Source organism: Oncorhynchus mykiss, chromosome 26, assembly GCF_057628025.1.
Source record: "Oncorhynchus mykiss isolate SJ-2025 chromosome 26, ASM5762802v1, whole genome shotgun sequence".
NCBI lineage: Eukaryota > Metazoa > Chordata > Actinopteri > Salmoniformes > Salmonidae > Oncorhynchus > Oncorhynchus mykiss.
The window spans coordinates 22,893,790-22,964,291 of NC_143047.1; the positions used below are offsets into that span (position 1 = coordinate 22,893,790).

Below are 70,502 nucleotides of genomic sequence, written 5' to 3' on the forward strand. Positions count from 1 at the left end.
TCAGAATTAGTTGGGCAACATAAGTCATTAAGATGTCATATTACAGGCTGCTATCCACCATCGATCACCACATTATTTTGGAGAGATTGGAAACACAAATTGGTCTACACGGACAAGTTCTGGCCTGGTTTATCTGTCGGAAAGATATCAGTTTGTCTCTGTGAATGGTTTGTCCTCTGACAAATCAACTGTAAATGTCGGTGTTCCTCAAGGTTCCGTTTTAGGACCACTATTGTTTTCACTGTATATTTTACCTCTTGGGGATGTCATTCAAAAACATAATGTTAACTTTCACTGCTATGCGGATGACAAACAGCTGTACATTTCAATGAAACATGGTGAAGCCCCAAAATTGCCCTCGCTAGAAGCATGTGTTTCAGACATAAGGAAGTGGATGGCTGCAAACTTTCTACTTTTAAACTCGGACAAAACAGAGATGCTTGTTCTAGGTCCCAAGAAACAAAGAGATCTTCTGTTGAATCTCGGTCTCAACTTTAAGTCTTTACTGAAGACTCATCTCTTCTGTGGGTCATGTGATTGAGTGTAGTCTGGCCCAGGAGTGTGAAGATGAACGGAAAGGCTCTGGAGCAACGACCCGCCCTTGCTGTCTCTGCCTGGCCGGTTCCCCTATTTCCACTGGGATTCTCTGCCTCTAACCCTATTACAGGGGCTGAGTCACTGGCTTAATAGGGCTCTTTCATACCGTCCCTAGGAGGGGTGCGTCACTTGAGTGGGTTGAGTCACTGATGTGATCTTCCTGTCTGGGTTGGCGCCCCCCCCCCCCCCCCTGGGATGTGCTGTGGCGGAGATCTTTGTGGGCTATACTCGGCCTTGTCTCAGGATGGTAAGTTGCTGGTTGAAGATATCCCTCTAGTGGTGTAGGGGCTGTGCTTTGGCAAAGTGGGTGGGGTTATATCCTTCCTGTTTGGCCCTGTCCGAGGGTGTCATCGGATGGGGCCACAGTGTCTCCTGACCCCTTCTGTCTCAGCCTCCAGTATTTATGCTGCAGTAGTTTATGTGTCGAGGGGCTAGGGTCAGTTTGTTATATCTGGAGTACTTCTCCTGTCCTATCCGGTGTCCTGTGTGAATTGAAGTATGCTCTCTCTAATTCTCTCTTTCTCTCTTTCTTTCTCTCTCTCGGAGGACCTGAGCCCCAGGACCATGACTCCTTGCTGTCCCCAGTCCACCTGGCCATGCTGCTGCTCCAGTTTCAACTGTTCTGCCTGTGATTATTATTGTTTGACCATGCTGGTCATTTATGAACATTTGAACATCTTGGCCATGTTCTGTTATAATCTCCACCCGGCACAGCCAGAAGAGGACTGGCCACCCCACATAGCCTGGCTCCTCTCTAAGTTTCTTCCTAGATTTTGGCCTTTCTAGGGAGTTTTTCCTAGCCACTGTGCTTCTACACCTGCATTGCTTGCTGTTTGGGGTTTTGGGCTGGGTTTCTGTACAGCACTTTGAGATATCAGCTGATGTACGAAGGGCTATAGAAATACATTTGATCTGATATCTGCATAATATTCTTATGGGATATACATTTTATTAGAATGTATTTCTAATAGACTCTAGTGTTGGCAGTTGCATTTCTTCCCTCAGCTGGGGCTCAGTCACTTGCGACCCAGAGAGGGGAGAGGTCAGACTTGTCTTTCACATATCCCTGGTGCTATGCAGAATATCAGAAAGGGAAGAGGACAGGATGGAACATTGTCTTCATATGTGAATGTATCTGTTAAACCATGTGAAGGGATGGCGTGATTAAGGGGGAACAAATTACTTGTCGGTGCGCAAGTCACTCCCCTCAGTGAGTTTGTCCAGGAGAGGGGTCAAGAGAGGATTTACTTGAGATGGGTGTATCTAGAGTTGACAATTGAGTTATGCCATTGGATGAGGTAATGGCTCTGTGCTATGAAGTACCAGGAACGAGATTAGAACCTCGTCTTAGGGACCAAACTGAACGATAATTTATAGCGAATGCTATCTGGCTATGGGATACTCCTCTCTCTCTCTCAAGTAAAAGTCTTTCTTTGTGAACTGTTTGTAAGATCTGTGGTTCGTCATGTAATTTGAGAGGGGTGTATCTTGGCTATAAAAGATCTTTGTACTTTTCTGTAGTCACTTTCAATGGTTCATTAGAGATAGCGCATCATTGAAGGTCAAATGCTATTGCAAAGCTTATTATTATTAAAAATGTTGTTTAAGCATAAATCTGACTGGTATGTGAAGTTTGTAACTATCCTCATTTGGTAAAGCAGAAATAAGCCACCACGCTACTAATATATCCTAGTTGAATATATCCATACCTGGTTCTGGCAGGCTGTGAAGACATCACTGTTAATGATGCTGCACTGTTTCTGGGCCCAAGACGCTCTGTACGGGTTGGAGGCACATGGGTGCACTACAGCGGTTACGCTTGGACAGCTTGATGAAACTTTCCAGCTGTTTCCAAATTCCACCGGATCAACAACAGTCGCTTGGGCTCTAGTGGTGAAGTCATTGTTTGCGTTGCCGTCATAGTTTCCACACAGACCGCACACCAGCCCCTGAAGAAAATAGATCATGAATTAAAATGACTGATTTGGCAGGGTTCTACAAAAGTATTGGTAATATCAGTTTTGACTGAATATTTATTAGAGTATCTTAATGTACCTGGTATTGTGGGCTAAGCTTGATAAAGAGACTGGTCTTCTTGTCCCACATGAGGATTAGACCACTTTTGACTTCAATGACCAGATAATTCCCCAGAAGGCTGATCTGTTTAGGAAACTGCTCTTCTGGAGTACTCCTGACAACTTGAGCGTTCCCATCTGCCAGTATGAGCTCACTGGTCTGAAGAAGAGAAATATGTTTTCGTACATAACTTGGTCTGAAATCGGATCTCAACCTGATGTTTGGTTGATGATTTGTTAATTGTTCTTTACACGAGGGATGGAATGTACAGTATTGTGTGAAGTCAAGTTGCTCATTACCCCCAGGAAGAGCTTGATGGTCTTGGAGCAGGTGGTGCCTTTAGTTCCACAAGGAACGTTCTCAGTGAGGACTCTGAAGCTGCCACTGCCATTAGTATTGCCACAGTAGTCCTGTGAGAATGAAACATATTATTAATATGGTTCAAATTCACACTTTTCAATGCTGGTACAATTCTACCAAATAAAGAGACACAAACCTGAATGAGAGTGTATTCACAGTTTCCATTAAAGTTGAACCTTTTCTCATCAAAAGTGATATAGTGACCCTCTCCATAGATTGCACAAACTCCATCACAGAGATGTGTGGTACACTGCCATTGTCTGTCCTTGCAAGTACTGTGAACAACACACACATAATGTCAGGTTTTTCATTATTTGTAAGTCTGTGTTCTTTATGTTTTCTCCCCCATGAGATGTAAGACACAAAACAGGCATACCATGTATTGCAGTCAACCTTAAGGGTCTCTCCAGCTTGGTAAGTAGCTCCATTGTGAGCACAAGGACAAAGTTCCTCCTTGATGCAGTCTCCGTTTCTATCAGACACCAGTCCGTTGGGGCACATACAACCTGATGTGCACTCTGTGCTAATCTAAAGGGATTTAACAAAAAAAAAGTACATAAATAAGTCATGGCAAATGAAAGAGATTTTGTGCGCGCGGGGGGGGGGGGGGGGGTCTATTTGACATCATTTCGATTTTCCAGGGTTTTTGTTCATTCAACACGAATCTGTATAATAATGACAGTATGTGACAATCCCATTTAGAGTGAATGAGAGACTCACACAGGTCATGTCCAGAGTTTTGCAGCTCTTTTGACACTCTGAACCTGACGCTCCTGGAGGTACAGTTGAGCAGTTGAAGAAAACCATTGGCAGTGTGCATACTGGGGATATATGAGAATACAAGTTTAAAAAACGATTTTCAATTCTCAAACAAGAAGAATATAATTGTCATATATCCAGAAATATCCACATTCATCATAATTAATCACATTGTCATAAATGAATTACTTAAATTATCTTGGTTCATTTCATATGTACCTGTTTTGTGAAGGATGCATGTAAATGGTTACATAATACCGAGCCATATATTTTATAAATTGCTACTACATTGGAAGCAAAGAACATAAAACTTACTAAATAATGTTGCTCCCCCAGTGCAACTCAGTGTCCCTTGTCTGCAAGTGCTGTTAAATAGTTACAGTATTAATAGTTATAGTTAGATAATCAAATTAACAGCAAATAGTATTATGACATAATTGAATTCACAGCTTTGAATATATCCATCAAGTTTCATTAGTACTTGTATTTATTTTGGTCTCCTAGCTTTATACGTATGAGGGAGGTGCTTACCAGGTGGCACCGTCTCTGCTGATAGTCTCTCCTGCAGGGACCACCGAGCCCTTGTCATAGCAGGGACAGTTGGTGGGGGCAACACACTGGCCAGCCTCGTCCATGTAGGTGCCCTCTGCACAGCCACATCCGTCCACTGGAACAAACTCCACCTGGCAAGATTGGTCTGTCATGCTCAGGGAGCGGCAGGTGCGTCCACAGCTGGTCATGTTGTAGGTATAAACTGTTTGACTGGGGCAAGTGGCAAATTTATCTGAGAAAAGTCATTCGATATGATTAGTATTAGCAAGACCATTTTTGTTTTCCTTATATCTTTGTATTTGTGCAGTTATTTCCTCAGGTTATTTGTATTTAGTAACTCAATCCTACAGTTGTTGTTTCAGTAAATCATTCTGTTCTAATCAATTTGCAGCACTCATTAAAATGACGCATTGTCTACTCACTGCAGATAGTGTCTCTCCAGCCAGTGAGCTGGATACCCTCGGCAGCACAAGCGTGGACATAAGAGGAGACGGCAGCACACATGCAGTCCTCACTCTTCTCACAGTTACAGCTGTCATACATGCAATTCTGTTGGAGAAAAAGGAGTCAAAGTGTTTCAGGACTAAAACCTCATCACATAAGAGTTTAATGGTTTTACTTTGTGATTGTATCCTTCTTAACTAACTTACGGTTTTGTAGGTGTCAGGTCTTATTTCAGAATGGCAAGGCGAGAACACTCCTTTAGGATCTGATAACATGGAACACCAGTGCTGGGCATATTTCTCTGTGAAAAAGACAGTCATAATTTCAACATACGCATATACTATCTCATATAAATTTGTTATAATCATTCAACAAGTGATTAATCTGTAGGCTTAATAAATATGTACCATTTTCAATGCTCAAACTGCAGGGGTTTTCAAAGCTAGTCTTGACATCAGGGCAGCTAGACATGGTCTTCCATGTGTTGGCAAAAGCTACAGCTGTGCCCTCCACCAATCCACTGATGACTCTGAAATCATCTGCCTGAACATTATTGTAGTTTCCGCAAAGGCCTGTGGAAAAATAATTGAAGCCGTATGATGTATTAGATTTTTATGAATAGAGATACTGAAGAAAAAGCTATGAAACTGATGGATGAATCTGAAGCATACCACAGGTTGTTCCTTTGTAGGATGAGATGGCAGTTATGTAGATCTGCATAACTGGTGAAAGCTGGATCTGAAGTTGAACTCCAAGAGTTGTCTGGATAACAATGAAGAATGAGGAGGGCTTGAAGACGGTCACTTCAGCTGCAATACATGAAATAAATAGAGGGAAACCATCAATGCTTCATCTAGTGAATATAATTGATATGGTTTTTATACACTGATCCACACTACAGATTAATTTGGATTATCTCACCTGTATAGAGTGGGAGCTGAGAAAGAATCTGATTTACAAAAACACTTCCACATGACTGGACTCGGATCACCTGTGAATTAGAGAAGATAATATATTTTATTCAATTCTCATTTGTTTCCATACATAGGCACTTTATAAGATTGCAAACAGCACAGCAATATTTGCCTAATCAGGGCAATTTTAAAGAAGGTTATTGTGTGTTTAGTCAAAAAGGTTGACTAAAAACGGTTTTGCTTTGGAATGAGATGACAGGTCATTGTGTTATTTGCTCTGAAACATATTTGGAGAGTTGCCTTACAGTGGATCTGCTGGAGAGGGCAAGGGTAACAGCCCTCATACATGTCTCAGTGTCAGTCAACCCACACTTCACAATGTCTCCCAGCACGGTGAATTCAGTTCCATTGCATTGCTGAAAGAAATCAAGCATGAGTTTGAAGGCAGAAATATGTAACGATAGTGACTCGTTTGAACCCATTTCTACATAAACATATGGCTTTTCACCTTAGTTTGCACTGAAAACTTATCAAGAGTTTCTTCTTGCTTCTATTGCTTTGCTATGCTGCACCACATGCACTGACCTTGGTCAGAATGTAAGAGCAGTCCCCATGGAAGGTGTAGGCTTTCCCATCATAGGTGTTGATGTGGGATCCTCCCTCCACAGAGCAGGTCCCAGGACAGTCCTTGTCTGTGCAGGCCCACTGACCACCAGCACAGGTGCTAAAGGGAACATTTATACATGTATACTCATCTCACAACTGCATTCATACAGTATTTTAGAAATATTTACGTGGATATAGTTTTGATAATCACACTGTAGAGTTTGGCATGATTCATGAAAATGAGGCATGGGATATGTGATGTTTAAATCAGATAATGTATGTGGCCTACCATTCTTTACAGTTGCTGGTGTAAGATTCTCCAGATTTGTATACTTGTCTATTGTGGACACAAAGGCATTCTCTCACTGGAATACAGCCACTGTTGTTGACGTCATCAAAAACAGTACCTTTTTGGTGAGAGATCAGGCAGAATTCAGTAGATTTAAGTTATTCTAATGTGTTCTTTACACAGAGAACTTCATTGACTCCAGGAAGTAACTGAGAGAAACATCAAATATTTATTTATATCATTATCAAAGACTTTGCACACATTGACATAAAAGGCAGAATTGGTAAAAGTGTGGTGTTTTCATGATGTGCTTAAGGTTAACTTGTACAACAGAGTTTAACCTATGTGGTACCTAGAGGACAGAAGCAGCCGCCTGTACAGTGGTCTTCACACAACTGGCTGGCCTCTGGGTTGGAGCAGGTGTCAACACAGGGGCTTCCACACTCCTGGTACTCCATGTTGTCGGGGCATGTCTTATCTGAGAAAATAAACATTGTGATTAACAATTTGCTTAAAATAGATTGTGAACATGATCATTAAGTGTTTGGTGGCCATGTTGAATAGTATCTGCATGCTTACAGCAGAACTGTTCAGTCCTCCATTGCTGGGGCTTCCCCCCTGCATGAACACACTGACGGGAGTACTCTGAGATAGTGTTGCACAGGCAGAAGGAGTTGATGCTGTTATCACAGTGGCACAGGTCAGCCAGGCAGGTCTCGACAAAGGCGTCCTTGTCCAAATAATTAGTGCAGCTACTGAAAGCTGCACTGGAGAACAGCTGCTGACAAAATTCCTACAAATAGAGACAAACCATAACAGGTTCCCATATAGAAAACATTTGATGGATCATATGGAATAATTGCCATTTCTAACTTCTATTAATATTGTTTTTGTATTCTTCTTCTGTGGTTTGAATTGTAATACCTCATCTCCACAACTCTCCTCAGAAGTTAGTGTAGGCTCCTCACAGACTTCCAGAGGACCATCCATTTTCCAGAGGTTTCCATAGTCAGAGCTAGAGAGTTTCCCACCTGCATCAACACAAACATTGACAATTAGCTTTTCCACTAATACATTTACATTTCAATAGTTTTGGTAGTTTCAGAAATTATTTTACCATTGATGATGAATTCGTTGTATGTTTGGACTTCATTAAAGTCACCACAGAGTCCGCAGGTCTGGTTTCTGTACTTATCGTTCATTTCAATCTGTAGAATGACCAGACACAATGTGTTTACTCAACAAAATCTCATCCTCTTCAGCACTATTCACATGTTCAGTCTTGGCTATCCTCCACGTTACCAAACTTTATTTTGATTAGTCTTTGTATTAGGGAGTGACATAAAATCTCATTCAAATGTACAAATATTTGCAAACACTTCATCAAATAAACATTGGAGTATGAGCCTCTGTGTGTATAGGGTGTACATCTTCACAGATCCTTTCAATGTTAACATTTTAGTAGGGGAGTAGACAGTGGTTCAACCAACATGAGACAAAGTGCAGCCAAAAATAGGTGTCTTTCACTCACAATCAACTGCTGATCATTGCCAAATGGCAAAGATGCTATGCTTTTAATCTAACGACAAATTTAACGTGGTTAACTAATCAACCATTGAAGATTAGAAAATTATAAAAGCAGGTATTTTACCATTAGGGAGTCATCCTTGTTCCAGACGGCAACCAGCCCCAGTTTGGCTATGACCTTCACATTGGATGTAGTCTTCATGATGCTGACTCCAGACAAGCTGACCGGCAGGGTCACCCTTCAGGAGGAAGAAGATAGTTAAAGGTCATCCTATACATTATGATTATAATTTTTATTAAACTCCAGAATGTAGCACACAAAATCCTCAAGAGAGGTGCTTGTAGAATGGCGTATAAGTCAAATGACAGGGAGACTCACGTCTGCCCATTGACCACAACAACACCCTTGGATAGCTCCACCACTACACCATCCAGCTTCATGGTGATCTTGCTAATGGTGGGCTGGTTGTCCACCACCTGCCGCCTCATCTGGATGTTGAAAGCCTCATAGCTGCTCTTACACAGTGAGGTCACAACATGGTTGCAGGTAGAGGGGAGCTGGAAAAAGTACCCGTCGAAGGTCTTGAAGTGATAGTTACCCCATGTGCTGCAGACCTGGTCATTGTGTGAGACATTCACTCCTGAGGGACAAGGAATACATATGTCAGTTCTATCTTAGCGTATTGATGGATACCCAGTCATTTATTTGGTGTGCATTCTGTCAGTTATTTACCTGAAAGTGTGGGTATAGTCGTGATCATAGTCGGGATGATTGTTACACTTGTGGTGGGGCTCACTGAAATAAAAGCAATTCATGAGTATTTTACAATATTATATGTACATTACGGATGGAAATCAATCATTGCAGATATAGATTGTTGCACTGCGCTTTTGGAAGTGTATTTGATTTACACAGCAGTATGTCCAGACCAAGGAGCATTTGAAGCATGATGTGACCCATTCAATATTTACAGCGAACCTAAGGCTCAATTCAAACCGTATTGCCAAAGTTCAGCGCTATCATGCAATTTAATTTTAAAGGGACTGTTCTTGCGTTCGCAGAGTTTGTGTTCATGGTAAACGGTGCATACATATTTACATATTTAGGCATCAAATTTTTCCTGTCAGTACTATTTGAATAATATCAGACATACTTACCACAACTATTATTTTAACGATATGCATACGTTTTTGACTGTATTCTGTTCTTGTTTTTGTTCCCAATCTAAATTTGGTTTGAAAAGTATTAACTCGCTCCCAGTGTGGGGAGTGCTTTATGTATTTATAACACTATAAACTATGCTACAACCACTCATGATAACAATCACTAATGATAATGATACAAAGTTACAGATTTTTCACCACAAATGTGTAACATTTTCAAATTTAGAAGGAAACAATCTCATAAACAAATGTGTATAAGGAACAGAAATAGGATGAATAATGTAATCATATGATCGTAGTAAATGTGCTTGCTGCCCTAAAGCAGAAAACAGGAGAACCGTTATTACTGATTGCGTAACAACTGCTACTGTGTGCCTACTGTCGAATTCTTCAAAATGCTTTTTGTAATACATTTAATCAATGTTCTGTGTGTTAGTACATTTATGAGTAGCTAATACATTTTCTTTTTTTACATAATGAGATTTTACGCAAAATATATATGTTATCAAATCTGAAAGTGACTTGTGGTTACAGCTTTTAAAACCTATCGACCTGCTGAGTGTCAATCATCATAATCATTTGGTATTGTCCTGAATAATTACTATTTGTAATTAACAATTAGTTTGATTTATGAAATAATATGTAGATTTTACAGATTTGTCAGACTTTAAAAATGTAGAATAATTGTATTATAATTATAATCAGAACAGTTTCTGATATAGGCAAATGAATGAATATTCTACCAACCTGTTTGTGTTGATCTGATCAGTAGTACCAGGCATATCAGCCTCCATATCGGTTTATCCTTGGTTGTCCCCATGGTGATCCTGTGGGTAGTGAAAAGGTCCTGCACAGGTGATATGAGAGAGGTGCTTAGGATGGATCTGGTCTTTATAACCACCTGTATTTGAGGAGGGACCTTAAAGGTTAAAACAAAGGTGGGGCCAAAGGTTAAACATGACTCAATGATGACTTTAAGACTTCAATGTTCTGTCTTATGAGGTTTTTAAGTACATTAACAGTGCGTTAAGCATGAGCATTTACATACAGATTTAGCTGTTCATTAAGTATTCTATTATTGGGATTATAAACTCAGGTGGTTCATAATGTCCTTTATTATAGACCTATCTATACATCTATATTGCACAAGATAAGTTACTTAATAGTCTTACAGTGAGGGGAAAAAGTGTTTGATCCCCTGCTGATTTTGTATGTTTGCCCACAGACAAAGAAATGATCAGTCTATAATTTTAATGGTAGGTTTATTTGAACAGTGAGAGACAGAATAACAACAACAAAATCCAGAAAAACGCATGTCAAAAATGTTATAAATTGATTTGCATTTTAATGAGGGAAATAAGTATTTGATCCGTCTCAATCAGAAAGATTTCTGGCTTCCAGGTGTCTTTTATACAGGTAACGAGCTGAGATTAGGAGCACACTCTTAAAGGGAGTGCTACTAATCTCAGTTTGTTACCTGTATAAAAGACACCTGTCCACAGAAGCAATCAATCAATCAGATTCCAAACTCTCCACCATGGCCAAGACCAAAGAGCTCTCCAAGGATGTCAGGGACAAGATTGTAGACGCGCACATGGTTGGAATGGGCTACAAGACCATCTCCAAGCAGCTTGGTGAGAAGGTGACAACAGTTGGTGCGATTATTCGCAAATTGAGGCTACATGCAAGATCTCACCTCGTGGAGTTGCAATGATCATGAGAACGGTGAGGAATCAGCCCAGAACTACACGGGAGGATCTTGTCAATGATCTCAAGGCAGCTAGGACCGTAGTCACCAAGAAAACAATTGGTAACACACTACACCGTGAAGGACTGAAATCCTGCAACTCCCGCAAGGTCCACCTTCTCAAGAAAGCACATATACATGCCCGTCTGAAGTTTGCCAATGAACATCTGAATGATTCAGAGGACAACTGGGTGAAAGTGTTGTGGTCAGATGAGACCAAAATGGAGCTCTTTGGCATCAACTCAACTCGCCGTGTTTGGAGGAGGTGGAATGCTGCCCATGACCCCAAGAACACCATCCCCACCGTCAAACATGAAGGTGGAAACATTATGCTTTGGGGGTGTTTTTCTGCTTAGGGGACAGGACAACTTCACTGCATCAAAAGGACGATGGATAGGGCCAGGGTACAGGGTACCGTCAAATCTTGGGTGAGAACCTCCTTCCCTCAGCCAGGGCATTGAAAATTGGTTGTGGATTGCTATTCCAGCATGACAATGACCCAAAACACACGGTCAAGGCAACAAAGGAGTGGCTCAAGAAGAATCACATTAACTAAGGTCCTGGAGTGGCCTAACCAGTCTCCAGACCTTAATCTCATAGAAAATATGTGGAGGGAGCTGAAGGTTCGAGTTGCCAACCTTAATGACTTGGAGAAGATCTGCAAAAGGGAGTGAGACAAAATCTCTCCTGAGATGTGTGCAAACCTGGTGGCCAACTACAAGAAACGTCTGACCTCTGTGATTGCCAACAAGGGTTTTGACACCAAGTACTAAGTCATGTTTAGCAGAGGGGTCAAATACTTATTTCCCTAATTAAAATACAAATCAATTTATACAATTTTTTTATTTTTTTTTGTTTTTATTCTGTCTCTCACTGTTCAAATAAACCTACCATTAAAATTATAGACTGATAATTTCTTTGTCAGTGGGCAAATGTACAAAATCAGCAAGGGATCAAATACTTTTTTCCCTCACTGTATGTGATTTCCTTTTTTACAAGGAGAGGTGCCTTACTTCTTTCATTCAATATCTATTTATTTCAGGCATCATCTCCACTCCAGTGGTTTGAGCTTTTGGTATTTGGTATTGTATTAGGATCCCCATTATTCCGCAAGGAGCAGATACTCCTCCTGGTGTCCACAACACAATACATGTTTTTTTCTTTATGTAATATTTATTTTAATGTATAATTACAGATATATTCATAATAAATAAGTAGTGAGGTTTGATCGAACAAAATGGTGTATCTCCACAGCCATCGTAAAGTCAGCCAATGTATAACAGATTAATAATACATTCATCCACTCTATTGGCTCAGTAGCTTGAGCACACATTGTCCAAATGCAAACATTTGTCTCTCTGCTGTTGCTCGAAGGAGCCATCAGGCTAATTGTATTCATTGTTAGTATTCATAGGCTAGTGTGACTCACCAAGCTGATCCAGGAACTGCATCCTGATAAAAAATAATAAAAAACATAATTGAAAATAATTTTACATTTGTTTTAACACACTAATGTGCAATTTTGCACAACTATTGTAAGTATTATTTCACAACTATTATAACGTTAATCACTTCAGCTTTCTCATATGGCCACTAAGTCTATCAACAGTATCAACCTATTATTTTTGGGGTGTTTTTATTTTTTTATGTTTCATAGCATACAGTGGGGCAAAAAAGTATTTAGTCAGCCACCAATTGTGCAAGTTCTCCCACTTAAAAAGATGAGAGGCCTGTAATTTTCATCATAGGTACACTTCAACTATGACAGACAAAATTAGAAAAAAAAATGCAGAAAATCACATTGTAGCATTTTTAATGAATTTATTTGCAAATTATGGTGGAAAATAAGTATTTGGTCAATCAATCAATCAAATTTATTTTATATAGCCCTTCGTACATCAGCTGATATCTCAAAGTGCTGTACAGAAACCCAGCCTAAAACCCCAAACAGCAAGCAATGCAGGTGAAGAAGCACGGTGGCTAGGAAAAACTCCCTAGAAAGGCCAAAACATAGGAAGAAACCTAGAGAGGAACCAGGCTATGTGGGGTGGCCAGTCCTCTTCTGGCTGTGCCGGGTGGAGATTATAACAAAACATGGTCAAGATGTTCAAATGTTCATAAATGACCAGCATGGTCGAATAATAATAAGGCAGAATAGTTGAAACTGGAGCAGCAGCACAGTCAGGTGGACTGGGGACAGCAAGGAGTCATCATGTCAGGTATTCCTGGGGCATGGTCCTAGGGCTCAGGTCCTCCGAGAGAGAGAAAGAAAGAGAGAATTAGAGAGAGCATATGTGGGATGGCCAGTCCTCTTCTGGCTGTGCCGGGTGGAGATTATAACAGAACATGGCCAAGATGTTCAAATGTTCATAAATGATCAGCATGGTCGAATAATAATAAGGCAGAACAGTTGAAACTGGAGCAGCAGCACAGCCAGGTGGACTGGGGACAGCAAGGAGTCATCATGTCAGGTAGTCCTGGGGCATGGTCCTAGGGCTCAGGTCCTCCGAGAGAGAGAAAGAGAGAAGGAGAGAATTAGAGAACGCACACTTAGATTCACACAGGACACCGAATAGGACAGGAGAAGTACTCCAGATATAACAAACTGACCCTAGCCCCCCGACACATAAACTACTGCAGCATAAATACTGGAGGCTGAGACAGGATAACAAAAGTCAATAACAAAAGTTTATCTCAATACTTTGTTATATACCCTTTGTTGGCAATGACAGAGGTCAAACATTTTCTGTAAGTCTTCACAAGGTTTTCACACACTGTTGCTGGTATTTTGGCCCATTCCTCCATGCAGATCTCCTATAGAGCAGGGATGTTTTGGGGCGGTTGCTGGGCAACACAGACTTTCAACTCCCTCAAAAGATTTACTATGGGGTTGAGATCTGGAGACTGGCTAGGCCACTCCAGGACCTTGAAATGCTTCTTACGAAGCCTCTCCTTCGTTGCCTGGGCGGTGTGTTTTGGATCAATGTCATGCTGAAAGACCCAGCCACGTTTCATCTTCAATGCCCTTGCTGATGGAAGGAGGTTTTCACTCAAAATCTCACGATATATGGCCCCATTCATTCTTTCCTTTACACGGATCAGTCGTTCTGGTCCCTTTGCAGAAAAACAGCCCCAAAGCATGATGTTTCCACCCCAACTCTGCATTCTTTGTCCTCCAAACACGACGAGTTGAGTTTTTACCAAAAAGTTATATTTTGGTTTCATCTGACCATATGACATTCTCCCAATCTTCTTCTGGATCATCCAAATGCTCTCTAGCAAACTTCAGACGGGTCTGGACGGGTACTGGCTTAAGAAGGGGGACACGTCTGGCACTGCAGGATTTGAGTCCCTGGGGGCGTAGTGTGTTACTGATGGTAGGCTTTGTTACTTTTGTCCCAGCTCTCTGCAGGTCATTCACTAGGTCCCCCCGTGTGGTTCTGGGATTTTTGCTCACCGTTCTTGTGATCATTTTGACCCCACGGGGTGAGATCTTGCATGGAGCCCCAGATCGAGGGAGATTATCAGTGGTCTTGTATGTCTTCCATTTCCTAATAATTGCTCCCACAGTTGATTTCTTCAAACCAAGCTGCTTACCTATTGCAGATTCAGTCTTCCCAGCCTGGTGCAGGTCTACAATTTTGTTTCTGGTGTCCTTTGACAGCTCTTTGGTCTTGGCCATAGTGGAGTTTGGAGTGTGACTGTTTGAGGTTGTGGACAGGTGTCTTTTATACTGATAACAAGTTCAAACAGTTGCCATTAATACAGGTAACGAGTGGAGGACAGAGGAGCCTCTTAAAGAAGAAGTTACAGGTCTGTGAGAGCCAGAAATCTTGCTTGTTTGTAGGTGACCAAATACTTATTTTCCACCATAATTTGCAAATAAATTCATTAAAAATCCTACAATGTGATTTTCTGGATTTTTTTTCTTCTCATTTTGTCTGTCATAGTTGAAGTGTACCTATGATGAAAATTACAGGCCTCTCTCATCTTTTTTAAGTGGGAGAACGTGCACAATTGGTGGCTGACTAAATACTTTTTTTGCGCCACTGTATCTATGTTTTCCAAATTCATGTTTGAAAATGTAACATATTTACTTTTTTGTCAAATGTTCCCTGTTCAATTGATGGTTGTCATTTTAAGGCTTATGGTTATTGTTAAGGTTAGACACACCTTCAAACCCTCACTTTAAGCATACACTTTAAAAACGGCAATATGTTACGTGTCTCAACATAAAAGGTGGCTTTTCTTTACGACATATAAAATATCACGCTAAACGACCAGAAAGTACACATTTGACTAAAAACCCATTAAACAAGTTTGCTATACCGGCATGCCTTTCTACATTTCATTTTACTTTGATAATAATTTATTTTACCACCGATGTACATGTAACTGCCAAAATAAAGAAATCACTTGAATAAATGAGGGGTGCAAATTGAAAGCAGGTGCTTCCACACAGATGTGGATCCTGAGTTAATTATGCAATTAACATTCCATCATGTTTAGATTGTGTGTATGGTCTGTGTGTGTGTGTTTCAGTCACCAGATCTCAACACAATTGAACACCTATGGGATATTCTGGAGCCTGAGACAGCGTTTTCCACCGTCATCAACAAAACCACAAATTATGGAATTTGTCATCCCTCCAATGGAGTACCACCAGACACTTGTATAATTTATGCTGAGGTGCATTGAAGCTTATATAGCGCCTCATGGTGGCCCAACGCCCTATTAAGACACTTTATGTTGGTGTTTCCTTCATTTTGGCAGTTCGGTCAAGCCAAATCCTGATTGGTTTTAGTGGTTTTCCTGCCATGAATGTAACACATTACATTAAATATTGTACCGTCAGGAGATCAACATTTGTTGAAAAATTGCCTTTTTTATTAAGTCAATCATCTAACTTTTTTTATCATCCATTGCTGACAGAGCCGACCAGAGCCGACCAGAGCCGACCAGGCTCTGTCAGCAATGGATGATAAAAAAAGAGCCGACAGAGCCGACCAGAGCCGATTATATCTGTATATGATCATGTCTACATTCATCTGCTAAAGGGAATAATCTGTTGAAGGTTTGTAGGTTAGTACTTTTTGTATCTGACCCATCTTTACATTGACAATGGAAAATTCATAGTGGTCAGTCTGGAATTCATACAGAGCTCAAACCTCACTACCGTACCTAGGGCACTCTTCCAAAATGCTTTTGACTGATTTATGACTGATAACTGGCCCAACCTTTAAATGGCTTTCACACTACCTAGGCTATGGCATATACCCTTGTGTCTACACCCCAGGTGTTTTTTTCCTAACAAAGCCTTCGCTGACTGAATAGCCTTCCCCACGCATCCCCACCTAGGTCTTGCCAGAGGCTGTGTGCGGCTCCACCTTACCCAAAGACTTCAACAATGTTTGATGATTTTAGCAGCTCCGGGTTGTGTATTTGGCTGCTCTATCGTCATAGCTACACTTGTTTTTTGTATAGAACCATTACTACACAAGCTCTGGGTAAATAGATTGAGGTCGAGAGTAAACTCAATTCAGCATACAGAAGTAATATCATACAGAGCAAGCTGATGAGCACTCTGAATAACTCAAACAAACTGTGATGATTTATGGGTGACAGCTTAATGTCAAGTGTAACTACAGGTTAGATTGAGGTAGGTTGAAAGAGGAACCTTTATGTAAAAGTAAGTGTAATATTAAAACATGTTGAATAGAGTGGGAGAAATGAATCATAATTAACTGTCCAGTGTGGAGCACACAATGTTGTTTAGCTTCTTAGGTGGGACTTTCAATGTTGATTCAGAGTCAATACAGTTGTTGATCTAATTACAATTTAAATGCATATCTAATCCACTGTGGCACTTCAAGGCATAATCTTCTAAATATCTGTAATGTCCTGTACATAGCAATTGGCACTACACTGACTTTGATTGAAATCGATTTTATGTTTGTCAAGTGCATGGACTGTGGTGGTCTATTGAAGGGCCCATTATTTCATTATCCATCATTCTGTTTCAGGTAAGGGTTTCAAGAAACTGTAGAGAGTATTTCTCATTTTAAAGAGCCATTGAAGCCTCAACTAACCAAAAGCTGTCAGCAAAATGTCCCTTTGGACACCAACACTTGTGCCAGTTGTAGACAAGTAACATGATCATGCTATAAAGCAGGCAGAGTGCTCTTTTCTGCAATATTAGTTTTGATTTGAATGAGTATATTGATCCACTTTTTGTGTGATTGTTGTGAGGCTACAACATCAGTAAGATAAGTCATCTGTAACAGAGGACTGGTTATAATAGCGAAAGAGTTTTATAATTCCCTCCAACTAAGGTGGGAACCTTCCCATTTCTGTTCACGCAGTTTGACAAACAATATCAAAATCATTTGAAAGAAATCATTTAAGCGCATAAAAAAACTGTGTTTGTTTTATATAATCACACATGCCACATACAGACCCCCCTCTGCCACCAGCTGTGCCCTGGACACCATATGTGAATTAATTGCCCCCCATTTATCTTCAGAGTTTGTACTGTTAGGTGACCTAAACTGGGATATGCTTAACACCCCGGCAGTCCTACAATCTAAGCTAGATGCCCTCAATCTCACACAAATTATCATGGAACGTACCAGGTATAACCTCAAACCCTCACAGTACACCTCTGCTGTCTTCAACCAGGATCTCAGCGATCACTGCCTCATTGCCTGCGTCCGTAATGGGTATGCGGTCAAACGACCACCCCTCATCACTGTCAAATGCTCCTTTAAACACTTCAGTGAGCAGGCCTTTCTAATCGACCTGGCCCGGATATCCTGGAAGGATATTGACCTCATGCCGTTATTCTTTAAAAGTGCCTTCCTCACCATCTTAAATAAGCATGCCCCATTCATTTTTTTTTAACCAGGAACAGATATAGCCCTTGGTTCACTCCAGACCTGACTGCCTTTGACCAGCACAAAAACATCCCGTGCATTAGCATCAAATAGCCCCCGCGATATGCAACTTTTCAGGGAAGTTAGGAACCAATATACACAGGCAGTTAGGAAAGCAAAGGCTACAATTTTCATCCAGAAATGTGCATCCTGTAGCACAAACTCCAAACAGTTCTGGGACACTGTAAAGTCCATGGAGAATAAGAGCACCTCCTCCCAGCTGCTCACTGCACTGAGGCTAGGAAACACTGTCACCACCAATAAATCTACGATAATTGAGAATTTCAATAAGCATTTTTCTACGGCTGGCCATGCTTTCCACCTGGCTACCCCTTCCCCGGCCAACAACTCTGCACCCCCCACAGCAACTTGCCCAAGCCTCCCCCACTTCTCCTTCACCCAAATCCAGATAGCTGATGTTCTGAAGAGCTGCAAAATCTGGACCCCTACAAATCAGCTAGGCTAGACAATCTGGACCCTCTCTTTCTAAAATTGTCTGCCTCAATTGTTGCAACCCCTATTACTAGCCTGTTCAACCTCTCTTTCGTATCGTCTGGGATCCCTAAAGATTGGCAAGCTGCCGCGGTCATCCCCCTCTTCAAAGAGGGAGACAATCTAGACCCAAACTGTTACAGACCTATATCTATCCTACCCTGCCTTTCTAAGCTTTCTTCGAAAGCCAAGTTAACAAACAGATCACCGACCATTTCGAATCCCACGTACCTTCTCCGCTATGCAATCTGGTTTCCGAGCTGATCATGAGTGCACCTCAGCTACGCTCAAGGTCCTAAATGATATCATAACTGCCATCGATAAAAGACAATACTTTGCAGCCGTATTTATTGACCTGGCTTTCTACTCTGTCAATCATCGCATTCTTATCGGCAAACTCAACAGCCTTGGTTTCTCAAATGACTGCCTCGTCTGGTTCACCAACTTCTTCTCAGATAGAGTTCAGTGTGTCAAATCGGAGGGCCTGTTGTCCGGACCTCTGGCAGGCACTATGGAGATAACACTGTGTTCAACTCTCGGGCCGACTCTTTTCTCTGTATACATCAATGATGTCGCTCTTGTTGCTGATGATTCTCTTCTCCACCTCTACGCAGACGACACCATTCTGTATACTTCTGGCCCTTCTTTGGACACTGTGTTGACAAACCTAAAAAAAAAGCTAAAATGCCATTCACCACCCCTTTCGTGGCCTCCAACTGCTCTTAAATGCAAGCAAAACTAAATTCATTATTTTCAACCAATCGCTGCCCGCACCTGCCTGCCCGTCTAGCATCACTACTCTGGACGGTTCTGACTTAGAATATGTGGACAATTACAAATACCTAGGTGTCTGGTTAGATTGTAAATTCTCCTTCCAGACTCACATTAAGCATCTCCAATCCTAAATTAAATCTGGAATCAGCTTCCTATTTCTCAACAAAGCATCCTTCACTCATGCTGCCAAACATAGCCTCGTAAAACTGACTATCCTACCGATCCTTGACTTCGGCGATGTCATTTACAAAATAGCCTCCAACACTCTACTCAGCAAATTGGATGCAGTCTATCACAGTGCCATCCGTTTTGTCACCAAAGCCCCATTTATTACCCACCACTGCGACCTGTATGCTCTCGTTGGCTGGCCCTCGCTTCAAATCCATCACCAAACCCACTGGCTCCAGGTCATCTATAAGTCTTTGCTAGGTAAAGCCTCGCCTTATCTCAGCTCACTAGTCACCATCGCAGCACCCACCCATAGCACCCTGTCCAGCAGGTATATTTCACTGGTCACCCCCAAAGCCAAATTCTCCTTTGGCCACCATTCCTTCCAATTCTCTACTGCCAATGACTGGAACGAACTGCAAAAATCACTGAAGATGGAGACTCATATCTTCTTCACTAACTTTAAGCATCAGTTGTCAGAGCAGCTTACAGATCATTGCACCTGTACATAGCCCATCTGTAAATAGCCCATCCAACTTCCTCATCCCCATATTGTTTTTTTTCCCCTTTTGCACCCCAGTATCTATACTTGCACATTCATCTACTGCACATCTAACACTTGTGGTTAATTGCTAAATTGTAATTATTTCGCCGCTATGGCCTATTTATTGCCTTAACTCCGTAATCTCACTTTATTTGCACACACTGTATATAGACTTTTCTATTGTGTTATTGACTGTACATTTATTTATTCCATGTGTAACTTTGTGTTGTTGTTTGTGTCGCACTGCTTTTCTTTTTCTTGGCCAGGTCACAGTTGTAAATGAGAACTACCTGGTTAAATAAAGGTGAAATATATAATATAATTTACATAATCACACATGCCCATGTATTTCACTTTGTTTTATATAATCACACATGCCCCATGTATTTCCATTTGTTTTATATAATCACACATGCCCCATGTATTTCCCTTTGTTTTATATAATCACACATGCCCCATGTATTTCCATTTGTTTTATATAATCACACATGCCCCATGTATTTCCATTTGTTTTATATAATCACACATGGCCCATGTATTTCCCTTTGCATTTTGTACATTTTGTACACCTGGTAGATTTCAAATGAAATGATCTGTTTTTTGTTTTCAGTGAAACCACAGGACAATTATTGCCCGGACAAAATAGTTTATATTTTGTATACTTTATTTAATATGATAGATGAGTTAGGACAAATATTTGATTACTTTATTTGTCCATCAAAGTGGAAAATGTGTCTTTAGTACTGTATAGGGAGGAGCACAGTGTCAGCCTCAGTGCTGCCCCTGGAGATATGTAGAGGTTAACTAAGTGTGTTGCTCAAGAACAACAGTAGGAAGTGGTGCCAGGGATCTGAAACCAGCAACCTTCTGATTACTGATCCGTTTCTCTAACCTAACACCATCTCAAATTGAAATAAGTGTTTGACACTTTGAATTGTGGCTGTTTATCTGGAAGAGGATAGGCCATTGTTGAACTGGGTGTCTGAAATCAAATATTTCTCAATAGAGTATCAAAAGGAATGAAAACAAGAACACGGTATATATGCACAGCCTATTGCCAACTTTATTTAATTGTTTTGAATGGCTAAAATAAAATAAAAATTGAATAAGAAGCTGAAATGATTTCTCCTACTTTTAGCAGATTACTTTGCAGGAACGTGTTGAACATAAATAGAAAACTAATCTAAGCAGTAAAGGGATGGTAGTGGAGAGTCATTCATCTTCTCCTGCGTCGTGACCTTGTGACCTGGGTTTCCTCCGGGGTCACGCACTCTGTCCTCTGGCAGCCACATTTATTGATGTGGATGTAGGAGTGGTTGAACTTTGAACCGTCTGGGCAGATCATCTCCACTTCCTTCTTGGTGGTGGATTCTTCCCGACAGCAGGTACAAGAGCGCTCCATCATGTTGGCCTCAAGAGAATACCTGAAAACAGAAAGGAGAGATGATGTCATTATGTGGAAGTAATGATTGTAGCAGTTGTAATTATATAACATTGGCTGCGTTTACACAGGCTACCTAATTCTGATATTTTGACCAATCAGATGAGCTCTTTTGCCAATAATTGGGAAAAATATCAGAATTGGGCTGCCTTGTAAACACAGCCATTGTAACATAACATATTACTGAAAATATAATTTGTAGTTTGCATTTAGACAGGCAGCCAAATTCTGTTTTATTGGGAGGAATAATGTGTTAGTGTTCCTGAAATATTTCAGGAATGATCAAAATACTCACATGGCGTAGGTGACACAGGATCCACTGCATGTTGTCACTTCCACCGTGTTTGCAGACTTGCAGCCATTGCTGTCCAGGTACACTTTGCTCTTTGTCACGTTGCATGGCTTAGTTATTGGAATACCTGCACACAAAAGTGACATTTTCAAATGAATTAACGTTAATCATCCTGAGGACCATGGCAATAGCTAAAACACTTTCCCCAATGCCTGATAAAGGGCAAGAATGATTTACAAATGTCTATCAAAAAGGATGGTGTTAAAAAGACACTCACAGCCATGGCAGCAACCATCTGGACCAATGACTTCAGTTCCCTTAAAAACAAGAAAATGGAAGAAAAAACAAGAACATTTTTAAGTCACTGACGTAGCATTTACCAAACTGTCTCCTCATATTTTTCAGTGCAGTGTTCTTGTATTGTTCACTTTAAGCAACAGGTGTCAATAACCTCACATAAATACACAGTAGGCATACTATATTAAGCAACAGGCCTTGGTCTGAGTGACTGGGCATGTTTAAACTTCATTTCACAAATATGATTTTGCACATTGTCCAGTTGTTTTTAAATGGGCCAGTTATCCGGACCCAGATAATTTGCCAGATGGTTATTGTAACTCACGGGTACGCAGTCTTCTGGGTGGAAGACAGGGCACACAGTCTTAGCCTCGATTGGGATGAGTTGGTCCTGAATCTTTACGCACTCATATTTGAGACACTTGTCTCCCGATGGTATCCAGATGGAACCAGGCTATAGAGGTGAGAATATGAAAGATATCAACAGGAGATTCTTCAAATGATATACGATATACTGTATCATTGCTAAGATAGTTATTTTGCATAAAACTGTATTGCTACAGTAAAATTACATGTTGATGTTTTTAAATAATCAAGTGAAATAGGACTGATATGTTTTACGAATTGTAAAAAAAAAAAATACAATTTGAGAATCTGTGAGAGATAAATAATGCGTCTTGATGCTATTTTACCTGAATAGTGTGTGTGGTGTTATCTGGCAGCATAACCACACAGCTTGTCTGTACACACTTCCCACAACACTGCCCAGGAACGGCTTGATGATCATAGCCCTGAAAGGAAGAAGACAGACCAGAGAGGAGAAAACCTTTATGATGTGCACATGATCTCTCTTATACCAATGTGTGATCCTTGTAACTCACTAGTAATTACACTTATCCAGTAGTAGTCCAATAGTGGACACAGAGGAATCAGTGTTATTATAATATTTTGACATGGATAAGAACTCACATTACACTAAGTATGTTGAATTACATAATGAGGCCAAAGGGTGTCGATGCGTCAATGGAGATCACTTACCTGCTGGCAGTGAGTGTCACATTCAGTAGGATGACACTCAATGATATGTAGATGGCTTTGGGCATCTACACTGTCACCACACACACAATTCTTACACTTGTCCTCAGGAACATTGGCACCAGGCTGGAATGAGAACATATAATATTTATATTGAAAGTCTATGAATTGAGACACTTTTTTTGTCCTATCTAATCTCATAAATGGATTGACCAAAAACATTGTTGGCACCCTGACAGAGGCCTCTAATTGCTTAAAGGAGGAATTTGCATAGTTTAACTTGTTTTTTAATTAATGTATGCAAGTAAAAATAACGTTGTACTCTTTAATTAAGTTGATAATTTAGAAGTGGTGGGACTGGCCAAAATGAAAATAGCATAGAATGCATTCTCACCTGATATTCAGTGTTGTTAAACACACAGACATCCTTTGGCACTGTGGGGCAAAGAACATGGATAATCATTCAATAATGCAACTAAGCCTGTTGGGATTTCTAGGATATGCACAAATACTGTACACGCACACTCAAACACATGCAGACGCAAACTCACCGCATTGATAAGTTAGGCAGCAGACTCCCATAGTTGCCTCTGTCTCGAATCCGACTGGGCAAGTTATCTTGGAAGTAGAGCATCGTGTGACATCACACTCTGTTTGGAAAGAAAAAACGATTGTTTTAAAAACTATGCGAATGGCCACAGTGGTTGGATTTTTTTTTTAACCAAAATGTTAAAAAGCCCACATATAAAGCACATTATCCAAACAAGTCACTCACCGCATTTGTCCTTTTGACAACAGTCAACGGTTTCTACGATCTTAACTTGGCCCTCCTGATCACAGGTGAGAGGAGGCTGATGTTGGCATGCCATAGGCTGGCACTGGATTTCCAGACTGTACGGGTCACACACACACTCCTGGCAGTTGCTCACCCAGGTCTCATTAGCCTGCAATGAGGAACAATTTAAGTACACTAAGGTTTGTATGGACACTACCAGTACAAAGTTCAATCATTCAGTGTGTGGAATTAGTAATCACTGAAGCGCTTTGAGGTTTTATGAAAGCACTATAGAATTGTAATACATTATTATTATTATTATAATTATTATTATTGCATACATTACTATACATGATTGCCAAAAGTGAAATACAAGCTACATGACCTTTTTTTTTCAATTTTCGTCTATATTACATACTCAAATCTAACTGCCTGTAGCTCAGTCACTGAAGCAAGGATATGCATATTCTTGGTACCATTTGAATGGAAACACTTTGAAGTTTGTGGACATTTTTGTCAAAAATGAAAAAGGCATGCTGTCGTACAAGGTTAGTAGCTACAGTTTACGACATATACATGGTTTCCGGATACTCCCGTTAAGCCCAGCTCATTGGATATCTAGCTAGCTTTGTTTGACCCCGATTGGTGCTTATTTGACAAAGATACAGTTGTTCAAGTGATGGCCGCCCGAGTCATCGGCGTGCCATGAAGGCGTCGCTCTCTGACCAAATATGGTGTTCTATAGGATATACTACACCCCTAATGATATAGTAAAGTCTTGTTACCTTCTAGGATCTCTGAGGAATACATACAAACGTGATTTGACTCATTGAAACAACATTTAAGGTGAGATTCCTTTCTTTGCAAATTGAACGAGTGGAAATATAAAATAGATTGTGCGTGCTGTATGGACCTTTTTAGGATAGGAAAAGGGATTTTATTAAACAAAACGACACTTCATGTTATCTCTGGGACCCTTTGGATAGTAAATCAGAGCAAGATTTCAGAATATAAGTTTACATTTTACCTTCAGAGGTGAATTTATCAAACCTATCACAGTGAAAAAATTATTTTGTTGTTAGGAGCTCTCCTCAAACAATTGCATGGCATTTTTTTGCAGTAATAGCTACTGTAAATTGGACAGTGCAGTTATATTAACAGGAATTTAAGCTTTCAGCCGATATAAGACACTTATATTTACCGACGTTTGTTGTTTCTCTAAAATCTGCGATCTTGACATAACGCGCTGCATGATTTACAACTGTCCCATTGATGGGACGCCGATCCTTAAGTTAATGTGTATATCAGAAATGAATAGTTTCTCTTCCCTGCTTAAACCTGTGAGTGAAATTCAAACACAATTTTACCTCTTTCCATTCTCCATTTGGCAATGGGCAAATATCTAATGAACCAAAGAGAAAAAAATACATTACAAAAACTAAGTAATTGAAATACATTCCACAACTTCATTTTGATAATGCATTTTATATACCGGAAGCACTTGATGAAATCAATATCAATCAAAATAAACCAAAACCTGCACAATTGAAGTATCTGTGAAAAATGCTGTGGATATTTTTTGTTTGTTATACAAAAAGCTGAACCAGCTTTCAAAAGACCACTACAGTAGCAACAAACACTTTGTGCTTCCCAAAGTGAAGGTCAGCAGGATGTAGCTACTATCACAGCACCATACAGTAAGTCACCACACCCTCATTATACAATGCTGTTATTTGACCATTCTTACCACAGCTGGGGATACAGTAGTTTGAGCTGGAACTCATAAGAGTTGTCCCAGGGGGACAATAACATCCCTCCAATTGTATATCTCCCATGACACTGAACTCATTTTGAGTCTGGATGAATTTGAAATTGTACCTGCAGAGATATTCAAAAAATGTTTCAATAGCTGAAAGACGTTTGCCCATCATTATACCCATCCACTGAACAACAGCATTATACATACCAGGCATTACAGGTTGGTTCAACTTGTGGACCGCAGGCTTTATAAACCTTGGGTTTCTCACATGTGAAGTCTGTAGCGGGGGAGATAAAAAGGTTAATAACCAATAAGCAACATCATAGAGAGGCTATCTGAGCTTTATGGTCTTGAGGAGTGACCTACTTACCACATTGTCCATTTGTATAATTTCTCCACTCAATACAGACTCCTGCTTGTGCACATGCATCAGCATAGGTCTGCAAGCTGGTGCAGCCAATGGTAACATCATCCATATAACACACATCAAAGATACATGCCACAAGGAATGGCTCGTAGGGGATTATCTTATGGCAACTCTCAAAGACCCTAGAAAAGATGTCACGCTTCAGTTAGAGTAGATACTTAAATATGATAATTCACTTTGTTTTGTCATCAGGCTTTGTCAAATGATTGCCGTGTTTTAGTATGTCAAGTTACTGTTGGCACTGAGATTATTATGATTGGGAGGTTATCGATCCGACAGAAGAGCTAGGTTTACTGTAAATACTAATTGCTACTTACTTGCTTTGAATGAGATGACAAATGGGTGGATCACAGCCTGGTGGTGGTGTCGGCTCTGGTGGTGGTGGTGTGCACTGACTGTTATTGTGGTCAGCAACATGCCATTGGTGTGCCATGTCAGGACAAGATGAATCGATAGTCCCATTTGGCAAGCGGCAGTCATCTGTCCGGTTGTTGTCACATGTACCTGAATAAGATTGAAAACCATTGTTAGACAATGAGACATCATGGGGTAATCATCTTAACAAAGTGACCATAAAACACCTGTACTCACCACACTGTCCCTCAGTGTTGCCACTGAACTTGTCCCAGGGCAGGTATATGCTAAACATAAGACCAGTGAATGACACCTTGGCATTAATTGCTGGTATGACTAAAAGGGTCTCAATTCCGTTGTCTGTGATGCGGAAGTCCTTGGTCTCATATGCTGGGATGATGCGTTTCTGGTTTACATAAATCTAGGACCAAAATATTAAGAGATGGACAAAATAGTTACAATAATTCAATATTTTTATACCCAATAGTATTCTAGAACTGTATCCTATATCTAATACATAAAGGAAGTATATCAATCTTAAATGGAAGCTAATCAATATCTAAGCTAATCCAAAAACTAATCCCTCTTAAATGAAAAAACGACTGAAAATCTCTTGAACATACAATATTTGAGATATTTTAATTACCAGACTTGTGAAAACTCCATCAACGTCCTTCTTGGTCATGAATATCTTGTAAGATTGATAATAAATTGTCAGAGACTGAGGACAGGAAAGTCCATCTGGGGCATCACAATAGTAATTGTCGATTACAACACTGAAGTTGTACTTTGGCAGGATTTCTTTGACCAAGACGTAAGAACAATTTCCTTGGAAGCCATAGTATGTTCCATCAAAGGTGACATAGTGAGGGTCTCCCCAACCATAGCAGATACCTTTGTAAGAAGAGAATGATTAGCATTTAAAAGGACACAGATGTGGAATGTTTTATGCAAAATTAATGGTGCTGTGCTGAACGTTTTCCAATGTTAGACATGCATATACATTTACTGCTGGTAACTATTAGATAAACCTAAACAAGTCAAAGAGAAAGAATAATTTTGAACTAAAATCAATGGCTAAAGTAGGATTTGTGACACAAAGAGTAAACATATCTATTTTTTTGGGGGGGGGGGGTGGTAAACTTACATTGACACTCATAGTGGAAACAGCATCCAGATTCGTCAAACACTTGGATCGGAGGATAGTTATTTTCACATGTTATAGGCTTCGGAGTCTCACAATGTACATGCTCATAACTAACTTTCCCGTTGGCGCATGTTCCGTTGGTGCATTGGTTATGTTTCCAGCTGTCACCGTTCTACAAACACAGAAATATATTAGTTCTACAGGAAATGTCTATAAAATCATTCAATTATTTTTGTAATGTAATCATCCCTTTGTAAATAATAATTCCTATGGAACAAAAGTTATTATCTATAGCAGAGTAAAACCTGTCTTGGAGGATGCTCATGGTCACAGTTCTTCTCAGTTGGATATGTTACATGTGGAACTGTTATTGTTGGGGGCTGTGAAGTGGTTGGTGAAGTAGGAGTAACTGGGGTAGTTGATGTACCACAGCTGGTCAAATGTGTTTCTATTTCACAAGTCTTGTTGCAGAGACCAATGTAGCACCATCCATCATGGTCAGAGACATTATAAACAATTGAGCCTGAAAGTAATTTGAGGTGTAATCATTATTAAGGAAGTTTTCCAACTTAACGTGTAAAATGACATACAAATTGAACATCACTAATAGCTGAACTAATAGTACAAAAGGTTTCAAACTTGGAAAGGTGAAAAGTAAAACTTACCAATGAGGAAATCAGTATGATTGAAATGGCAAAAAGAACAATGAGTATTGGGTAATGTGACTGGAATCGATGGTTTCGCTGTTTCACCAGTTATTACAAAAAAAGGAGTTGTAGTAATAATAGTAGTGGTGGGAGGCAGAGTTGTTGTTTTTGTTGAAGATGGAACTGTTGACGTTGAGGTTGTAGTAGTGGGTGTAGGAGTAGTGATGTGAGGACCTGTCGTTGTTGTGGTGGTGGTTGGGATGTGTGTTGTGGTTCCACATTGACAACATTTCACTCGAATCTCGTAGTCGAAGCACTTTTGCTGAAGACCTTGCATATTGTTTTGACAAATCAGTCCAACGGATGGATTGCAAGTCACGTCTTGGCCAAGCTGAGAGATCTGAAGTCCAGGGTATTGTTTTGCTCTACATTCAACTGCCTCTGGAGCTGAGCAAATGTGATAACCAGCAGAAATGATGCTCTTAATGGATTCATTATCTCCACCTTCAGAGCCAGACGTTGGCTGACCAAGGTTGATCCAGTCTGACCACACACATTTTTCTTCACCACTGCATTGGATCGGTGTTACTCCTGTTGATGTAGGAGTAGTGGTTGGAGTTGTACTAGGGCTGGGTGTCTGAGTTGTTGTTTTTGTTGTAGGTGGAGCTGTCGATGTTGAGGTTGTAGTAGTGGGTGTAGGAGTAGTGATGTAAGGACCTGTCGTTGTTTTGGTGGTTGGGATGTGTGTTGTGGTTCCACATTGACAACATTTCACCCGAATCTCATAATCAAAGCACTTTTGCTGAAGACCTTGCATATTGTTTTCACAAATCAGTCCAACGGATGGATTGCAAGTCACGTCTTGGCCAAGCTGCGAGATCTGAAGTCCAGGGTATTGTTTTGCTCTACATTCAACTGCCTCTGGAGCTGAGCAAATGTGATAACCAGCAGAAATGATGCTCTTAATGGATTCATTATCTCCACCTTCAGAGCCAGACGTTGGCTGACCAAGGTTGATCCAGTCTGACCACACACATTTTTCTTCACCACTGCATGTGGTCGGTGTTACTCCTGTTGAGGTTGATGTAGGAGTAGTGGTTAGAGTTGTACTAGGGCTGGGAGTCTGAGTTGTTGTTTTTGTTGTAGGTGGAGCTGTCGATGTTGACGTTGTAGTAGTGGGTGTAGGAGTAGTGATGTGAGGACCTATCGTTGTTGTGGTGGTGGTTGGGATGTGTGTTGTGGTTCCACATTGACAACATTTCACCCGAATCTCATAATCAAAGCACTTTTGCTGAAGACCTTGCATATTGTTTTCACAAATCAGTCCAACGGATGGATTGCAAGTCACGTCTTGGCCAAGCTGCGAGATCTGAAGTCCAGGGTATTGTTTTGCTCTACATTCAACTGCCTCTGGAGCTGAGCAAATGTGATAACCAGCAGAAATGATGTTCTTAATGGATTCATTATCTCCACCTTCAGAGCCAGACGTTGGCTGACCAAGGTTGATCCAGTCTGACCACACACATTTTTCTTCACCACTGCATGTGGTCGGTGTTACTCCTGTTGAGGTTGATGTAGGAGTAGTGGTTAGAGTTGTACTAGGGCTGGGAGTCTGAGTTGTTGTTTTTGTTGTAGGTGGAGCTGTTGATGTTGAGGTTGTAGTAGTGGGTGTAGGAGTAGTGATGTGAGGACCTGTCGTTGTTGTGGTGGTGGTTGGGATGTGTGTTGTGGTTCCACATTGACAACATTTCACCCGGATCTCATAATCAAAGCACTTTTGCTGAAGACCTTGCATATTGTTTTCACAAATCAGTCCAACGGATGGATTGCAAGTCACGTCTTGGCCAAGCTGAGAGATCTGAAGTCCAGGATATTGTTTTGCTCTACATTCAACTGCCTCTGGAGCTGAGCAAATGTGATAACCAGCAGAAATGATGCTCTTAATGGATTCATTATCTCCACCTTCAGAGCCAGACGTTGGCTGACCAAGGTTGATCCAGTCTGACCACACACATTTTTCTTCACCACTGCATGTGGTCGGTGTTACTCCTGTTGAGGTTGATGTAGGAGTAGTGGTTGGAGTTGTACTAGGGCTGGGTGTCTGAGTTGTTGTTTTTGTTGTAGGTGGAGCTGTTGATGTTGACGTTGTAGTAGTGGGTGTAGGAGTAGTGATGTGAGGACCTGTCGTTGTTGTGGTGGTGGTTGGGATGTGTGTTGTGGTTCCACATTGACAACATTTCACCCGAATCTCATAATCAAAGCACTTTTGCTCAAGACCTTGCATATTGTTTTCACAAATCAGTCCAACGGATGGATTGCAAGTCACGTCTTGGCCAAGCTGCGAGATCTGAAGTCCAGGGTATTGTTTTGCTCTACATTCAACTGCCTCTGGAGCTGAGCAAATGTGATAACCAGCAGAAATGATGCTCTTAATGGATTCATTATCTCCACCTTCAGAGCCAGACGTTGGCTGACCAAGGTTGATCCAGTCTGACCACACACATTTTTCTTCACCACTGCATGTGGTTGGTGTTACTCCTGTTGAGGTTGATGTAGGAGTAGTGGTTAGAGTTGTACTAGGGCTGGGAGTCTGAGTTGTTGTTTTTGTTGTAGGTGGAGCTGTTGATGTTGACGTTGTAGTAGTGGGTGTAGGAGTAGTGATGTGAGGACCTGTCGTTGTTGTGTTGGTGGTTGGGATGTGTGTTGTGGTTCCACATTGACAACATTTCACCCGAATCTCATAATCAAAGCACTTTTGCTGAAGACCTTGCATATTGTTTTCACAAATCAGTCCAACGGATGGATTGCAAGTCACGTCTTGGCCAAGCTGCGAGATCTGAAGTCCAGGGTATTGTTTTGCTCTACATTCAACTGCCTCTGGAGCTGAGCAAATGTGATAACCAGCAGAAATTATGCTCTTAATGGATTCATTATCTCCACCTTCAGAGCCAGACGTTGGCTGACCTAGGTTGATCCAGTCTGACCACACACATTTTTCTTCACCACTGCATGTGGTCGGTGTTACTCCTGTTGAGGTTGATGTAGGAGTAGTGGTTAGAGTTGTACTAGGGCTGGGAGTCTGAGTTGTTGTTTTTGTTGTAGGTGGAGCTGTCGATGTTGAGGTTGTAGTAGTGGGTGTAGGAGTAGTGATGTGAGGACCTGTCGTTGTTTTGGTGGTTGGGATGTGTGTTGTAGTTCCACATTGACAACATTTCACTCGAATCTCGTAGTCGAAGCACTTTTGCTGAAGACCTTGCATATTGTTTTGACAAATCAGTCCAACGGATGGATTGCAAGTCACGTCTTGGCCAAGCTGCGAGATCTGAAGTCCAGGGTATTGTTTTGCTCTACATTCAACTGCCTCTGGAGCTGAGCAAATGTGATAACCAGCAGAAATGATGCTCTTAATGGATTCATTATCTCCACCTTCAGAGCCAGACGTTGGCTGACCAAGGTTGATCCAGTCTGACCACACACATTTTTCTTCACCACTGCATGTGGTCGGTGTTACTCCTGTTGAGGTTGATGTAGGAGTAGTGGTTGGAGTTGTACTAGGGCTGGGTGTCTGAGTTGTTGTTTTTGTTGTAGGTGGAGCTGTTGATGTTGACGTTGTAGTAGTGGGTGTAGGAGTAGTGATGTGAGGACCTGTCGTTGTTGTGGTGGTGGTTGGGATGTGTGTTGTGGTTCCACATTGACAACATTTCACCCGAATCTCATAATCAAAGCACTTTTGCTGAAGACCTTGCATATTGTTTTCACAAATCAGTCCAACGGATGGATTGCAAGTCACGTCTTGGCCAAGCTGCGAGATCTGAAGTCCAGGGTATTGTTTTGCTCTACATTCAACTGCCTCTGGAGCTGAGCAAATGTGATAACCAGCAGAAATGATGCTCTTAATGGATTCATTATCTCCACCTTCAGAGCCAGACGTTGGCTGACCAAGGTTGATCCAGTCTGACCACACACATTTTTCTTCACCACTGCATGTGGTTGGTGTTACTCCTGCTGAGGTTGATGTAGGAGTAGTGGTTAGAGTTGTACTAGGGCTGGGAGTCTGAGTTGTTGTTTTTGTTGTAGGTGGAGCTGTTGATGTTGACGTTGTAGTAGTGGGTGTAGGAGTAGTGATGTGAGGACCTGTCGTTGTTGTGGTGGTGGTTGGGATGTGTGTTGTGGTTCCACATTGACAACATTTCACCCGAATCTCATAATCAAAGCACTTTTGCTGAAGACCTTGCATATTGTTTTCACAAATCAGTCCAACGGATGGATTGCAAGTCACGTCTTGGCCAAGCTGCGAGATCTGAAGTCCAGGGTATTGTTTTGCTCTACATTCAACTGCCTCTGGAGCTGAGCAAATGTGATAACCAGCAGAAATTATGCTCTTAATGGATTCATTATCTCCACCTTCAGAGCCAGACGTTGGCTGACCAAGGTTGATCCAGTCTGACCACACACATTTTTCTTCACCACTGCATGTGGTCGGTGTTACTCCTGTTGAGGTTGATGTAGGAGTAGTGGTTAGAGTTGTACTAGGGCTGGGAGTCTGAGTTGTTGTTTTTGTTGTAGGTGGAGCTGTCGATGTTGAGGTTGTAGTAGTGGGTGTAGGAGTAGTGATGTGAGGACCTGTCGTTGTTTTGGTGGTTGGGATGTGTGTTGTAGTTCCACATTGACAACATTTCACTCGAATCTCGTAGTCGAAGCACTTTTGCTGAAGACCTTGCATATTGTTTTGACAAATCAGTCCAACGGATGGATTGCAAGTCACGTCTTGGCCAAGCTGAGAGATCTGAAGTCCAGGGTATTGTTTTGCTCTACATTCAACTGCCTCTGGAGCTGAGCAAATGTGATAACCAGCAGAAATGATGCTCTTAATGGATTCATTATCTCCACCTTCAGAGCCAGACGTTGGCTGACCAAGGTTGATCCAGTCTGACCACACACATTTTTCTTCACCACTGCATGTGGTTGGTGTTACTCCTGTTGAGGTTGATGTAGGAGTAGTGGTTAGAGTTGTACTAGGGCTGGGAGTCTGAGTTGTTGTTTTTGTTGTAGGTGGAGCTGTTGATGTTGACGTTGTAGTAGTGGGTGTAGGAGTAGTGATGTGAGGACCTGTCGTTGTTGTGGTGGTGGTTGGGATGTGTGTTGTGGTTCCACATTGACAACATTTCACCCGAATCTCATAATCAAAGCACTTTTGCTCAAGACCTTGCATATTGTTTTCACAAATCAGTCCAACGGATGGATTGCAAGTCACGTCTTGGCCAAGCTGCGAGATCTGAAGTCCAGGGTATTGTTTTGCTCTACATTCAACTGCCTCTGGAGCTGAGCAAATGTGATAACCAGCAGAAATGATGCTCTTAATGGATTCATTATCTCCACCTTCAGAGCCAGACGTTGGCTGACCAAGGTTGATCCAGTCTGACCACACACATTTTTCTTCACCACTGCATGTGGTTGGTGTTACTCCTGTTGAGGTTGATGTAGGAGTAGTGGTTAGAGTTGTACTAGGGCTGGGAGTCTGAGTTGTTGTTTTTGTTGTAGGTGGAGCTGTTGATGTTGACGTTGTAGTAGTGGGTGTAGGAGTAGTGATGTGAGGACCTGTCGTTGTTGTGTTGGTGGTTGGGATGTGTGTTGTGGTTCCACATTGACAACATTTCACCCGAATCTCATAATCAAAGCACTTTTGCTGAAGACCTTGCATATTGTTTTCACAAATCAGTCCAACGGATGGATTGCAAGTCACGTCTTGGCCAAGCTGCGAGATCTGAAGTCCAGGGTATTGTTTTGCTCTACATTCAACTGCCTCTGGAGCTGAGCAAATGTGATAACCAGCAGAAATTATGCTCTTAATGGATTCATTATCTCCACCTTCAGAGCCAGACGTTGGCTGACCAAGGTTGATCCAGTCTGACCACACACATTTTTCTTCACCACTGCATGTGGTCGGTGTTACTCCTGTTGAGGTTGATGTAGGAGTAGTGGTTAGAGTTGTACTAGGGCTGGGAGTCTGAGTTGTTGTTTTTGTTGTAGGTGGAGCTGTCGATGTTGAGGTTGTAGTAGTGGGTGTAGGAGTAGTGATGTGAGGACCTGTCGTTGTTGTGGTGGTGGTTGGGATGTGTGTTGTGGTTCCACATTGACAACATTTCACCCGAATCTCATAATCAAAGCACTTTTGCTGAAGACCTTGCATATTGTTTTCACAAATCAGTCCAACGGATGGATTGCAAGTCACGTCTTGGCCAAGCTGCGAGATCTGAAGTCCAGGGTATTGTTTTGCTCTACATTCAACTGCCTCTGGAGCTGAGCAAATGTGATAACCAGCAGAAATTATGCTCTTAATGGATTCATTATCTCCACCTTCAGAGCCAGACGTTGGCTGACCAAGGTTGATCCAGTCTGACCACACACATTTTTCTTCACCACTGCATGTGGTCGGTGTTACTCCTGTTGAGGTTGATGTAGGAGTAGTGGTTAGAGTTGTACTAGGGCTGGGAGTCTGAGTTGTTGTTTTTGTTGTAGGTGGAGCTGTCGATGTTGAGGTTGTAGTAGTGGGTGTAGGAGTAGTGATGTGAGGACCTGTCGTTGTTTTGGTGGTTGGGATGTGTGTTGTAGTTCCACATTGACAACATTTCACTCGAATCTCGTAGTCGAAGCACTTTTGCTGAAGACCTTGCATATTGTTTTGACAAATCAGTCCAACGGATGGATTGCAAGTCACGTCTTGGCCAAGCTGCGAGATCTGAAGTCCAGGGTATTGTTTTGCTCTACATTCAACTGCCTCTGGAGCTGAGCAAATGTGATAACCAGCAGAAATGATGCTCTTAATGGATTCATTATCTCCACCTTCAGAGCCAGACGTTGGCTGACCAAGGTTGATCCAGTCTGACCACACACATTTTTCTTCACCACTGCATGTGGTCGGTGTTACTCCTGTTGAGGTTGATGTAGGAGTAGTGGTTGGAGTTGTACTAGGGCTGGGTGTCTGAGTTGTTGTTTTTGTTGTAGGTGGAGCTGTTGATGTTGACGTTGTAGTAGTGGGTGTAGGAGTAGTGATGTGAGGACCTGTCGTTGTTGTGGTGGTGGTTGGGATGTGTGTTGTGGTTCCACATTGACAACATTTCACCCGAATCTCATAATCAAAGCACTTTTGCTGAAGACCTTGCATATTGTTTTCACAAATCAGTCCAACGGATGGATTGCAAGTCACGTCTTGGCCAAGCTGCGAGATCTGAAGTCCAGGGTATTGTTTTGCTCTACATTCAACTGCCTCTGGAGCTGAGCAAATGTGATAACCAGCAGAAATGATGCTCTTAATGGATTCATTATCTCCACCTTCAGAGCCAGACGTTGGCTGACCAAGGTTGATCCAGTCTGACCACACACATTTTTCTTCACCACTGCATGTGGTTGGTGTTACTCCTGCTGAGGTTGATGTAGGAGTAGTGGTTAGAGTTGTACTAGGGCTGGGAGTCTGAGTTGTTGTTTTTGTTGTAGGTGGAGCTGTTGATGTTGACGTTGTAGTAGTGGGTGTAGGAGTAGTGATGTGAGGACCTGTCGTTGTTGTGGTGGTGGTTGGGATGTGTGTTGTGGTTCCACATTGACAACATTTCACCCGAATCTCATAATCAAAGCACTTTTGCTGAAGACCTTGCATATTGTTTTCACAAATCAGTCCAACGGATGGATTGCAAGTCACGTCTTGGCCAAGCTGCGAGATCTGAAGTCCAGGGTATTGTTTTGCTCTACATTCAACTGCCTCTGGAGCTGAGCAAATGTGATAACCAGCAGAAATTATGCTCTTAATGGATTCATTATCTCCACCTTCAGAGCCAGACGTTGGCTGACCAAGGTTGATCCAGTCTGACCACACACATTTTTCTTCACCACTGCATGTGGTCGGTGTTACTCCTGTTGAGGTTGATGTAGGAGTAGTGGTTAGAGTTGTACTAGGGCTGGGAGTCTGAGTTGTTGTTTTTGTTGTAGGTGGAGCTGTCGATGTTGAGGTTGTAGTAGTGGGTGTAGGAGTAGTGATGTGAGGACCTGTCGTTGTTTTGGTGGTTGGGATGTGTGTTGTAGTTCCACATTGACAACATTTCACTCGAATCTCGTAGTCGAAGCACTTTTGCTGAAGACCTTGCATATTGTTTTGACAAATCAGTCCAACGGATGGATTGCAAGTCACGTCTTGGCCAAGCTGAGAGATCTGAAGTCCAGGGTATTGTTTTGCTCTACATTCAACTGCCTCTGGAGCTGAGCAAATGTGATAACCAGCAGAAATGATGCTCTTAATGGATTCATTATCTCCACCTTCAGAGCCAGACGTTGGCTGACCAAGGTTGATCCAGTCTGACCACACACATTTTTCTTCACCACTGCATGTGGTTGGTGTTACTCCTGTTGAGGTTGATGTAGGAGTAGTGGTTAGAGTTGTACTAGGGCTGGGAGTCTGAGTTGTTGTTTTTGTTGTAGGTGGAGCTGTTGATGTTGACGTTGTAGTAGTGGGTGTAGGAGTAGTGATGTGAGGACCTGTCGTTGTTGTGGTGGTGGTTGGGATGTGTGTTGTGGTTCCACATTGACAACATTTCACCCGAATCTCATAATCAAAGCACTTTTGCTCAAGACCTTGCATATTGTTTTCACAAATCAGTCCAACGGATGGATTGCAAGTCACGTCTTGGCCAAGCTGCGAGATCTGAAGTCCAGGGTATTGTTTTGCTCTACATTCAACTGCCTCTGGAGCTGAGCAAATGTGATAACCAGCAGAAATGATGCTCTTAATGGATTCATTATCTCCACCTTCAGAGCCAGACGTTGGCTGACCAAGGTTGATCCAGTCTGACCACACACATTTTTCTTCACCACTGCATGTGGTTGGTGTTACTCCTGTTGAGGTTGATGTAGGAGTAGTGGTTAGAGTTGTACTAGGGCTGGGAGTCTGAGTTGTTGTTTTTGTTGTAGGTGGAGCTGTTGATGTTGACGTTGTAGTAGTGGGTGTAGGAGTAGTGATGTGAGGACCTGTCGTTGTTGTGTTGGTGGTTGGGATGTGTGTTGTGGTTCCACATTGACAACATTTCACCCGAATCTCATAATCAAAGCACTTTTGCTGAAGACCTTGCATATTGTTTTCACAAATCAGTCCAACGGATGGATTGCAAGTCACGTCTTGGCCAAGCTGCGAGATCTGAAGTCCAGGGTATTGTTTTGCTCTACATTCAACTGCCTCTGGAGCTGAGCAAATGTGATAACCAGCAGAAATTATGCTCTTAATGGATTCATTATCTCCACCTTCAGAGCCAGACGTTGGCTGACCAAGGTTGATCCAGTCTGACCACACACATTTTTCTTCACCACTGCATGTGGTTGGTGTTACTCCTGTTGAGGTTGATGTAGGAGTAGTGGTTAGAGTTGTACTAGGGCTGGGAGTCTGAGTTGTTGTTTTTGTTGTAGGTGGAGCTGTCGATGTTGAGGTTGTAGTAGTGGGTGTAGGAGTAGTGATGTGAGGACCTGTCGTTGTTGTGGTGGTGGTTGGGATGTGTGTTGTGGTTACACATTGACAACATTTCACCCGAATCTCATAATCAAAGCACTTTTGCTGAAGACCTTGCATATTGTTTTCACAAATCAGTCCAACGGATGGATTGCAAGTCACGTCTTGGCCAAGCTGCGAGATCTGAAGTCCAGGGTATTGTTTTGCTCTACATTCAACTGCCTCTGGAGCTGAGCAAATGTGATAACCAGCAGAAATGATGCTCTTAATGGATTCATTATCTCCACCTTCAGAGCCAGACGTTGGCTGACCAAGGTTGATCCAGTCTGACCACACACATTTTTCTTCACCACTGCATGTGGTCGGTGTTACTCCTGTTGAGGTTGATGTAGGAGTAGTGGTTGGAGTTGTACTAGGGCTGGGTGTCTGAGTTGTTGTTTTTGTTGTAGGTGGAGCTGTCGATGTTGAGGTTGAAGTAGTGGGTGTAGGAGTAGTGATGTGAGGACCTGTCGTTGTTGTGGTGGTGGTTGGGATGTGTGTTGTGGTTACACATCGACAACATTTCACCCGAATCTCATAATCAAAGCACTTTTGCTGAAGACCTTGCATATTGTTTTCACAAATCAGTCCAACGGATGGATTGCAAGTCACGTCTTGGCCAAGCTGCGAGATCTGAAGTCCAGGGTATTGTTTTGCTCTACATTCAACTGCCTCTGGAGCTGAGCAAATGTGATAACCAGCAGAAATGATGCTCTTAATGGATTCATTATCTCCACCTTCAGAGCCAGACGTTGGCTGACCAAGGTTGATCCAGTCTGACCACACACATTTTTCTTCACCACTGCATGTGGTTGGTGTTACTCCTGCTGAGGTTGATGTAGGAGTAGTGGTTAGAGTTGTACTAGGGCTGGGAGTCTGAGTTGTTGTTTTTGTTGTAGGTGGAGCTGTTGATGTTGACGTTGTAGTAGTGGGTGTAGGAGTAGTGATGTGAGGACCTGTCGTTGTTGTGGTGGTGGTTGGGATGTGTGTTGTGGTTCCACATTGACAACATTTCACCCGAATCTCATAATCAAAGCACTTTTGCTGAAGACCTTGCATATTGTTTTCACAAATCAGTCCAACGGATGGATTGCAAGTCACGTCTTGGCCAAGCTGCGAGATCTGAAGTCCAGGGTATTGTTTTGCTCTACATTCAACTGCCTCTGGAGCTGAGCAAATGTGATAACCAGCAGAAATGATGCTCTTAATGGATTCATTATCTCCACCTTCAGAGCCAGACGTTGGCTGACCAAGGTTGATCCAGTCTGACCACACACATTTTTCTTCACCACTGCATGTGGTCGGTGTTACTCCTGTTGAGGTTGATGTAGGAGTAGTGGTTAGAGTTGTACTAGGGCTGGGAGTCTGAGTTGTTGTTTTTGTTGTAGGTGGAGCTGTCGATGTTGAGGTTGTAGTAGTGGGTGTAGGAGTAGTGTTGTGAGGACCTGTCGTTGTTTTGGTGGTTGGGATGTGTGTTGTAGTTCCACATTGACAACATTTCACTCGAATCTCGTAGTCGAAGCACTTTTGCTGAAGACCTTGCATATTGTTTTGACAAATCAGTCCAACGGATGGATTGCAAGTCACGTCTTGGCCAAGCTGAGAGATCTGAAGTCCAGGGTATTGTTTTGCTCTACATTCAACTGCCTCTGGAGCTGAGCAAATGTGATAACCAGCAGAAATGATGCTCTTAATGGATTCATTATCTCCACCTTCAGAGCCAGACGTTGGCTGACCAAGGTTGATCCAGTCTGACCACACACATTTTTCTTCACCACTGCATGTGGTTGGTGTTACTCCTGTTGAGGTTGATGTAGGAGTAGTGGTTAGAGTTGTACTAGGGCTGGGAGTCTGAGTTGTTGTTTTTGTTGTAGGTGGAGCTGTTGATGTTGACGTTGTAGTAGTGGGTGTAGGAGTAGTGATGTGAGGACCTGTCGTTGTTGTGTTGGTGGTTGGGATGTGTGTTGTGGTTCCACATTGACAACATTTCACCCGAATCTCATAATCAAAGCACTTTTGCTGAAGACCTTGCATATTGTTTTCACAAATCAGTCCAACGGATGGATTGCAAGTCACGTCTTGGCCAAGCTGCGAGATCTGAAGTCCAGGGTATTGTTTTGCTCTACATTCAACTGCCTCTGGAGCTGAGCAAATGTGATAACCAGCAGAAATGATGCTCTTAATGGATTCATTATCTCCACCTTCAGAGCCAGACGTTGGCTGACCAAGGTTGATCCAGTCTGACCACACACATTTTTCTTCACCACTGCATGTGGTCGGTGTTACTCCTGTTGAGGTTGATGTAGGAGTAGTGGTTAGAGTTGTACTAGGGCTGGGAGTCTGAGTTGTTGTTTTTGTTGTAGGTGGAGCTGTCGATGTTGAGGTTGTAGTAGTGGGTGTAGGAGTAGTGATGTGAGGACCTGTCGTTGTTTTGGTGGTTGGGATGTGTGTTGTAGTTCCACATTGACAACATTTCACTCGAATCTCGTAGTCGAAGCACTTTTGCTGAAGACCTTGCATATTGTTTTGACAAATCAGTCCAACGGATGGATTGCAAGTCACGTCTTGGCCAAGCTGAGAGATCTGAAGTCCAGGGTATTGTTTTGCTCTACATTCAACTGCCTCTGGAGCTGAGCAAATGTGATAACCAGCAGAAATGATGCTCTTAATGGATTCATTATCTCCACCTTCAGAGCCAGACGTTGGCTGACCAAGGTTGATCCAGTCTGACCACACACATTTTTCTTCACCACTGCATGTGGTCGGTGTTACTCCTGTTGAGGTTGATGTTGGAGTAGTGGTTAGAGTTGTACTAGGGCTGGGTGTCTGAGTTGTTGTTTTTGTTGTCGATGTAACTGTCGATGTTGAGGTCTTTGTAGTGGGTGTAGGAGTAGTGATGGGAGTAACTGTTGTTGATGTGGTAGGTGGTGTAGTCGATGTTAAGATTGTGGTATTTGGTGTTGGAGTAGTGGTAGGAGTTGTAGTTGTGGTTAGAGGTAGAGTTGATGTTGGAGGAGTAGTGATTGTTGTTGGTTTACTTGTTGTTGTAGGTAATGTGGATGCTGACATTGTTGTTGTTGTGACAGTAGGTTTAGTTGTTTGGACTGGTGTTGTAGTGTGACATTTCACAGTCTTGCAACACTTCACCTTAATTTCATAGTCAAGGCATATTGGAGGAATGCCTTGATCTTTGTTCTGGCATATTAGTCCAACCTTCGTATTACAGACTACATTCTGTCCTAATTCAGACAATGGGATCCCTGGATATCGCACTGCTTGGCACATGACATCCACTGGTTTTTCACAAATATGTTTTCCAGATTCTAGAATCTTTTTAATTGATTCATTGTCGCCACCCCCAGGACCAAATTGAGGATAATCCACATTATACCAAGGTGACCACTCACAAACTGTGCAGTTAGGGGGTTTTGTATTCAACGTGGTTGTTGAGATAGTGGAGGTGGTTGCGTTTGTAGTTGTTGTTGTAACAGGTGGTCTTGTAGTTGTTGGTGAAATGGTTGTAGGCTTAGATGTACAAAGATCTTCATCACAGCAGAGGACTCGAACTTGGTAGTTAAAGCACAGTGGAAATTTGCCTGACTGGTCTTCATTTCTGCAAGTCAACCCTTCTGCTACATTACACTGCACCACTTGGCCTACTTGGCTTATGCTAACATTTGGGTACTTCTCGGCTCTGCATTGGATCTTGCTTGGCTTCTCACATATATCGTGTCCCTCTGCTCTTATGTTGTTGTAGGTTTCAGAGTCTCCTCCTGGAGTTCCAAGTGTAGGGAATGTGGTATCAAACCACTGTGACCACACACATGGATAGCCACATGTAGTAGTAAAGGTTGTTGGAGACACTGTTGTCTCTGTTGAAGTTGTGGTTGGCGCTATAGAATCAGGGATTACATTACAGTTATTTGGTTGAACTTGAAACAAACAAACCATTTTAAATGATGTAAAAACATTTAATTATGGGGCATAAATAGCAATGTCCTTAGCCATTTTGATCACAAAAGATACCTGCTGTAGTTTTTACATTTCACACATCAACTAATTCACAGTCATTCAAGTCTTAGTCTCAAGTACCCACCAGTTGTGGGTGTTGAGAAAGTAAAGACAGTTGTTGTCACTGTAGAGGATGGAGTAGAGTTAGGAACAGATGGAGTTAAAGTTGGAGTTGTAGTTGAACATGGGTAAATGTCCCTCTGAGTGGTTCCATTCTTCCCACAGATGGCTGTGATACAACTGCCGTGCCCATTTGTGGTGTGATAGATGATATGCCCATTGGGGTATTTGTTCCCATTGTAGGTGCAAGTGCAAGCTGAAAGGGTAAGATATATTTTAGGGTACTGGAATGTTGCAGAAATCATGTATGTGTTGTTGTTTTGGTTGAAGGATCTGTTCATACCTTGTACATCGTATTTGCAGTCCACTGTCACAGAATTACAATAGCTTTGGAAAAAGAAGCATTTACAATTCTACTTAGTTTCATTCTTAACACTCAAACACAGTTACAGTGTTCACAATTTTAGCCAAAACCAAGATTCTCTGCATTATTAAAGGCATACCATGTCTGGCAGTTTTCTGTGGTCGGTACTTTTTCGCCATTATTGTAGTGTTTTCCATCTCTGCCATAGCAGCCACACTGCTCCTTCTCCACACACTTCATTATATCTTCATCAAAGAAGGGTTGAGCAGGAGGACATTTTGGATAGCAACCTAAAGAAGAAGAAAAATATTCAAATATTAATGATCAAAAAGCTATTTTTTGATAGAGGGATATGGTGAAGAAACACAGTGAATAGAAAGGGAGTGAAAATGTAAGAATATCTAAAATGACCTCAGACAGTTATTCTTCTAAATACTTGATGATTGTAAAACTGGAATAGTCCAACAAAAAGACAAAATAAATGAATAGAAGTTTATACTATAGTTATACCACCAACACCAGGTACACAAACTCTTTACTATCAAGCTGAGCCATATACTTGCTGGATCACTTTTCAGTTAGCATGGTTTGGTAAAAGATGTAGCCTGCATTTCTTTCACACTGCCAATTCCATTCAGATAAAATTGATAGTAATTTAAAGCTAGAATCCTTTGTCACGAAAGCATGTCGTGCCCCATAAAATAACCTAAAATATATACTTGTTTAACCCCAATATTTGTAAACAAAACAAATGAAATCAAACACTTTATAGCCTCAAAACATGGTTAAAACAAAACTTTTTATGTCATGAATTGTCAGCCCTTGCATCCATAGCTCTGTCTATGGATTTGAGAGTGGTTACAATTTTCCTGGGCCTTCCCTCAGCTTTTTACCTAAACAGAGGCGGGGTGGCGACTTTGTTATTGTTTCAATTAAGGACTCTAGCTTCAACATTAAATAAATACTAAGTACCTGTTATAGAAAATTGTAGTTACTCAAAATAGATCCTAAATTAATGTCTACTGTACCTTCAAGAGGTGGTATCTGAGTTGAGCAGCTCCCGGAGGGATTCCTGCAGGTCTTCATACACTGAGCTCCACATGCCTTGTAGTGCCACTCACATTCTCCAGGGGGGTTGTAGTAATCACAGAACAGTGCTGTATGTGGTGGACAAAAGCTCTCTGTAAGTACTATCTTCAATTCGGTTTAAACTGACTGGATTAAGCCTATTTTTATGTCAGCACTTAAATGAATGGAACATTTAGAAACTCACGGCAGATTTGTGGGCTTCTCCAGGCTATGCAGGCTCCAGCCTCATTACAGGCCTCTGCATAAGCTGCCACAGCAGTACAGAAACACTCACAGTCTCCACCACTGTCGCAAGCACACGAGTCTGTCACACAAGCATCGTAGAAAGGAGAGGGGTCCACCTAATTGGAAAACAGATCTTATTTGACATGATCATATCAAATTCCTAAACATTCAGTGAACGACTAAAGTCTAAACCTACTTTAGAATGGCAGTCTGTGAAAACGTTGCTCTGTATGATGCTGCACTGCTTCTGTGACCAAGACTGCCTGTAAGGGTTGGCAGTACAGGGGCTCCTTTTGTTCTTTGCATCGGGGCAGCTTGCAGAGACTTTCCAGCTGTTTCCAAAGTCTAGAGGATTGACAACTACTGCCTGGCTCCTGGTAGTGAAGTCATTGTTTGCATTGCCATCATAGTTTCCACACAGACCACAGACATGTCCCTGAAGAGGACATAGCAAAAGATTGAGTTGAGTGATTAAAAGGAGTCATAACAGACTTGTGAATATCAGTTGATGGAACACTACACCCATATTTTAATATCTAATGTGTCATCCAATCAAAGTTGAAATGTACCTTGAACTGTGGGTTCAGTTTGATGAACATGCTTGTTTTCCTGTCCCACATGAGAATCAACCCATTATTGGCTTCAATCACAAGGTAGATGCCCATTGTACGAATCTGGTAAGGAACCGCCTCCCCTGTATTTCTCTCAACGACTTGGTAGTTCCCGTCTGTCAGAATTAGTTCATTGTTCTGAAATAGATTTTTTTTTAAATAGTTTGAGTATGCAGTTAAGATATTAATTTATGTAATTACTCATCATGTTATAATGTATGCCATAATGTTCATTTTTTTGCCAGGCCTCATGAAGCTTTGATTTATGTGTATATTGTGCTTTATAGTATGTATGTATGTATGTATGTATGTGTGTGTGTGTGTGTGTGTGTGTGTGTGTGTGTGTGTGTGTGTGTGTGTGTGTGTGTGTGTGTGTGTGTGTGTGTGTGTGTGTGTGTGTGTGTGTGTGTGTGTGTGTGTGTATGTATGTATGTATGTATATATGTATGACCGAATATTAGTAGTCTTGGCTTCAGTAATGGTATGTGCCAGGCAGAAAGCAGGAATCTAGTTACCCCCAGGAAGAGCTTAATGGCCTTGGAGCAGGTGGTGCCTGTCGTTCCACAAGGGATGTTCTCAGTGATGACTCTGAAGCTGCCGTTGGCATTGTTGCTACCACAGTAGTCCTGTTTAAGGTTTCAGTCATAAATTTAACAACAGCCAACATAGTATTTTGGTGGATGGAGCATTATCTCCAACAATACATGTTGTAAGTCAATCACTGAAATAGTGAAAAGGTTCAGCTTGTTGGGAATGCTACAGCAACATCTGCAAAGCAACAGCAGATCATGGCCAAACAGTTTCAAATATTGCTATTCAGACTCCGCAGAAACACCTACAGTATATATACCTTAAAACAATTAACACAAACCCTTATTGTTCAGCATGTAATATTGGTGATGATCACTTAGACTATCAAGAAACCCTGCAAGCATACCTTTGTAAGTGTGTATTCACAGTCTCCTTCGAAAGTGAATCGTTTCCCATCAAAAGTAATGTAGTGTCCATCTCCATAAATGGCACAGGTTCCAAGGCACAGGTTAGTTGTGCACTGCCATTTTCTGTCTTTACAAGTGCTGAAAGTGGCAAAAACAGATATATCAGACTGAAGTCTTAATTGGTTTAAAACGCCAATTGAGGCAAGATAACCTTACCAAGTATTGCAGTCGACCTTGATTCTGTCTCCTGGTTGGTAAGTAGCTCCATTGTGAGAACAAGGACAAAGGTCTGGCTTGATGCAGCCTTCTTTTCCATCGGATACCAGTCCAGAGGGACACATACAGCCTGATATGCACTCTGTGCTGATCTGTAAAGTGAAAATTATTGATTTGAAAATCTACTGTGTAAAAATTGTGTTAACTTCCGCTCAAATGCGTGGAGTCTGGTGGACCAGAAGGTCAAACTTGGCCTTCATTAGCCATTAGCCAATACAGAAAGACCAGGAGAAACTCCCAGGGCATAGGCATTGGCTTATTCAGCTTAATCTACCAACCAATCATCTCCCACAATACCTTACCCCTAACCCTCCCCCATACGTTAGCACACCACAAGCACAGCGCTACGCCTAGCAGTCGTATGTTTCGCTCAAATTAAATGATAACACATGCTTTACTCAGTAAAGATACTCCCATGGAAGTATATGGTTACTCCCACTAAGGACAAAATTAAATCGTTGATGTACCAAGCTTATATGTTCTGGGTGCAATAGCTTGGACATGAGGTTACCTGTATGTTAATATAAAAATATATATTTTTAAAAAATGAAAGTTTATATTTTACACTCAATTTCTATTCACAATCCTATGGGCATTATATGACTGACTATTCACTGAGTGTAGAAAACATTAAGAACACCTCCTCTTTCCATGACATAGACTGACCAGGGGAATCCAGTTGAAAGCATTGATCCCTTACTGATGTCACTTGTTAAATCCACTTCAATCAGTGTAGATGAAGAGAAGGAGAAAGTTAAAGAAGATTTTTCAAGCCTTGAGACAATTGATACGGATTGTGTATTAATATCAATATTAGGAAGGTGTTTTTAATGTTTTGTACACAAGCTTATATCCGTTGTGCAGAATGGCCTGGAGACGAGGTGAATAGGGGACTTACACAGGCCATATCCAGAATGTTGCAGCTCTTCTGACACTCTAACCCTCTCACTCCTGGGCTTGCATTGGAACAGTTGAAGAAAACCATTGGTGCAACACATGCTGTGAAAATAAAGGGAATTCATGTGTCATGACTCTGTTGTGTCTTTCACCAAATCAATATGCTCTGTAAAGTGTGTACTAGGATGGAGAGATAATATTTCAAAATGCACATAGCCTGATTCTGTTGCCAATAGCATACTATTACCACACACCATAAATGTATATAGGATTTGGAAGATTGCCATTAAAAGAATGGACTTATTTCAAATTCAGTGTTGCCCGGCACAGTACAATAGCTCAAAATTGTGAGTTGTTTTGACAATTAATATACATGAACTTACATGGCTGATCGGGTGAATCTCCAATGCAACGGAGTTTTCCCTCCTTGCAGGTGCTGAAATAAAATGTTGTTAATGGTACTTGAATGTCGCTATGCTCACTACGGGAAAGCAAGACCCAAGGCTCTTGGTTCATAAAGTCTCAAAAATATGCAATAAAATGTGTAGTGAATTACATTGATATACAGCTTGAGTATAGGTAGGTAAATAACTCGGTCCATACCACATGGTTCCATCCTTGCTGATGACCTCTCCAGGGGACACCACTGAGCCCTTGTAATAACAAGGGCAGCTGGCTGGTGGAACACACTTGCCCTCATCATCCAAGTAGGTTCCCTCAGAACAGACACACCCATCCACAGGCTCGAAGGTGATTGAACAGGTAAAGTCAGAGTCGCTGTAGCAGCGGCAGGAGCGATCACTGTTTTTTATGCTGTAGCTGTAGACCATGGTGCTAGGGCACGAGGTGGAGTATTTGTCTGGGGATGGCAACAATTAGTGTTTGATGTAAATATTTATAATATTTGTATCTTATTCTCCCACAATTTACACATCTTCTTAGGTATTACTGTGTGATTGTCACTCACTGCAGATAGTGTCTCTCCAGCCGCTGAGTTGGATACCCTCGGCAGCACAAGCGTGGACATAAGAAGAGACGGCAGCACACATGCAGTCCTCACTCTTCTCACAGTTACAGCTGTCATACATGCAGTTCTGAATAGAAAACCACAGTCAGAACAGCATCCATATTATACTGTACAATAGTTTTAATTAATTGTGTGTGCATAATATGCACAAGTTCTGTGCAGATAAACAATACCTAACAGCAAGCAACGTAATTCTCAAATTCCCCATAACAGCTGGCATCACGTTACATACATTTGTGAATTAGTTATCCTCAGGAAATTGTGTGAAATGAATAGTATGGTGAAATGGTCTCACTTCTTTGTACATGTCTGGGCTTATTGCTGTGTGGCATTTAGCAAACAACCCTTTAGGATCAGCCAGCTGAGAGCACCAGTGCTGGGCATATTTCTCTGAAAAAGTGAAAAAATAAACCACAGTTAGGCCAACTTTAAGAAACACTTGCACCGTTCTCCATAACAATTAAAACAGACATGGAAAGGTGATAAACCATGCAGATACCATTGTCAAGACTTAAACTGCAGGGGCTTTCAAAGCTACTCTTGACGTCTGGGCAGCTGGCTCGTGTTTTCCAGGTGTTTGCAAAACCAATGGCTGTGCCCTCAGTCACTCCGCTCAGGACCTTGAAATCATCTCCTTGGTTGTTGTTGAAGTTTCCACAAAGACCTGTAGGGTGAACATGTATTTATATACAGGGAAAATAAATCATTCCCAGAACATGAACACCTCAGTGGACTGTGGTGGTTGGTCAATGGATGATGAGACATACCGCAAGTTCTCTGCTGCCAAACGGTGCTTGCAGCAATATAGACCTGCATGATTGGTGAGAGTTGGATTTCCAACTGGAGGCCAAAGGTGGTCTGGACAATGATGAAAAATGAGGAGGCTCTGAAAATAGTTACTCCAGCTATAAGGAACAAAGGGAAGAGGAAGGAATGAGTAAGATTCAGAATTATGATGTTAAGGAAAATATATGTGTCAGTGTTGAATGATAAAGCTGCATTACCATCACAACATTCCCATGTATCGTTATGTATTCCCCATACAATCATGTGCTTTAACTGTAGGACACAAGTTTCATGTATGCCTAGTCATGACTACATTGATTGTACTGTATGTTTATTGTGCAACTGTAACTTACCAGCAGAAAAGGGCAGCTGAGAATAGATTCCATTTACAAAGGCTTTTCCATTTGGTTGTATGTTGATCACCTGCATAGAGGGTCATTGTTTAACCATATGCTTATTCATGATATTCAAACAATGCATTAAAGTCTAAAACCTAACAACACTAGGGAAAAAACATTTACTGCAGTCAAAGGCTGATAGCATGTCAGTCAAATAATACTTACAGTGGCTCCTTCTGAGAGGGACAGGGTAACAGCCTTTAGACAAGTCTCACTGTCAGAAAGCCCACACTGCACCAGATCACCCAGTACAGTGAATTGCATCCCATCACAGTCCTGAAAAAAACAAAAATAAGTTGTTACAAATATTTCCCTTAATGAAAGGAAATATCCTTCGAATTCTTTTGAAAAAGGAATATCTCAGTGTAAAACAAGAGACAGAGTAAACAACCCACATATCTTCATAGATACATGTATCAATGCAAGATGAATAGTACTGTTCTATATGAGGGCTCCCCAACTCTGTTCCTGGAGAGCTACTCTCCTGTGGGTTTTAGCTCAGCAGTTGTAACTAACCTGAATCAGCTCATCAACCAGCTTAATATTAGAATGAGGTGTGCTAAATTAGGGTTGGAGTGAAACCCTACAGGGAGGTAGCACTCCGGGAACATGGTTGGAAAGCCCTTTTCTATATTACAATTTTCATCATACAAACTGGATATATCAGAAGAAAAATAAAGAAGATGGAGGCAAAGCTGTAATACAGACATAATAACTACAAAGAAGGTAGCAAGTTTCAAAATGTATTTAATGTGACTGAGATTCATGCACACAGAGCTTTGGTGAGGAAACTGTACTGTACCTTGGTCAGAACATAAGAGCAGTCCCCATGGAAGGTGTAGGTTTTTCCATCGTAGGTGTTGATGTGGGATCCTCCCTCCACAGCACAGGTGCCAGGACAGTCCTTGTCCACACACTTCCACTGACCACCAGCACAAGAACTAAGGGCAAAATATAAATTATTCAATGGAACTTACATATGGTCACCCCTGGAATAACTTTTAGACTCAAGTCAGAATTCTTAGCCTGGTTTTCTTACCAATCTTTACAAGTGCTTGAATAAGACTCTCCGGGTGCGTATGTTTTTCCATTGTGGCGGCAGGAGCATTGACTCAAGGCGATACAACCATTCTTGTTGACGTCATCAAAAACGGTTCCTTTGGGTGAGAGCATACATGTGTTTATTATGTCTCCATCCCAACCTACTGCCCTTCATAGGCAACACCTATTAACGATGTCTTTTGTTTTACTCCAAAATCTACATTCACAGTATTTTTCTGTCTCGACAGACAATTTCTGAAACTCCATGATATATTCTGATCAACTGGCTTGTCCTTGTGTCAGGAACTAAATACCACATGAATCAGATAGTATACCAGGCCATTACAAAACAACAAACTCGTAATTGCCTTTGTAACTCAACAGAGTCCAGTCCACAATATGGAATCAATTGCTTTACAATTCAGTATACAGTCTGCTCCATTCCAATGGATTTTTATTACATCTCTTTGAAGAAGAGGATGTGCAGAGAACGTTTAAATATGTCTGCCTACCTGGAGGACAAAAGCAGCCATCTGAGCAGTGTTCCTCACACAGCTGGCCTCTCTCTGGGTTGGAGCAGGTGTCAACACAGGGGTTTCCACACTCCTGGTACTCCATGTTGAAGGGGCATGTCTTATCTGCAAAGATACGGTTATGTCAAAATATGAGTACACTGTTGCAACTAACCAATGTGCGATTTGAATGTTGATACGGGGAGTAAGGGCATGCTTACAGCAGAACTGTTCAGTCCTCCATTGTTTGGGCTTCCCCCCTGCATGAACACACTGACGGGAGTACTCTGAGATGGTGTTGCACAGGCAGAAGGAGTTGGTGCTGTTATCACAGTGGCACAGGTCAGATACACAGGCCTCAACAAATGAGTCGATGGCCAACAAGTCCTTACAACTGCTGAAGGCAGGACCGGAGAGCAACTGCTCACAAACTGGTTTCTATCAAACAAAAACAGAGAGATGTTATTATTAGGACATATACAGTGGAGTCTGAAATTATTGACACCCTTGATAAAGACGAGCAGAAATTACTGTATAAAATAAATGCAAAACAGATTTGGTAAAATATATTATTTTATATTAATACGATTGCTTCTAGAAAGAGATTTTGTTTAAAAAGTAAATAAAAGTAATCTCAGAAAGGTAGGGGTCAAAATGATTGACATCCCTATTTTCACTGTCTTTCAGTACTTCACCTTGTGAGGATAACTGCAATAATCCTTTTCCAAAATGTTTTAGGAGTTGAAAAACAAATTAGGACCACAGGAGGTTGGTGGCAACTTAATTGGGGAGGACGGGCTCGTGGTAATGGCTGGAGCGGAATTAGTGGAATGGTATTCCCTTTACTCCGTTCCCGACATTATTACGAGCCGTCTTTCCCTCAGCAGCCTTCACTGTTTAGGATCTTTGATGTCCTCTGTCTGTTCTTATGGACTGCCCTCTTTAATTCAACCCCCAGATGTCCAATGGGTTTCAAAGAGAGACTGAGATGGCCATTGCAAAAAGGGGCTATTTTGCTTCCACTAGTCCTGGGGCTCTTGTAAAGATCAATCCTGAAATTTACCCAGTACCTGGATATTTTAGCAAAAACCTTGTTGGCACTGCCACTTGGCCTTCAGTGGATCTTCCAGCAATACAATAACCCCATGCACACATCAAAATCCCCAAATAAACATATATTTATATATATTTATATAAATCAACTCAGTCTCCGAACTTGACACCCATTGAAAATCTGTGGTTTGAAATGAAGAGGGCCGTCCATAAGCACAGACAAAGGATTTCAAGGATTTTGAAGGATTCTGTATGGAGGAATGGTCTAAAATCCCTCAGAATGTGTTCTCCAACTCATTTTAGAAAAAGGCTCAGTGCCATTATTTGCAAGGTGTGGTATTGAAAGGTATTGGAAACAGGGGTGTCAATAATTTTGACCCCTGACTGGAGAGAAAGAAAATATGACGTTTAAACAAAATCTCTTTCTCAGAGCAATTGTATTAGTATAAAATAATATAATTTTCAAAGAAATGGAGCACACAATATACTGTAGCAGTATACAGTCATGTTTGCAAATCTTTATCAAGGGAGTCAGTCATTTCGGATCCCACATGTTGTTAAGTACACAGCAGCCTAGCCAATATCCCTATTCTTATCATAAGCGATAAAGTGTAACCTACCAGATTGGGGCATTTCTGATTTGAAGGCAGTATGTTTTCAGTACAGCTTTCAGTGGGACCATCCAATTTCCAGAAGTTTCCGAAGTCGACAGCGGACAATTTCATACCTTTGGCATAAAAATAAATCCAATTATTGTTAAATGTCAACTGTATTCCAAATAATAGGCCATTTTTGATGTGTTGATATTGTCAGTGAAAATGTACCATGGCTATAGAACTCATCAAATTGCTGAATTGCGTTAAAATCTCCACATAGACCACAGGTCTTATTTCTGAATTTGATGTCCATCTCCACCTGAAATAGAAGACCATTAGACATTTTAGGGTGACATTTTCCCTCCATTACCCTTGACAAAAACAGGAAATGACTGTAACAAAACAAGGATTTAACAGGAGTGACAACCTATTCCTTAATAAAATAACTATAGATTAGGACTACCTTAACTGTTGTTAACACAGTGCCCACCACAGCACAGGCCTTCAAATGTAGACATTGACCACACCGCAAAAACCTAACTCCACCTAGAAATATTCATAAATGCATAATTGTTGTACTACCAAGAAGGAATCATCCTGGTTCCATATGGCTACCAATCCCAGTTTTGCTTTGATCTTGATGTAGGAGGGAGTCTCTTCAATGAGAATACCAGACTGGCTGAATGGTAAGGTGGCACTGGAGGAAGAGGAAGACAAAGCACTAGATTCAACTAGAACTTAGTCAGACCAACCACTTTTACATTAGCTCAATTGACTTCATTTTGAGACATTTTCATTGGTACTTTAAAAACAACATTCTCATCTCTGTCACTGTAATTATGTGCTTGAGCATAACTACACAGTATAAGGTTGAGTCTAATCTGTTAAGTCAACGCGACTGGGACAACAATATGACATCCAACTACTTGAGCACTGATTTAAAAACAGCTACATGAGAAATTCTTGAGGAACTTACTTATTCCCATTAACAACAACGGAACCCTTGGATAGCTCCACCACTGTGCCATCTAGCTTCATGGTGATCTTGCTAATGGTGGGCTGGTTGTCCACCACCTGCCGCCTCATCTGGATGTTGAAATCCTCATAACTGCTATGGCACAGTGAGGTCACAACATAGTTGCAGGTGGAGGGAAGTTGAAAGATGTCTCCATCAAAGGTCTTGAAGTGGTAGTTACCCCACGTACTGCAGACTTGGCCATTATGTATAGGACTCACTCCTGGGAAAAAGGACAACCAATTCAGCTATGATAGCATACAACTCAACAGGTTTTATCTTTAGATATTTAGAAAGAAATGAATAGGTAACGTAAAACCCTGCCCCTCGTAAAACGTTGCTTTTAACTAGGAGTCCATTGGTTGACTGCTAGATTGGCCTCACTCACTCACCATAAGAGTCTACTGACACACCTGTGTGTCAATCTAATTAACATAATACAAAAATCCCCACCAAAATCTGTCAGTTTAAGCTAAGGATATCAGTTTTTTTTGCATGGGCTGTGTCTCAATCCACCGCATCCACCTATGTCCACCTTCCGCATCTGAGGTTGAAAGTGGCAGAGCTACAGAGCTGTTTGTCACACCAGGGGACATCCTGAAAATCGGTATTCTCACAAAAACGTCTTTAGCGTCCAAACGATTTTGCCTACTAGCTAATATGACCACTCTATGGTGTCATGGAACTCGTCTTATGTCGGTACCGTCGATGTGCCAACTACTGTCTGTAGCGTCTGAACCGTTTGGTCTTCGACCTCCACAAGTGTCACGGGACTCGTCTGAAGTAAACCCATACAAATGATTGGAATTATGGAGGTAGTTTTGTGCCAACATAAAAAGGTGGTTAAATATGTGTACAAAAAACACGAATATTTCCTGAGATTTCTTATGGGTCCAGACACTTCAAAACCGTATTCCTTAGGATACATTTTTTGGCATTTTAAGAATGTGTTATTCAAGGCGTTTCTATGGGATATAGTAGTAAACGCCAAATTCATTTGATCAACTAAACAACCAAGACTTTCCAATCTCTATAATGTTTATGAACTTGAACAACAAATGAATAATCTAGTGCTCCTTCACGCTTTTTAAATCAGCTAATCCACAAAACCTGTTGCACTACTTGCTATGACTGTCTCCATCATGGTTATTGTCCTTTCACCATTGTCTGTGGATATGTAAGGCTGCAGTGTTAATCATTGTCATCATCCTCAGGGCTCATGCATCTGTATAGCACATGTATTATGAAGCTTACCTGCAATCTCAGGTATCCTTGACATTGAGGGGATGATGTTAACTGTGGCCTTTGATGTATCCTCTGAAATCAAAGTGTATGTTAATAAGTTACAGGAATTTTTACGGTAAATCATTGTGGAATCCTGTGTATTTCAGGCTCTGTTATGTAGTTCTCTTGCCAATCCTAAATTTACCTGTTCATCAATCATAACCCATGCTTAAAAGGCACATAAAGGCAGGACTGAGCATATTCCCTCATTGTTAGGCTGTCCAATGAGATAAACATTGGAGCTATTATGAGAGCGCTATGACATACAGTAACATACAGTTTAGCCCTGTCAACACTAAAGTACAAGGTTTCATGTAAATCAAAATCATGGATTCTACCTACCACTTTGAGAGGCAGTTAAACCAATCGCCAGAGCCATCCATATTAACACCCATGTGGGCGTCTGTGTTGTCCCCATGGTCATCCTCTGGGTAGTGAACACAGGTGGTATGAGAAAGGTAGTTGCTTGGATCTTAGCTTTATACCACCTGAGTGAAGGGAAGGCCCTTGGTCCTTCTGGATGTGAAGGTGTGGCAGAAGGGCTGGCTCCGTTCCAAGGATTTTATGGCCCTCTCATACCAATATGAGAGCTTTAAACAGTAGGTGGGTTGGCAGCTAGCCTAGTGGTTTGAGTGTTGGGCCAGTAACCGAAAGAATCCCCGAGCTGTCAAGGTAAAAATCTGTCATTCTGCCCCTGAACAGGACAGTTAACCCACTGTTCCCCGGTAGGCTGTCATTGTAAAAAGCAATTTGATCTTAACTGACTTGCCTGTTAAATTTAATAAAGTCATTGCACAAAAAAAGGTATAATAAACAAGTGGTTCCTGGATTTGTTTACCTTGTGACCAAGTTCCAATATTTATTGAGACCAACCAAATAAACCAAACGCATGTGTCAACCTAGTCTTCAGTTGAACCACAACCCAGGAGGATATATCCCTGACCCATCATTCAGGAGACAATGTCCATAACCATTATTGTTGCTTTAGTTATCCATTAGATTGATTGTATTTATACATTTATATATATATGGACTGAATAAACACCAAAACAGGTGAAAAAGTGTTTGTGTTAATATGTTTTGTTTATCTTTTGATGACTCATTCAACAGATCAACATAACACGCTGCAGGTGTGTTCCTCTGATAAGAGTGATTACTGACTCAATCTATTGTCCTTACACTGAGGCTACGATTTCTTATTGTTTCTCTTATCACAAATAGTTTTTACACACAATGGCAATACTGCTCATGACTTGATATGAAGGAAAACCCTTGGTTACATTACTAATTAATTGTTTTATAAACACGAAACGTTTTCAAAATGCCATTAGTATTGTTGTAATGCACAATGTGATTATGTGGTGCTGTGGAATGTAGCTCCACCACCTCATGTCCTTATATCAATATTCTTGTATAAGGGTCGTTCCATTTGATTTCAATAACGTTTTGACTGCACCTCTTTTAACTTGAACAAAACTTTCTATACATTTTTGCCCATCGTAGAAGTAGTCAGAAACAAACTTTTTGGACGTGACTACCAAACATTTAGGAGATAGAGGTGCTCACAGTTGACCCATTTTGCATACCCCACTCTACCATGAGACATCCATGTCTTCGTCACTGGAAAGACAAACGGTTGAGATTGATATAATTTAAAAGCTTGCAAACATGGTAGTCAAACTTTTTTTACATTTCTTGAAAAAATGACATAAATTGTCAAAAAATGCATGAACTGATGCAATGTTTTGTTGCTGTATATGTTGTAGCTTGACCCTATTCCACATCATCTGAGGTGTTTGTGTTGTGCCCGATATCGGTTTCTTGAATGCAGGTTGTGTGTAATGTTTTGTCTGAAGAAATCAAAATGTCAATTTTTAAAGGATAGCACAAAGATGGTTGGAGGTCCACACATCAGAGAATGCTGACATGAATGGGAATATCAGTTGTTTTAAATTATGCTGTCAATCTTCCACACAAAACCGAAAAAAAAAATAAAAATATAGATATATAATATATAGATAATTGAATAGCCATTCCTATTTAAGTTGACGTTCGACAGTGTAGACCGGAAGCCATCTTGGTGGATAAAAAAAAATCTAGTTTTATTTTAAAATAGATGTTCAAGATATTATAAAGTAGCTTTACAATCCTGTTTTTAAGATTTTAAATGATTTAAAATTAAACCGTTTATCTTTTCCAGTGCTGAAGATATGATGTCTCATGGTAGGGTGGGGTATGCAAAATGGTCAACTTTAAGAACTTCTATCTCATAAATGATTCTGACCACTTCTATCACAGCAAATAGCTATGTAAAGTTTTGTTCAAATCAAACAAACACATACTTTTAACAATACGAAAACAGGATAAAAAAGTTCATTTTGACATGTTGAATTGAACTTGAAAACTGATTGAAATCAAATGGAACGACCCAGAAGGTTCAAAACGTTTGGGCATGAAAACCCATTTTTGGCTTCAAAATACGCCCATTAAAACTGTTAATGAATAGAATGTATTGTTAAAGCTGTGTTCCTGTTGCAAATCATCACTTGACTTCAGATTAGAAAATGCAATTGTCACTGAGCTATTCATTAATTTCACACAAGGGTTAGAGAGATTAATAGTCTGACAAGACTATTAAGGATATTGATACCAGTTTGTGATTCAAACATACAGTCATATCCTTGAATGTAAATAAATGGTAACATTTTATATTTTGGCACACATATTAGCCACTAATGTGTAGTTCATAAGCATGTACAGTACATAAGTATCTAATAACAATTAGCAACTAAACTTCTTTCAATAGCATCTTTAAATTAAAATGACCACTATGTATTATCACTTGCTGCTAGTATACTGTACAGAGGTCTCCATGTGAATTTGGACAGTGATACTCTCCATATGTATTTAATGTGTCCAATGAGGTCATCAAATATGAAAGGCAACAATGTATAGCTGTAACGGTTTTCTGTGGACGAAGGATCGGACCAAAGCGCAGCGTGGTTAGAGTTCAATGTTTAATAAAGACCATAAACATGAACACTACAAAATACCAAAACAACAAATGTGAAAAACCGAAACAGTCCTATCTGGTCCATAGACACAAAGACAGAAGACAACCACCCACAAAACCCAACCCAAAACAGGCTACCTAAATATGGTTCCCAATCAGAGACAATGACTAACACCTGCCTCTGATTGAGAACCATATCAGGCCAAACATAGAAATGGGAAAACTAGACACACAACATAGAATGCCCACTCAGCTCACGTCCTGACCAACACTAAAACAAAGAAAACACAAAAGAACTATGGTCAGAACGTGACAATAGCACTTGCTGCATATTGATGCAAATAAAACACTGTCTTTATTAGTTCCACATTGAGACAGCTACTTGTGTACTATGCTCTTTATTAAATAGTAATGTCTTTATTATGGCTAACTCATGACTTCTAATCTTTTTGTTTTTATTTTAATTCACCTTGATTTAATTTAACCAGGTAGATCAGTTGAGAACAAGATCTCATTTACAACTGCGACCTGGCCAAGATAAAGCAAAGCAGTGTGACAAAAACAACAACACAGACTTACACATGGAATAAACAAATGTATAGTCAATAACACAATAGAAAAAAATCTATATACAGTGTGTGCAAATGAGGTAAGATTAGGGAGGTAAGGCAATGAATAGGCCGCAGTGGCGAAGTAATTACAATTTATCAATTAAACACTGTAGTAATAGATGTGCAGTAGATGAATGTGCAAGTAGAGATACTGGGGTGCAAAGGAGCAAAAAACAAACAAAAAACAATAGACTGCATCCAATTTGATAGACTGCATCCAATTTTCTGAGTAGAGTGTTGGAGACTATTTTGTAAATGACATCACCGAAGTCAAGGATCGGTAGGATAGTCCGTTTTACGAGGGCATGTTTGGCAGCATGAGTGAAGGATGCTTTGTTTCGAAATAGGAAGCCGTTTCTAGATATAATTTTGGATTGGAGATGCTTAATGCTTAATGTGAGTCTGGGAGGAGAGTTTAGTCTAACCAGACACCTAGGTATTTGTAGCTGTCCACATATTCTAAGTCTGAACCGTCCAGAGTAGTAACACTGGATTGGCTGGCAGGTGCGGGCAGCGATCGGTTGAAGAGTATGCATTTAGTTTTACATGCTTTAAGAGCAGTTGGAGGCCACGGAAGGAGAGTTGTATGGCAACAAAGCTTTTTTTTTAAAGTTTGTTAACACAGTGTCCAAAGAAGGGCCAGAAGTATACAGAATGGTGTCGTCTGCGTACAGGTGGATCAGAGAATCACCTACATCATTGATGTACACAGAGAAAAGAGTCGGCCCGAGAATTGAACCCTATGGCACCCCCATAGAGACTGCCAGAGGTCTGGACAACAGGCCCTCTGATTTAACACGCTGAACTCTGTCTGAGAAGTAGTTGGACCAGAAGAGGCAGTCTTTTGAGAAACCAAGGCTGTTGAGTCTGACGATAAGAATGTGGTGATTGACAGAGTCGAAGGCCTTGGCCAGGTCGATGAATATGGCTGCACAGTACTGTCTTCTATCGATGGACGTTAGGATATTGTTTAGTACCTTGAGCGTGGCTGAGGTGCACCCATGACCAGCTCAGAAACCAGATTGCATAGTGGAGAAGGTACGGTGGGATTCTAAATGGTTGGTGATCTGTTTGTTAACTTGGCTTTAAAAGACCTTAGAAAGGCAGGGTAGGATAGATATAGGTCTGTAGCAGTTTGGGTCTAGAGTGTATCCCCCTTTGAAGACAGGGATGACTGTGGAAGCTTTCCAATCTTTTGGGATCTCAGACAATATGAAAGAGAGGTTGAACAGGCTAGTAATATAGTTTGCAACAATTGCGGTGGATTATTTTAGAAAGAGAGGGTCCAGATTGTTTACCCCAGCTGATTTGTAGGGGTCTAGATTTTGCAGCTCTTTCAGAACATCAGCTATCTGGACTTGGGTGAAGGAGAAATGGGGGCGGTTTGGGGAAGTTGCTGTGGGGGGTACAGGGCTGTTGACCAGGGTAGGGGTAGCCAGGTGGAAAGCATGGCAAGCCGTAGAAAAATGCTTATTGAAATTCTCAATTATCGTGGATTTTTCGGTGGGGACAGTGTTTCCTAGCCTCAGTGCAGTGGGCAGCTGGGAGTAGGTGCTCTTATTCTCCATGGACTTGACAGTGTCCCAGAACTTTTTGGAGTTTGTGCTACATGATGCAAATTTCTGTTTATAAAAGCTAGCCTTTGCTTTCTGAACTGCCTGTGTATATTGGTTCCTAACTTCCCTGAAAAGTTGCATATCGCGGGGGCTATTTGATGCTAATGCAGTACGCCACAGGATGTTTTTGTACTGGTCAAGGGCAGTCAGGTCTGGAGTGAACCAAGGGCTGTATCTGTTCCTGGTTTTACAGTTTTTGAATTGGGCATGCTTATTTAAGATGGTGAGGAAAGCACCTTTAAAGACCAACCAGGCATCCTCTACTGAGGAATGAGGTCAATATCCTTCCAGGATACCCGGGCCAGGTCCATTAGGAAGACCTGCTCGCTGAAGTGTTTTAGGGAGCATTTGACAATGATGAGGGGTGGTCGTTTGACTGCAGACCCATTACGGACGCAGGCAATGACGCAGTAATCGCTGAGATCCTAGTTGAAGACAGCGGAGGTGTATTTAGAGGGCAGGATTGTCAGGATGACATTTATGAGGGTGCCCATGTTTACAGATTTGGGGTTGTACCTGGTAGGTTCATTGATCATTTGTGTGAGATTGAGGGCATATAGCTTAGATTGTAGGATGGCAGGCGGTGTTAAGCGTGTCCCAGTTTAGGTCACCTAACAATATGAGCTCTGAAGATAGATGAGGGGCAGTCAGTTCACATATGGTGTCCTGGGCACAGCTGGGGGCAGAAGGTGGTCTATAACAGGCGGCAACAATAGGATATCCACCTTCTATTGTCATGTATTGTCATGTTGTCTTGTTTCTGTCCTTTCCTTTCACCCTGTCTCCCTCTGCTGGTCGTACTAGGTTACCGTTTCTGTCCCTCTTTCCCCCAGCTGTTCCTTGTCTTCTCTGACTACCTCATTCACCCCTTTTCCCACCTGTTCCCTTTTTCCCTCTGATTAGGTCCCTATATCTCTCTCTGTTTTTGTTCCTGTCCTTGTCGGATTCTTGTTTGTGTGTCTCATGCCTGAACCAGACTATCATCGTGTTTGCTGCAACCTTGTCCTGTCCTGTCGGAATCTACCTGTCCATCTGAGCCCACGTGTGTTCATCATTAAAGAAACTCTGTTTGTTAATTCGCTTTTGGGTCCTCATTCACGCACCTGACAGAAGAATCCGACCAAGAATGGACCCAGCGACTTCGGATCCTCTCCACTCAGCCGTCGAGATCCAGGGGGCGATGCTAGGCAGACACGAGCAGGAATTGTCTGCTGCTCGACATGCCGTTGAGACCCTGGCCACCCAAGTCTCCAACCTCACAGAACAGGTTCACCATCTCCGCCTCGATCCACCGGCCACTTCCAGGGCTTTCGAATCTCCGGAGCCCAGAATCAATAACCCGCCGTGTTACTCTGGGGAGCCCACTGAATGGCGCTCGTTCCTCACCCAGTGTGATATTGTGTTTTCTCTCCAGCCCAACACTTACGCCAGGAGCACTGCTTGTGTCGCCTACGTCATATCTCTCCTTACTGGACGGGCTCGTGAGTGGGGCACGGCAATCTGGGAGGCAAGGGCTGAGTGTACTAACCAGTATCAGGACTTTAAGGAGGAGATGATACGGGTTTTTGATCGATCTGTTTTTGGGGAGGAGGCTTCCAGGGCCCTGTCTTCCCTATGTCAAGGTAATCGATCCATAACAGACTACTCTATTGAGTTTCGCACTCTTGCTGCCTCCAGTGGCTGGAACGAGCCGGCTTTGCTCGCTCGTTTTCTGGAGGGTCTCCGCGCAGAGGTAAAGGATGAGATTCTCTCCCGGGAGGTTCCTTCCAGCGTGGATTCCTTGATTGAACTCGCTATTCGCATTGAGCGACGGGTTGATCTTCGTCACCGAGCTCGTGGAAAGGAGCTTGCGTTCTCCGTTGCCCCCCTCTCCGCATCACTACCATCTTCCTCTGCCGGCTCGGGAGCTGAGCCTATGCAGCTGGGAGGTATCCGCATCTCGACTAAGGAGAGGGAACGGAGAATCACCAACCGCCTCTGTCTCTATTGCGGTTCTGCTGGTCATTTTGTCACTTCATGTCCAGTAAAAGCCAGAGCTCATCAGTAAGCGGAGGGCTACTGGTGAGCGCTACTACTCCTGTCTCTCCTTCAAGATCCTGCACTACCTTGTCGGTCCATCTACGCTGGACTGGTTCGTCAGCTTCCTGCAGTGCCTTAATAGACTCTGGGGCGGAGGGCTGTTTTATGGACGAGACCTGGGCTCGGGAACATGACATTCCTCTCAGACAGTTAAGGGAGTCCACGGCCTTGTTCGCCCTGGATGGTAGTCCTCTCCCCAGGATTCAGCGTGAGACGCTACCTTTAACCCTCACTGTTTCTGGTAATCATAGCGAAACCATTTCTTTTTAAATTTTTCGTTCACCTTTTACACCTGTTGTTTTGGGCCATCCCTGGCTAGTTTGTCATAATCCTTCCATTAATTGGTCTAGTAATTCTATCCTCTCCTGGAACGTCTCTTGTCATGTGAAATGTTTAATGTCTGCTATCCCTCCTGTTTCCTCTGTCTCTTCTTCACAGGAGGAGCCTGGTGATTTGACAGGGGTGCCGGAGGAATATCACGATCTGCGCACGGTGTTCAGTCGGTCCAGGGCCACCTCTCTTCCTCCACACCGGTCGTATGATTGTAGTATTGATCTCCTTCCGGGAACCACTCCCCCCCGGGGTAGACTATACTCTCTGTCGGCTCCCGAACGTAAGGCTCTCGAAGATTATTTGTCTGTAGCTCTTGCCGCCGGTACCATAGTCCCCTCCTCCTCTCCCGCCGGAGCGGGGTTCTTTTTTGTTAAGAAGGAGGACGGGTCCCTGCGCCCCTGCATAGATTATCGAGGGCTGAATGACATAACAGTGAAGAATCGTTATCCGCTTCCTCTTATGTCTTCAGCCTTCGAGATCCTGCAGGGAGCCAGGTTTTTCACTAAGTTGGACCTTCGTAACGCTTACCATCTCGTGCGCATCAGGGAGGGGGACGAGTGGAAGACGGCGTTTAACACTCCGTTAGGGCACTTTGAATACCGGGTTCTTCCTTTCGGCCTCGCTAACGCTCCAGCTGTCTTTCAGGCATTAGTCAATGATGTCCTGAGAGACATGCTGAACATCTTTGTTTTCGTTTACCTTGACGACATCCTGATTTTTTCACCGTCACTCCAGATTCATGTTCAGCACGTTCGACGTGTCCTCCAGCGCCTTTTAGAGAATTGTCTTTTTGTGAAGGCTGAGAAGTGCTCTTTTCATGCCTCCTCCGTCACATTTCTCGGTTCTGTTATTTCCGCTGAAGGCATTAAGATGGATCCCGCTAAGGTCCAAGCTGTCATTGATTGGCCCGCCCCTAAGTCACGCGTCGAGCTGCAGCGCTTTCTCGGCTTCGCGAACTTCTATCGTCGTTTCATCCGTAATTTCGGTCAGGTGGCAGCTCCTCTCACAGCCCTTACTTCTGTCAAGACGTGCTTTAAGTGGTCCGTTTCCGCCCAGGGAGCTTTTGATCTCCTCAAGAATCGTTTTACATCCGCTCCTATCCTTGTTACACCTGACGTCTCTAGACAGTTCGTTGTCGAGGTTGACGCGTCAGAGGTGGGCGTGGGAGCCATTCTTTCTCAGCGCTCCCTCTCTGACGACAAGGTCCACCCATGCGCGTATTTTTCTCATCGCCTGTCGCCGTCGGAACGTAACTATGATGTGGGAAACCGCGAACTGCTCGCCATCCGGTTAGCCCTAGGCGAATGGCGACAGTGGTTGGAGGGGGCGACCGTTCCTTTTGTCGTTTGGACTGACCATAGGAACCTTGAGTACATCCGTTCTGCCAAATGACTTAATGCGCGTCAGGCGCGTTGGGCGCTGTTTTTCGCTCGTTTCGAGTTCGTGATTTCTTATCGTCCGGGCTCTAAGAACACCAAGCCTGATGCTTTATCTCGTCTCTTCAGTTCTTCAGTAGCCTCCACTGACCCCGAGGGGATTCTCCCTGAGGGGCGTGTTGTCGGGTTGACTGTCTGGGGAATTGAGAGGCAGGTAAAGCAAGCGCTCACTCACACTCCGTCGCCGCGCGCTTGTCCTAGGAACCTTCTTTTCGTTCCCGTTCCTACTCGTCTGGCCGTTCTTCAGTGGGCTCACTCTGCCAAGTTAGTCGGCCACCCTGGCGTTCGGGGTACGCTTGCTTCCATTCGCCAGCGTTTTTGGTGGCCCACCCGGGAGCATGACACGCGTCGTTTCGTGGCTGCTTGTTCGGTCTGCGCGCAGACTAAGTCCGGTAACTCCCCTCCTGCCGGCCGTCTCAGGCCGCTTCCCATTCCCTCTCGACCGTGGTCTCACATCGCCTTAGATTTTGTCACCGGACTGCCTTCGTCAGCGGGGAAGACTGTTATTCTTACGGTTGTCGATAGGTTCTCTAAGGCGGCTCATTTCATTCCCCTTGCTAAGCTTCCTTCTGCTAAAGAGACGGCACAAATCATCATCGAGAATGTTTTCAGAATTCATGGCCTTCCGTCAGACGTCGTTTCGGACAGAGGTCCGCAATTCACGTCTCAATTTTGGAGGGAGTTTTGCCGTTTGATTGGGGCTTCCGTCAGTCTCTCTTCCGGCTTTCACCCCCAGTCTAACGGTCAAGCAGAACGGGCCAATCAGACTATTGGTCGCATCTTACGCAGTCTTTCTTTTCGCAACCCTGCGTCTTGGTCAGAACAGCTCCCCTGGGCAGAGTACGCCCACAACTCGCTTCCTTCGTCTGCGACCGGGCTATCTCCTTTTCAGAGTAGCCTCGGGTACCAGCCTCCGCTGTTCTCATCTCAGTTCGCCGAGTCCAGCGTCCCCTCCGCTCAGGCTTTTGTCCAACGTTGCGAGCGCACCTGGAAGAGGGTCAGGTCTGCACTCTGCCGTTATAGGACGCAGACTGTGAGGGCTGCTAATAAGCGTAGAACTAAGAGTCCTAGATATTGTCGCGGTCAGAGAGTTTGGCTCTCCACTCAGAACCTTCCCCTTAAGACGGCTTCTCGCAAGTTGACCCCGCGGTTCATTGGTCCGTTCCGTATTTCTCGGGTCATTAATCCTGTCGCAGTTCGACTTCTTCTTCCGCGATACCTTCGTCGCGTCCACCCGGTCTTCCATGTCTCCTGTATCAAGCCCGTTCTTCGCGCCCCCGCTCGTCTTCCCCCCCCCCCCCCCCATCCTTGTCGAGGGCGCACCCATCTACAGGGTCCGTAGGATTTTGGACATGCGTCCTCGGGGCCGTGGTCACCAGTACCTCGTAGATTGGGAGGGGTACGGTCCTGAGGAGAGGAGTTGGGTTCCCTCTCGGGACGTGCTGGACCGTGCGCTGATCGAGGATTTCCTCCGTTGCCGCCAGGTTTCCTCCTCGAGTGCGCCAGGAGGCGCTCGGTGAGTGGGGGGGTACTGTCATGTATTGTCATGTTGTCTTGTTTCTGTCCTTTCCTTTCACCCTGTCTCCCTCTGCTGGTCGTACTAGGTTACCGTTTCTGTCCCTCTTTCCCCCAGCTGTTCCTTGTCTTCTCTGACTACCTCATTCACCCCTTTTCCCACCTGTTCCCTTTTTCCCTCTGATTAGGTCCCTATATCTCTCTCTGTTTTTGTTCCTGTCCTTGTCGGATTCTTGTTTGTGTGTCTCATGCCTGAACCAGACTATCATCGTGTTTGCTGCAACCTTGTCCTGTCCTGTCGGAATCTACCTGTCCATCTGAGCCCACGTGTGTTCATCATTAAAGAAACTCTGTTTGTTAATTCGCTTTTGGGTCCTCATTCACGCACCTGACATTCTATTACTTTGAATAGGAAAACACTTAAACAAGGCCTTATACAGTGGGGCAAAAAAGTATTTAGTCAGCCACCAATTGTGCAAGTTCTCCCACTTAAAAAGATGAGATCATTTTCATCATAATTTTCATCATAGGTACACAACTATGACAGACAAAATGAGAAAAAAATCCAGAAAATCACATTGTAGGATTTTTTATGAATTAATTTTCAAATTATGGTGAAAAAGCATGGAGGAACAAGGAGGCTTACAAACTTGATTCAGTTACACCAGCTCTGTCAGGAGGAATGGGCCAAAAATCACCCAACTTATTGTGGGAAGCTTGTGGATGTCACGCCCTGACCATAGAGAGCCGTTGTGGGGTGGGCATTCTATGTTTTGTATTTCTTTGGTTTTGGCCGAGTGTGGTTCCCAATCAGAGGCCTATCGTTGTCTCTGATTGGGAATCATACTTAGGTAGCCTGTTTTCCCACCTATATTGTGGGATCTTGTTTTTTGTTAGCTCTGTGAAGCCGGCAGAACGTGACATTCATTATTCCTTTTGTTGTTTTTGTTTGGTGTCCTGAGTATTAAAGATCATGAACACTTACCACACTGCACCTTGGTCTACATCTTCAGACAAACTTTACAGAAGATCCCACCACAAAAAGACCAAGCAGCGTTTTCTGGAGGAATGGACATGGGAGGAGATACTGGAAGGCAAGGGACCCTGGGCACAGGCTGGAGAGTATCGCCGTCCTAAGGAAGAGCTAGAAGCAGCAAAGGCGGAACGGCGAAGATACGAGGTGTTGGCAACGAGGAAGCATGCACGAGAGGCAGCCACACGGGGAAATTGGCGGAGTCAGGTTATAGACCTGAGCCAACTCCCCGTGCTTATCGTGGGGAGAGAGTGACTAGTCAGGCACCATGTTATGCGGCTCTGCGCCGTGTGTCACCGGTGCGCATGCACAGCCCGGTGCGCTCTGTGCCAGCTCCTCGCGTTTGTCGAGCTAGAGTGGGCATTCAGCCAGGACGGATGGTGCCGGCTCAGCCCATTTGGCCTCCAGTGCGTCTCTTCGGTCCAAGATATCCTGCGCCGGCTCTGCGCACTGTGTCTCCTGTGCGTCTCCACAGCCCAGTACGTCCTGTGCCAGTGCCCCGCAGTTGCCGGGCTAGGGTGAGCATCCAGCCAGGAAGGGTGGTGCCAGCTCTACGCTCCAGACTTCCAGTGCGCCTCCACAGCCCAGTATATCCTGCGCCGGCTCTACGCACAGAGTCTCAGGTGCGCTTTCACAGCCCAGTGCATCCTGTGCCAACGCCCCGCAGTTGCTGGGCTAGGGTGAATATCCAGCCAGGATGGGTTGTGCCAGCTCTGCGCTCCAGACCTCCAGTGCGTCTCCACAGCCCAGTATATCCTGTGCCAGCTCCACAAACCCAGCCTCCAGTGATGATCCATGGCCCGAAGCCTCCAGTGATGATACATGGGACGAAGCCTCCAGTGATGATCCATGGCACGAAGCCTCCAGTGATGATCCATGGCACAAAGTCTCCAGTGATGATCCATGGCACAAAGCCTCCAGTGATGATCCATGGCATGAAGCCTCCAGTGATGATCCATGGCACGAAGCCTCCATTGATGATCCATGGCACGAAGCCTCCAGTGATGATCCATGGCCCAGAGCCTGCAGTAAGGATCCAAGGCAAGGAGCCTCCAGCGACAGTCTCCAGTCCGGAGCCGCCAGCGACGGTCCCCAGTCCGGAGCCTCCAGCGACGGTCCCCAGTCCGGAGCCTACAGCAACGTCTCCAGTCCGGAGCCTCCAGCGATGGTCCCAGTCCGGGGCCTGCAACGAGTGTCCGCAGTCCGGGGCCGGCGGCGAGGGTCCCCATTCCGGGGCCGGCGGCGAGGGTCCCCGCACCGTAGGCACCACCAAGGTGCGGGGAGCCAGAGGCGGAGCGGGAGCTACGTCCCGAACCGGAGCCGCCGCCAAGGGTAGATGCGCACCCGGACCCTCCCCTGTAGGTTCAGGTTTGCGGCCGGGAGTCCGCACCTTTTTTTTGTGGGGGGGGGGTACTGTCACGCCCTGACCTTAGAGCCGTTTTATTTCTCTATTTGGTGAGGTCAGGGTGTGATGTGGGGTGGGCATTCTATATTTTGTATTTCTTTGGTTTTGGCCTAGTGTGGTTCCCAATCTGAGGCAGCTGTCTATTGTTGTCTCTGATTGGGAATCATACTTAGGTAGCCTGTTTTCCCACCTATGTTGAGGGATCTTGTTTTTTGTTAGCTCTGTGAAGCCGGCAGAACGTGACGTTCGTTATTCCTTTTGTTGTTTTTGTTTGGTGTTCTGAGTATTAAAGATCATGAACACTTACCACGCTGCACCTTGGTCTACTTCTTCAGACGAACGTTACAGTGGAAGGCTACCCAAAACGTCTGACTCAAGTTAAACAATTTAAAGGCAATGCTACCAAATACTAATTGAGTGTATGTAAACTTCTGACCCACTGGGAATGGGATGAAAGAAATAAAAGCTGAAATAAATCACTCTCTCTCTACTATTATTCTGACATTTCACATTCTTAAAATAAAGTGGTGATCCTAACTGACCTAAGACAGGGAATTTTTACTAGGATAAAATGTCAGGAATTGTGAAAAACTCAGTTTAAATGTATTTGGCTAAGGTGTATGTAAACCTCCGACTTCAACTGTCCCATTCATCAAACGTTGTTGGGTCAGAGTTGAAGCAAAAAAAATACCAGACTTGGGTCAAACAGGAGGGCAGTCAAGCGTACTAGCAAGGCAGAGGTCCTGGGTTTGAGCCTCGGTGTGAGCCAAATCAGGAGGTGGCACTCGCTAAGCAGAGTGACGTCCTTCACATGTGCATGTTTTAAAAAATGTCTTAATCACCTTTTAGTAACATCAAACCAGATATGAAGTTGTTTTCAGTTTATTTGACATTTTCACAATTGCACACATAACTTCCATAGATTTTTAGCTAGCAGTGGCTAGCATTTGTGGTGGCTGTTCAGTGAATGGATAACAGTTTTTCCTGGCCCACAGACTACTTTTAGGATGAGGAACCATCTAACAAGTTGTAAAATCCTGAACTTCCCCTTTAATAAAGCCTGTCTTGATGTATGTCTTACTGTATGTACTGTATTGTAGCTTTCAATTAATCTTGAAATTATATACAAAAATCAATTTAACCAACAGGGAGAAATGTCAGCCCATCTAGCCATATAAGACCAGCGAAATTGGACTCTGCACTGATGAACTAACCTCTTGTCATTGATTGGTCATTCCCACTTCATGCACTGCCACGCCTTAGACTCACCAATATGTAGGCTGGTCATAGGAATGGTTGCACTGCCAAAATTAGTCAGCATTACGCTATAAAGAACAGGATCTGGATCCTGGATCTCATGAATATGCGCCAATTTAAAAAGTAATAAAGCTGTATTTGACGTCCTTGATGTGATAGAAGTATCAGAGAATTATCATTTGAAACCAATAATTTGATGGAGGACCTCCCTGAGAGGTCAGCAGGCCTTCCATTTAGTCATGAGTGATATCAGAACAACATTTCTCAAGCACAGCGCAAAGGAGTATCATTTGGCAGTCTCACAGGGACTTAGCTATTCAATCAATCCTGCAATTGATCTTGAGCTATACATACACTCCCCATCATATTTATTTGGACAGTGAAGCTAGAATGTTACATTTGGCTCTATACTACAACACTTTGGATGTGATATCAAATGTTTTATATGAGCCAACAGAAGAATGTCACCTTTTACTTGAGGGTATTTTCATACATACTGTATCTGTTTTACCATTTATAAATGAAAGCACTTTAGGTATCTAGTCCCCCCATTTGAAGTGTTATAAGTATTTTGATAAATTCACTTATAGTGAGGATAAATGGTGACATTCTGTACTGTTGCCTCATATAAAACATTTGACTTCACATCTAAAATGCTGGAGTATAGAGATAAACGTTTCAGCTTCCCTGTACAAATAAATGTAGGGGAGAGTACATACAGGTGAAGTCGGAAGTTTACATACACCTTAGCCAAATACATGTAAACTGAGTTTTTCACCATTCCTGACATTTTACCCTAGTACAAATTCCCTGTCTTAGGTCAGTTAGGATAACCAGTTCATTTTAAGAATGTGAAATGTCAGAATAATAGTAGAGAGAATGATTTATTTCAGCTTTTATTTCTTTCACCACATTCCCAGTGGGTCAGAAGTTTACATACACTCAATTAGTATACGCTAGAATTGCCTTTAAATTGTTTAACTTGGGTCAAATGTTTTTGGTAGCCTTCCACAAGCTTCCCGCAATAAGTTGGGTGAATTTTGGCCCATTCCTCCTGACAGAGCTGGTGTAACTGAGTCAGGTTTGTAGGCCTCCTTGCTCGCACATGCTTTTTCAGTTCTGCCCACAAATGTTCTATAGGATTGAGGTCAGGGCTTTGCGATGGCCACTCCAATACCTTGACTTTGTTGTCCTTAAGGCATTTTGCCAAGACTTTGGAAGTATGCTTGGGGTCATTGTTCATTTGGAAGACCCATTTGTAACCAAGCTTTAACTTCCTGACTGATGTCTTGAGATGTTGCTTCAATATATCTACATAATTTTCCATCCTCATGATGTCATCTATTTTGTGAAGTGCACCAGTCCCTCCTGCAGCAAAGCACCCCCACAACATGATGCTGCCACACGGTTGGGATGGTGTTCTTTGGCTTGCAAGCCTCCCCCTTTTCCCTCCAAACATAACGATGGTCATTATGGCCAAACAGTTCTATTATTGTTTCATCAGACCAGAGGACAAAAGTATGATCTATGTCCCCATGTGCAGTTGGAAACCGTTGTCTGGCTTTTTTATGGCGGTTTTGGAGCAGTGGTTTCTTCCTTGCTGAGCGGCCTTTCAGGTTATGTTGATATAGGACTCGTTTTACTGTGGATATAGATACTTTTGTACCTGTGTCCTCCAGCATCTTCACAAGGTCCTTTGCTGTTGTTCTGGGATAGATTTGTACTTTTCGCACCAAAGTACGATCATCTCTTGGAGACAGAACATGTCTCCTTCCTGAGCGGTTTGACAGCTGCATGGTCCCATGGTGTTTATACTTGCATACTATTGTTTGTACATATGAACGTGATATCTTCAGACGTTTGGAAATTGCTCCCAAGGATGATCCAGACTTGTGGAGGTCTACATGTGGAGGTCTTGGCTGATATCTTTTGATTTCCCCATGATGTCAAGCAAAGAGGCACTGAGTTTGAAGGTAGGCCTTGAAATATATCCACAGGTACACCTCCAATTGACTCAAATTATGTCAATTAGCCTTTCAGCAGCTTCTAAAGCCATGACATAATTTTCTGGAATTTTCCAAGCTGATTAATTGCACAGTCAATTTAGTGTGTATCAACTTCTGACCCAGTGGAATTGTGAGTTATGAGTGAAAAAATCTGTCTGTAAACAATTATTGGAAAAAGTTCCTGTGTCATGCACAAAGTAGATGTCCTAACTGACTTCCCAAAACTATAGTTTGTTATCAAGACATTTGTTGAGTGGTTGAAAAACAAGTTATAATGACTCCAACCTATGTGTATAAAAACTTCCGACTTCAACTGTACATAACTGCATGGGATTGAATGTGTCTTATGTCTCTGTATATATGTTGTTTT

General features: G+C 42.5%; 4 protein-coding genes, 1 long non-coding RNA gene and 1 pseudogene across 6 annotated transcripts in view; 1 reads left to right on the forward strand and 5 right to left on the reverse strand.

The window, feature by feature from the left end:
• LOC149971429 (mucin-5B-like) overlaps positions 1-3,848 on the reverse strand; it is a 7,017-nt pseudogene extending 3,169 nt beyond the window's left edge. Inside the window, exons 1-6 of the transcript XR_016492288.1 lie at positions 3,754-3,848; positions 3,410-3,561; positions 3,170-3,308; positions 2,973-3,083; positions 2,653-2,832; positions 2,307-2,546 (exon numbers count right to left, since the gene is read on the reverse strand). The product of XR_016492288.1 is annotated as a mucin-5B-like (transcript). The remainder of the gene's footprint in view (positions 1-2,306; positions 2,547-2,652; positions 2,833-2,972; positions 3,084-3,169; positions 3,309-3,409; positions 3,562-3,753) is intronic.
• Positions 3,849-4,063: 215 nt separating this feature from the next.
• Positions 4,064-10,162, reverse strand: LOC110506632 (mucin-5AC). Its single transcript, XM_090223405.1, has 18 exons — positions 10,036-10,162; positions 8,858-8,920; positions 8,504-8,765; positions 8,249-8,363; positions 7,715-7,805; positions 7,522-7,628; positions 7,177-7,390; positions 6,950-7,075; positions 6,598-6,715; positions 6,288-6,426; positions 6,008-6,118; positions 5,710-5,779; positions 5,460-5,597; positions 5,196-5,360; positions 4,995-5,089; positions 4,767-4,893; positions 4,324-4,576; positions 4,064-4,157 (listed from the first exon to the last, which is right to left on the reverse strand). Exons 1-18 carry the CDS (start codon positions 10,106-10,108, stop codon positions 4,064-4,066), a joined length of 2,361 nt encoding a protein of 786 aa, XP_090079531.1. The 5' UTR covers positions 10,109-10,162.
• Positions 10,163-20,984: 10,822 nt separating this feature from the next.
• On the reverse strand, positions 20,985-21,839 carry LOC149971430 (intestinal mucin-like protein). The gene is made up of 2 exons (XM_090222457.1): positions 21,682-21,839; positions 20,985-21,369 (listed from the first exon to the last, which is right to left on the reverse strand). Exons 1-2 carry the CDS (start codon positions 21,822-21,824, stop codon positions 21,162-21,164), a joined length of 351 nt encoding a protein of 116 aa, XP_090078583.1. The 5' UTR covers positions 21,825-21,839; the 3' UTR covers positions 20,985-21,161.
• Positions 21,840-21,869: 30 nt separating this feature from the next.
• On the reverse strand, positions 21,870-27,603 carry LOC149971431 (intestinal mucin-like protein). Its single transcript, XM_090223406.1, has 11 exons — positions 27,588-27,603; positions 26,972-27,219; positions 26,563-26,746; positions 26,289-26,475; positions 25,955-26,093; positions 23,786-23,954; positions 23,562-23,660; positions 23,405-23,445; positions 23,014-23,136; positions 22,301-22,429; positions 21,870-21,890 (listed from the first exon to the last, which is right to left on the reverse strand). Exons 1-11 carry the CDS (start codon positions 27,601-27,603, stop codon positions 21,870-21,872), a joined length of 1,356 nt encoding a protein of 451 aa, XP_090079532.1.
• Positions 27,604-37,577: 9,974 nt separating this feature from the next.
• Positions 37,578-40,492, forward strand: LOC149971432 (uncharacterized). Its single transcript, XR_016492289.1, has 2 exons — positions 37,578-38,055; positions 38,545-40,492. It is a non-coding gene; the product is annotated as an uncharacterized LOC149971432 (long non-coding RNA).
• Positions 40,493-41,595: 1,103 nt separating this feature from the next.
• On the reverse strand, positions 41,596-54,729 carry LOC110506112 (mucin-5AC). The gene is made up of 29 exons (XM_036963618.2): positions 54,171-54,729; positions 53,799-53,861; positions 52,506-52,767; positions 52,112-52,226; positions 51,758-51,848; positions 51,554-51,660; positions 50,102-50,318; positions 49,881-50,006; positions 49,367-49,484; positions 49,130-49,268; positions 48,493-48,603; positions 48,283-48,352; positions 47,911-48,048; positions 47,643-47,807; positions 47,439-47,533; positions 47,084-47,210; positions 46,720-46,975; positions 46,500-46,552; positions 46,118-46,218; positions 45,160-45,311; positions 44,943-45,081; positions 44,521-44,631; positions 43,964-44,143; positions 43,591-43,830; positions 43,354-43,510; positions 43,109-43,237; positions 42,220-42,370; positions 42,060-42,103; positions 41,596-41,972 (listed from the first exon to the last, which is right to left on the reverse strand). Exons 1-29 carry the CDS (start codon positions 54,250-54,252, stop codon positions 41,713-41,715), a joined length of 3,999 nt encoding a protein of 1,332 aa, XP_036819513.2. The 5' UTR covers positions 54,253-54,729; the 3' UTR covers positions 41,596-41,712.
• Positions 54,730-70,502: the final 15,773 nt, after the last annotated feature.

Excerpts from the sequence above, each read along its gene's own strand:
- LOC110506632 (XM_090223405.1), bottom strand. The coding sequence starts at position 10,108 with ATGGGGACAACCAAGGATAAACCGATATGGAGGCTGATATGCCTGGTA. Across the intron at positions 8,364-8,503 it reads GTTGTGGTCAATGGGCAGAC|GGTGACCCTGCCGGTCAGCT; the intron begins GTGAGTCTCCCT and ends TTCCTCCTGAAG. Across the intron at positions 6,427-6,597 it reads ACCAGCAACTGTAAAGAATG|CACCTGTGCTGGTGGTCAGT; the intron begins GTAGGCCACATA and ends TGTTCCCTTTAG.
- LOC149971430 (XM_090222457.1), bottom strand. The coding sequence starts at position 21,824 with ATGTCACTTTTGTGTGCAGGTATTCCAATAACTAAGCCATGCAACGTG. Across the intron at positions 21,370-21,681 it reads TCCTGTGTCACCTACGCCAT|GTATTCTCTTGAGGCCAACA; the intron begins GTGAGTATTTTG and ends TTCTGTTTTCAG.
- LOC149971431 (XM_090223406.1), bottom strand. Across the intron at positions 26,747-26,971 it reads ATGGAGTTTTCACAAGTCTG|ATTTATGTAAACCAGAAACG; the intron begins GTAATTAAAATA and ends TTTTGGTCCTAG. Across the intron at positions 22,430-23,013 it reads GTGACACTCACTGCCAGCAG|CCTGGTTCCATCTGGATACC; the intron begins GTAAGTGATCTC and ends TCACCTCTATAG.
- LOC110506112 (XM_036963618.2), bottom strand. The coding sequence starts at position 54,252 with ATGACCATGGGGACAACACAGACGCCCACATGGGTGTTAATATGGATG. Across the intron at positions 43,511-43,590 it reads TCACAGACTGCCATTCTAAA|GTGGACCCCTCTCCTTTCTA; the intron begins GTAGGTTTAGAC and ends TTTTCCAATTAG. Across the intron at positions 42,371-43,108 it reads TCAGATACCACCTCTTGAAG|GTTGCTATCCAAAATGTCCT; the intron begins GTACAGTAGACA and ends CTTCTTCTTTAG.